At 44.8% G+C, this 71,897-nt stretch overlaps 2 protein-coding genes and 1 long non-coding RNA gene across 3 annotated transcripts; all 3 read left to right on the forward strand.

Moving 5' to 3' along the window:
- The first annotated feature begins 8,504 nt into the window (after positions 1 to 8,504).
- On the forward strand, positions 8,505 to 11,105 carry LOC138300642 (uncharacterized). The gene is made up of 2 exons (XR_011204979.1): positions 8,505 to 8,767; positions 9,252 to 11,105. It is a non-coding gene; the product is annotated as an uncharacterized lncRNA (long non-coding RNA).
- Positions 11,106 to 33,468: 22,363 nt separating this feature from the next.
- LOC138300644 (transcription factor HES-5-like) lies at positions 33,469 to 35,999 on the forward strand. The gene is made up of 2 exons (XM_069240254.1): positions 33,469 to 33,661; positions 34,146 to 35,999. The coding sequence occupies exons 1-2, from the start codon at positions 33,547 to 33,549 to the stop codon at positions 34,364 to 34,366; spliced, it is 336 nt and encodes a 111-aa protein (XP_069096355.1). The 5' UTR covers positions 33,469 to 33,546; the 3' UTR covers positions 34,367 to 35,999.
- A 17,482-nt stretch (positions 36,000 to 53,481) lies between these two features.
- LOC138300645 (transcription factor HES-5-like) lies at positions 53,482 to 56,859 on the forward strand. Its single transcript, XM_069240255.1, has 3 exons — positions 53,482 to 53,597; positions 53,846 to 54,026; positions 54,511 to 56,859. The coding sequence occupies exons 1-3, from the start codon at positions 53,535 to 53,537 to the stop codon at positions 54,729 to 54,731; spliced, it is 465 nt and encodes a 154-aa protein (XP_069096356.1). The 5' UTR covers positions 53,482 to 53,534; the 3' UTR covers positions 54,732 to 56,859.
- The last annotated feature ends 15,038 nt before the right edge of the window (positions 56,860 to 71,897 follow it).

Here is a 71,897-nt window from a genome sequence, read left to right on the forward strand (position 1 = left end):
ACATAGCTCCACTTTTTCTCTCTCTATCCAACCATGTCAGCTCAGGACTATACACAAAAGACCAGCATGGACAAACCTGTGCATTGACCAGCAAAGTAGAATATAATCATAAGAAATACTGTAAAGGGACAGAGTTGATCAAAGCTGCCATCTTACCAAAAGCCATAAACTGACCATCTATCTCACAATTCATCATCCACAACACTGGTGGTCATTACGCATAAGATGGAAACACTTCCCTGATAGGATTACAAAAGAAGGGTACCACGTTTTCAATCACACACCATACACAGCGTAGCTTGCTGCCCATTCAGGTAAGTGCTTCAGTGTTCCACTTTGGAGTAGTAAGCACTGTATAAATGCTGGAATATAATAAAATCACCCTAAACCATAGGCTGCCTCAGCAATTCAAAGTATCCAGCAGAAGTGTTGCCCATCACAGTCCAAGGCCTGAACTGAAAGTCAGGCTTGGAGGTCGCCTTTTTATTTTAAAGACGGCGTCTGCACTTGTCAAGGATGCAAAGGGAAAATCAGAAACAAAATTCTACTGTATAAAATTAAGTAGCTACACTATCATCACAGGATAAAATAAAGGATCTCCAAAGGTTCATAACTAGAGCCACTAGTCTCTTCCAGCAGTTCATTGATGTTTAAAAATCAGGTTTTCTGCTACGGAACCTACATTGCTGATGCACAGCCACGGTCACCCACATGTGCTAGGCCTACTACTACCTTTCCCCCTTGGAATGACTAGGCAAGTATCCCTTCACAGTTGCTCTTTTCTGTGCCTCATTTACAAATATTTGGAATTTGGCAGCGCCCCAAGCCTTTTTGCTGTGCTGCCGTGCGCCAAATCAAAAGGGAGGGAATGCACTATATTTATGTGACATGGTGCATTCCTGTCCTTTCAGCCAGTGCTGGTGCACAATTTGGTGTCTAATGCCAACGCAGGCACCCTGGCACTTATATGTGTCTGAACATTACCTTCAGTTCTTTGAGAACATTTTGTTGGTGAGCTATCTTCACTCTTTCAAGATCTCTGTAATGCTGAGCTTCAATACCATTCATTCATTGAGTTATATGCATAGACTTTCACACCTGAGGACTGTACCTACCTGCCATAGTGAAGCTTGACACATTTTACATCAGTCATGATATTGAAGGTTGACCCTGAGTCCACCAAGAAAACAATCTTTACATCTTCTACATGAAAGTCCCGAACTGCCAGGCCAGGTCTTCCCTGGACTGGAAACAAGAATCCTGGGACCGGTTTCGTGGATTAAACCCAGATCTGTGACTTGGGGTGAGTGTTTGCATTGTCAGCACTCCATCCATCATCTTTTTGTGTTGCTAAAGTTGCCCTAAGTGGGAGGGGTATGCCCAGACGTGGGTCCATTGCTCACTGTGCCACTGGAATCAAGCTAGCCTGGCTGAAGAAGGGTGATATCCTGAAACCGGTCCCAGGATGCTTGTTTCCAGTCCAGGGAGGACCTGGCCTGGCAGTTCGGGCTGGACTGTTCCCAGAGGAACAGGGTCAAGACTGATTTGCATATGGTTGTGTCCAAACTGGGGTGGCATGGTGAGCAGAAGAACGATGGATTAAACCCAGATCTGTGACTGGGGGTGAGTGTTTGCATTGTCAGCACTCCGTCCATCATCCTTTTGTGTTGCTAAAGTTGCCCTAAGTTGGAAGGGTATGCCCAGACGTGGGTCCCTTGCTCACTGTGGCACTGGAATCAAGCCAGTCTGGCTGAAGAAGGGTGATACCCTGAAACAGGTCCCAGGAGTTTCCGGTCCAGGGAGGACCTGGCCTGGCAGTTCGGGCTGGACTGTTCCCATGAGGAATAGGGACAAGACTGATTTGCATATGGTTGGGTCCAAACTGGGGTGGCATGGTGAGCAAAAGAACAATGGATTAAACCCAGATCTGTGACTGGGGGTGAGTGTTGTTTGCATTGTCAGCACTCTGTCCATCATCCTTTTATGTTGCTCAAGTTGCCCTAAGTGGGAAGGGTATGCCCAGACATGGGTCCCTTGCTCACTGTGCCACTGGAATTAAGCCAGCCTGGCTGAAGAAGGGTGATACCCTGAAACCGGTCCCAGGATGCTTGTTTCCGGTCCAGGGAGGACCTGGCCTGGCAGTTCGGGCTGGACTGTTCCCAGGAGGAACAGGGTCAAGACTGATTTGCATATGGTTGGGTCCAAACTGGGGTGGCATGGGGAGCAAAAGAACGATGGATTAAACCCAGATCTGTGACTGGGGGTGAGTGTTTGCATTGTCAGCACTCCGTCCATCATCCTTTTGTGCTGCTAAAGTATTAGAGAGAAGCACCAGGAGTGATTGAAGCACTAGTTCGACTCTCCTTGAAGCACTGGTGGCATGCGCATTCTCTCCAACCAGCTGTCTAAGACAGTTCGCATTGGAGTGTTCAAAGGGGGCATGTCAGGCTGCCATCTTAAGACAGCCAGCGAAAGGGACGTGCACACTTGAAAGTGAAGTGCACACTGTTTCTCTTTGCTGCTGGCCCCACACTCAGACTTGCCTGCTGCCAGCATGAAAAATAAAATGGCAATACATTTGTTTTATTACCATTTTATTTTCCATGTTTCTTGCACTGGCAGCTGAGGGGCACTGCCTCTGCAAAATTGACAGTGCTAAACATATATATAAATAAAAAATTGATGTTATGTCTGGCTACCCCACATAAAATGCAATCAAAGACATGATTCACAATATGCTATGGGCAGCCTGGTCTCATCTAAGTGTATTTACTGTTTGGCCCTTTGTCTGAAATGCGGTGAGGGGACTTTGAGGGTTATTTGGCCCCAGACTTTGAGGGTTATTTGGCCCCACCTCCCTTTTCATACTGACTCTCAGCCAAGAGTGACATACAATGATACTGATGGCCCATTACATAGTGGCTCACTGACACTCTATTTTTTTAAACTAAAAACACAGCACTGCTTTCAGCATAATGCTCCTCTTGTCTCATTTCTAATCACAAAGGTTCTCTAAATCACCCCACAGTTACCTACCTATTGTTAATTCTTCCCAGTGCTTCCCATGTGCTTCAACCTTTGCTTTAAAACAATCCCCAATCCCCCACCCCCTCATCCATGCTTCAAGCTGGAATAGTCTGACTTGTAAGGGACTACCCCCTACTCTGCCTGGAAAAAAATGTTTCAGGTTTGCCAACCCTCAGACCTGTCATATCAGTGGCAGCCCTACAAATAAGTCATCACCCTGACCTGTTCCAGGATAGCCAAACTAAAGAACTGCAACACCAAAAAACAAAAGCCCCAAGAAAAAGAAACAGCAACTTACATCACTCCAACTCCCTCATTGTTAATGAAACCTCTACCAATGTTATCAGCCCCAGCCCCAACCAATTATCCAAACAGGAAAATAGAAAAAAAATCCAGAAATGATACATCTTGGGAGGGTGGGCAGGACACTGACTCAGAAAATCTCATTGTGCCCTGATGTGCCAGAACATTGTTGAAAAGAGGCCAGCCTACAAACTGGTCTAATGAAGTGGAAGAACCCTAAAGTTCGTCACGTGGTTACATTCATTAGTGTAAATTTAGTACAGATTAAGTGGCACTATCTTTAGCAAGCATTTTTAATGCAATAAGTCTTGCATTTGCTTGAGTTAGAGCTATTGGCGTTGTAAATGCATAACTGGACTTTTCTTGCCACATAAATTGGTCAACCCTGCAGCATAATTTGGTCCTCTCTGCCACATAATTCCAGTGGTCCCGCACATAACTAAAGCACTTCCATTTACCTTCTTCTTCTATATGCAGCAAAAATGAAAATATTGCCATTATTTGTTTATTTATTATTATTTTGGGTCCCCCCAGCCCAGTACAGGGACCCAGAGATTACCTAGACAGAAAGAGCATGTCGTGCTGACCATTTTGATGGTGGTCCTAGGACCACAAAACGGAGAGTTATGGGAAAAAAGGTTTTGTAAAGGGAATGCCCTGCCAAGCATTTTGGTTCAAATTTCCGAGTCCAGCAAATATTGTGGTATATTGACTGTAATGCTCAGAACAGACCCAAGAGGACACCACAATTAAAATAGTATTTGTAAGAAACGTGGTCATGTAACGATATAGTCACCCCCTAGAGAGCATAAACCCCATGAAAACAGAATGGTAGAATATAATGCAATATACCATATATTTAGCTCCTAGAGGATGTAGTGCATTACACATTTCCAGGACTAGCAGGCCAACAACAATAATATTACAAACAAGGCCCTTAAAACACAAACTACTCTGAGCTGTAAAACAAATGTTCTAGCCAGGAGAGAACATAAAATACACTGAATGGTGGAAGGTGTTAATATTTCCCCCCCCCCCAACCTAGATTGGAGACCCATAGATGACCTAGACAGAAAGAGCTGACCGTTTTGATAGTGGTCCCATTGCCCTAGGACTACCACTCAGTGAGTTATTGGCAAAAATGTTTTGTGAAAGGAATGCCCCACAAAGCATTAAAGGATGAGTTTCCAAAAGCGGGGAATACTGTAGTATCCTGACTATAATGTTTAAAACAGTCCATAGAGAACGCCACAACAAAAATGGCATATGTAAGAAACAAGGTCCTATAACTATATAGTCAGCCCCTAGAGTACATAATCACCTGAAAAGAGACTGGCAGAAAGTAATGCAAGGAAATCATATATTTAGCCTTAAGTGGACATAGTGCATTATACATTCTCAGCCCTATCAGACCCCCACTGCAATAACATTACAAATAAGGCCTTTAAAAACGCTACTCCCAGCCATAAAAACAAAAGTTCCACCAATGAGAGCTTAAAAAGGCACTGAGTGATAAGAGAGATTACTATTTTGGGGTCCCCTCCAACCTAGTGTGGGGACCCAGAGATAACACTGACAGAAACAGAGCATTGTGTTGAACATTTGGGGGAGGTTCCATCGTTGTAGAAACACCGCAGGCTGAGTTATGGGACAAAATGTTTTGAAAAAGAAATGCTCTGCAAAGCATTATGGGACGAGTCTCCCAAGTGCACTGAATATTGTAGTTTCTGTGTTTTATTTCAGTTTTAAATGCTCCAGTTTGAATATTGTTCAACTGCTTACCTTGTAGGTAAGTGGTACTCATGTAAAGCGCTCCACCGATCGAGTTCGCGCTATATGAAACGTTACATACTCATGTAAAGCGCTCCTGCAATTGAGTTTGAGCTATATGAAACTTCAAAAATAAAACACTTAAGTAAATAAAAAAAGAACCCCCCCACCAACTGATCCACTAAAATAAAACTCACCCACCCCTAAAAAAACAACCCTGCTTACCTTGACTGATCCATCTTCTTGCTCCTTCCTGCTTGCCTACCCATCCTCATAGCTAGACTGCTGCCTGAACAACGAATATGCAGCCTGCTTTAACCACACAAATTCATAGTTAAGACATACGCCTTGTTTAGCTTGCAGCCGTCTGGGATGCGTGGCTGTGCCAGCATAGTTTATGTAGTTTCTCTTGTGGATTGGGGTAGATTGGAGTGGGATAGCTTTGAGTGGAGTAGTGTAGATTGGGGTAGACTGGAGTGGGTTTGATTGGAGTGGGGTACACTGGATCACAGTGTGGTATATTCAAGTGGACTGTGGTAGGCTAGGGTAAATTGCGGTGGGTGGATTGGGTTAAATTGGGTTAGATAGGATTGGTGTGGAGCGGGGTACGTTGGAGGGTGGTCGATTGAGGTGGGGTGAGATAGATTGGGTCCAGTGGAGTGGACTAGATCGGAGTGAAGTAGATTGGAGTAAAGTTGAGTAAAGTGGATTGGGGCATATTGGAGTGGAGTGCACTGGGGTAGACCGGGGTGGACTGGGATAGATTTGGGGAGAATGGAGTGGAGTGGTTTAGAACGGGGTAGATTGAAGTGGAATGGGGTAAGTGGTGTGGAGCGGAGGGTTGTAGAGTAGAAGGCATAGAGTAAAGTAGCATAGAGGGGAGTGACATAGAGTCAGGTGTTGTACTGTGTCATAGAGCGTCTTTGATTGAAGGAGCATAGAATGGAGTGACCTTTGATGAAGTGGAGGGAAGTGTCGTAGAATGTATTGGCGTGGCGTAGAGTGGAAGGGCATAGAGGGGAGCAGGGTGTTGTAGAGTGGTGTAAGGTGGAGTGGCGTATTGAAGAGTATGCGTGGTGTGGTGGTGCTCTGTCATTACAGACAACACATTTTCAATTGAAATGATCATTACGTTTGCACTGACATACAGTTTTTCTGTGCACAAAGGATAACGGGTGTATTTGATGTTATTTGGTGGTTTTCAAATATTTCTTTCCACCACAATTCAGAATTACAAAAAAATATGGTTCATTTGTACTTTCCAAATTCTGAAGGTTTCTGAAACACCAGCACAGTTCATGTTTGCTGTGTCTTTGGAAAAAAACCATCCTGCACCCTGCCATCTCACATGGCTCCTCAGCAGCATTGTCACATACAGTCTCTCACTTTGAAGTCAGAGAAAGACAAGTAAACACCAAGCTCCCTCCAGGACGGGTGAGGGTCCCCTTATGACACCTACGTATGACACAAGCCACGCAGGGGTCACCCCTTCTAAGTGTATCAAAGCAACTTACTGTTACACACAGGTGTGATTTTCGTGAAGTGCCTCTTGTTTCTGTCATAGCCTCGCCCACACACACGGGTGTTGTCATAAACAGACTGAATGACTGATTAGCAACATTTACATAGCGTCCACTACCCTGAAGAGAGTCTTGGAGCTGCTCCCACCCACACCTTGCGTGTGCTTCCGGTCGGACCCCTCCACATGTACTCCCCCCCCCCAAAAAAAAAAACACTCGCGCTGCCCCAGCAGTCACCTGTAGCAGCAGGCAGGTGGGGCGGCAGGGGTTGGTCCTATTTCGTCTCCGAGCCCCCGCGCCCCTCCCTCCCGCGGCCTCACCTTTGTCCTGGACCCTGGGTCTGCTAGAAGGACTGTGATCTGACGCTGGGCTGGGGCCGGAGACTCTCAGCGGTTCCCACACTGTCGCCCATTCATCCCCTTCAGAGGATACAATAGAAGTGTGTCACACCAGAGGCCCCGGCTCCAGGGAATCTGACCCTCCCCTGGGGTAATCTGCAGCCGCCATCTGGGGAGCAGCCAGTGGCAGCGGGGAGGCCTCAGTGCGCGGGTCCTGTCAGGGCCGAGAACTGGGACAGTTAATTGTACTGGAGGGGCTGACACAACAATAGAACTCTCAATATATTTAAAACGGAAATGTCGAAACAGAATCCCATGCGTAAATCTTCAGATATTGTTGCGAAGCGACGCCGGGCGGAGACTGAACGTTTTAGGACCAAGTTAGACGTGGAGAAAGCATGACAAGCTGTTTACAGGTTCGGGTGACACCAGGGGTGCACGTGACGCTTGTAGTAAAAGAACCAGGGCTCGTGGAGTCGGGAACCGAAGATGAAGATCAACAACATATTTATCACAGTATCTTACAAACGTTGTAAGAGGCACCTGCCATGGACTGGACAAGGACCTGCTACATTACATCAGTGAAGAATACGCCACATCAGTGCTTTACCTGCCTGACTGAATCTAGTGCTGCAGCCAGTGTGGGCGCTTTCAGCACTGGACAGTTCCACGCAGGCGCTAGTGCAGTGCGGGTGTTACACACGTCATGGCTGACGCTTCTTTATTTTGCATTATTTTATATGCAGCAGGTTGAACTTTCCCGCCAGGATAGGGGCGAGTTAAGGAATTCACGACTGACAATAGCATTTCCTGACTTTTACTAATGACTTGGAAATAGTTTACAAACCAGGGAACCCTTCACTGTGAGTGCTCTTCGTACTGTATACTTTCGACAGAACTGAGTAAAAATGTACTTTCGCTAAAGTGATAAACATTAAGATGCCCAGTCTTGGGCCCCGCTCATTCATGCCTTTTCAAGACTTCTGCCACACCCACCGGTATTTAATGCTGTCACACCGATTAGCTTCTGGCAGATGCCTGGGTCATATCACTTTAATGGGGCAGCTCTTTCCCACACTCTGATCCTTTGTGTCCGGCCCCAGATGTCCCCCCTCCCTCCCTGTACCGTGCCACACTTCTATTGTCCCTGCTGCTCTCTGATTGGCTGCTGAGTGTGAGAACCTCTCTCCAGCCCCAGACCCACACATTACCCTGCAGGCGGAGGGGGATAAATAAGGCAGGAGGGCGCGAGCTCTTCAGATACAGATCACTGTGGGTTCACTGCAGAGACCCTGCTCTTCACCCAGACCGGGCAAGATGGCGCCTTCCAGCACCTTGAGGGCATATGAAGAGGTGCGCGAGGGGAGAGATATTTGAAAGGTAAGAATCTGAAATCTCTATGCATTCATATTTTTGGTACATAAACATAGTACGAACTTTAAAGAGCTATTCATACCTCATGGTGTACATTATTTTTACCATTACCTTCGTTCTGTATAAAATTATTTAGTTTAGCACTTGTATTATAAAATTATAAATATATTCTCTGCTGGTGACTTTTAACAAGTGTTAAACACGTTTACAACTTTCTTCAAATACAATAACGAATCCGTATTTTGTCTCTGCAGCTGAGGAAGCCAGTGGTGGAGAAGCTGAGGAGAGATCGCATCAACAGCAGCATTGAGCAGCTGAGGATGTTACTGCGGAGAGAGTTTGAGGAACAGGAACTTCCGCCCAAAGCAGAGAAAGCGGATATCCTGGAAATGGCCGTGAGATACCTGGCCCGGCGGCTGCAGACACCGGCACCAGGTGAGCGCTCGTGAAATGAATTTGCTGTTTTATGTGGTAAAGGGTGAAGTCTGGGTACGGGCAGGTGGGTGTGGCGAAAGTGGTGTGGGCCACGAGTGGGTGATGCAGTTTCTAGTTTCTGAAGGGTGAAAACCACAGTGGGTGCACTTTGCAGTTATGTGCTTGTCTGCGTGTGTGGGGTGGGGAGAGAGGTCGGCTGGGGTTAGTTCATCACTGTCCAGAGGTTTAACTATTGATAGTAGCATTGGGGTGTTACTCGGGGCTGGCGTATGACATTTAAATATCTCCATTATCGCCCAGTGCCATTTTACCTGAAGTAAACTCCTGTTTTAAAGACAAGAGAATCGTCTCTTCCTCTAAACCACCTGCAGCAACCAGAGGAAAACAAAACCATCTAGAGGGCTTTAATAGAGAGCATGATCTGTGTGTTCACTTCACGATGTGAAAATGTACAAGCATTAACCCCTCCTCTCTCTCCCTGCAGCCGTGGCCTCCAGTGAAGGTTACTCCAGGTGCCTCCAGGACTCTCTGCACTTCCTCTCCCTCCACGGAGCCCCCACAGAGACCCGGATGAAGCTGCTGCGGGCCCTCCATAGACCTGCGGCTGCAAGAGAGGCTGTGTGTCCTTCTCGGCCTCCGTCCTGTCCCAGCAGCACTAAAGAGCCCGCCCAGGACAGCCCCAGAGCCCTGTGGAGACCCTGGTAATGCGGGGACTGCGGCCTGGACTTTTCTTCGGACTTCTTTAGAGGCCTCGGTCCTCTCTGAGGGGAGAATATCCATTCTCGTGTCTGGAGCTGGCCCTGCTGTGCAGGGGGGAGTTTACTGCACTTCAAGGAGTGGAGTGAGGATCGAATGTATATCCTCATAGGATGGACAGTGAGTGATGTTATATCCTCACAGGATGGACAATGTGAATATTATATGCTCGCAGGAGGGGCAGTATTTCAATAGTACATCCATACAGGGTGAGCAGTGTGTGAGTGCTATACCCTCCTAAATGTACAGTGTGTGAATATTATACCCACACAGTGTGAGCAGTGTGACTATTACATCCGCATAGGGTGGGTGGTGTGTAAATATTATGTCCATGTTTGATGGACATTGTTTGAATGTTAAATCCACACTCTTGGTGGACAGTGAGAATACTATATATCCTCTTAAGATGGACAGTATATGAATATTATATCCCCACAGGATGGGCAGTGTAGCTATTACATCCTTATAGGATGGACAATGTGAAAATATTATATCCGTGTAGGATGGACAGTGTTTGTTAAATCCATACTCGGGATGGACACTGAAAGTTATATCTGTTTATGATAAATGTTGGCTGAACACAATTTAGATTACACAGTATGTAAATATTGTGTGAACATGAATTTGTTAAACATTGGCAGTATCTGTAATAATTTTTAATATATAACTTTGTTGAAGGGAATGAACTAAAGTCATTAATAAGACGTGCCTTCAATTTCGAAATATTTTTAACAGTTGTTTGCAAGGAACTCAGATTGTTTGATGTGACGACGGCTCCTCGCCTCTTTTGTATCAATTTTGATATGTAGTATTTCCTATAGGAAATTATCATAAAAGCGTACTGCCTTCTGTGTAGGCAAAGTATGCATCTGTGCTTTCAGAAATATCTGAATCGTCTCTGATAAGTGATGTATTTTAGACTTTTCTCACAAAATGCACATTAATTGCCTTTTAACTATCAATGTTGATATATCTGTATTTTCAATTGGAAATTCTTCAGGTAAATCCCCTGCCTTCTGTGAAGGTAAAGAGTGTTTCTGTTCTTTTGGAGATTTGTGGATTATCTCTGAAAAGCATATGTGACAATGTGCACATTAATTCTGTTTCCTCCAAAGTGTAAGGTTCATTGTTGGTGAAAGGAAAGGAGTAATAGTTATAATTACTGCTGAGTCTCCATTTTAGAATACGTCTTGGCGCTATTTGTGTAAATTACACAATATTGTGTTCTCTTTTATAAAGATGTTCAGTTTGGTGATCTCCCTGCCATAGATTTGTATCTCAGTGACTGAGAATGTTCTACTTCCGGGTCTTCTACGATATTTGTAGGGCTGCGATTATCAGTAGAAACTCATTCAGTTACAGAATGAAACCCAGGATTTAGCTCCTGTGATGAAGATATTCAGTGTATCAGATGTAAGAATGGCTTGTGAGTATCCTCTTGTCTGAGCTGTGACGTTTCGTGTGACATTGTGTATCTGTCACGTGATTCTACACTTTTCCTGCTTTATGAAGGGACTTCGGTCGAGATGTGAACTTGTTCAAATAAAAATGCAGAACTCAATAAAATGGAATGAAACATCAATTGTTGCTCCTTCTGTTTTTCTTTCGATGGCTGAACGTTGCTCTGAAGGAAGATGTTTCCATCGTAGACGACAAGGGCCGGGGCATTGTCAGCGTTTCTCTTACCACAGTTGGAAGGGAAACTGCTCATTGCAGCTGGGACAACAATTCACAGATGTTGTGCAGTTGTGAGATTTATGTCCCAATTATTAGTACAGGATTTACTTTAAAAACGTATCACTGGCGGTCAGATTACGATGGAGTAAACAGAACACTCTGTAGTAAATATTTCAAATCTGCACTACTGTGAGGCTCAAGGCTGCGTGAGACAGTGCACCTGACGGCCTGTGTAGCCAAGGGTGCTTCTAGGCACTAGAGTGAAATAGGGAGCCTTGCAACACTAACAGATTTCTACGACAACATGTGAACTATGGCTTCACTCTCTTCGTAGAGAGGGCGGCTTAGACGTGTAGATGTGCATTGAGCTAGAGTTCAAGTGTGTTTCACAAAGTATAGGAGGTTTCACACTCCTGATCCGTTCATGGTACTCGGAGCCCAACTTTCAAATTGCATTAAATTCAGGCACTGGAGGAGGAAGAGGGGCAGTGAGGTACACAGAGCTGCCAGAAGTGTCGGAGGCGCGTGACATATTGAGTACGATAAGTTTGTCATAGGCAGTGGTCCAGGCAATATAAAGGCCCGGCCGTGCAGGAATAATTGCAGAAAGCTGATATTTTTAAAACATAAATAATGGATGCTTTTTAAGAAGGTACTCGCATAAATCATAAACACTATAAAATGCGCAAAATCTTTGGAATCAGTTCACAAACTCACGTATTACACATTACACTTCATATGGTTACTCTGGTCCATTCATGGAACTTCACTGCACACTTTTTTGTCAGATGGAACCACCCTGACTGTGATCCATTCAAATGGAACATGAACTACTTTTTTTGCATGTGTGGTCACACTGCCCTTATGCATGAACCATACGGCTAGATGGTTCCAGCCAATCGGCTCTAGGCTTCCCAGCTTACACCGGCCACACTTTATTGTGTGGACCGCTAGGATTAGTGAGCGTAGCATCAGAGGCATAAGCTTTGGGGCTGTGCCCAAAGAATATCAAACCTAAAGCCCAACCCTGGCCCTCACTGAAGCAAAACATTCTTCTTTCAGACGTGAAGTTCCCCAAGCAACTATTTAATATGAAATACTCTCACTTCCATAGTTACACAACAACTGACCTGAGTTAACCACCAGCGACAAATCACACTACCAACTAACTATTCAGCACACAACTAATACATCTCACTAATAGAAGAGGCACTGGCAAACCCAATAGGTCCAGTGTTGGCTGTTAGCCTTTTGGATTTGCCAAACCAAAAGTATTTTTCAGTCTCAAAAGGCACATCTTGTCTTAATTCCTGGCACTTAAAGGGAACTACTTTAAGTTCGGAAATGCTCAGTGTGAAGGAGACCAATGCTGCCGCTCACAGTCAGGTTTGCCAGTGTCTGAATAGGGATGGCGCACTGCCATATGCTGTAGTTGGCAGAAGAAATATGCAATTGGCACAGCTGCAGACCATTGATGAAAAGGGATATGTATTTTACAAACATAATTTTGGGAAGCTCAAAAGGTATTGGTTGACGTCATACCTTTAGAAAAGGTTGGGATTGTGTGAAACCATCTTTTGGTGTTGTGGAGAAGTTGGGTTAGGATTGTCCAAGGGGCAAGGAGGAGATTACCTCCACACTAGGGTTCATTTATTTGTGAGTCCAACCACATCTCTTGCGCGTCTCTGCATTAATTCACACATGGGTTTGCCAGGGTTGCAGCTACGGCCCCCGCTTTGCCCCTCTTGACACTGGCACTGACTCTTCGACCCCCGGCCTGGCCTTAGAGGTGGCAAAATCAGTGCAAAAAACAAAGGAACACAAAGCTCATTCTTATGAATTGTCTGTTATGAATTCACTGTCCACTATCATACACTATTCTTAAACTATTTCTATCATAAAGAACATTTTTAAATGTATTCCCCCGCCTTCTTACCAACGGTTTTGACTGTACCTTATACTTTCAAGACTAGACTATTTGCAACGGTCTTTACCAGAACCTGCAAAAAAGAGTTTAGAATAAACTCCAGGTTCTGCAAAATTCAGCAGCACGGATCCCCCTGAATGTGCCCAGATCTCACTTTGCCACTCAAATGGTAAGTAGGCAACACTGGCTTCCCATCAAACAACCAAATGTTTTAAAGCTCTTTGTATTGCGTTTAAAGCACTGCATGGTAAGGGTTCAGAACACCTGAAAAACAGTTTTAACCGCTATGCATCCATCAGAACTCCGCGGTCCTCAATAAACAACCTAGTTGCCTCCTCCTTTGAATGCTCCTCGTGGGGGGCAGGAGTTTTGTTGGGTGTACTGCTGAGAATCGGAACAGCCTTCCGCCAGAATTAAAATCCATGCCTTCTCTTTTGACATTTAGGAAATCCCTAAAAACTTGGTTATTCATGAAATGGTGGCTACCTCCTTTCCTTGTGCACTTTCAGCGCCAAGACGCCCTCTGCATTCATGCCCTCTCATCATCATCATTATTAGTGTAATAAAAGGAATTGCTGCATGAGGCACAACAAGATCTTTCCTGGCAGCTGAGGTAGTTAAAGTGATTTTGAATGTATGATGTATGTGTGGTTACAGGTGAGAGTGTGTTTGTGAAAAGAGACAGTGTGAATCTGTGTGGGTGTGTGAATGTAGGTGACTGGTACTGAGTGAGAATGAGACTGAGTGCCAGTAAGGGAGCAAGAGTGGGTCAGAGTCAGTGCGAGCAAGTGTGACGGAAAGCGAGGGAGGCTGGATGAGTCAGAATGATTAAGGATGGATGTGAAGGAGTGCATAAGTGAGTGAGTGAGTTAGTGAGTGAGATTGAGAGTGAGTGCAAATGAGTAAATGCAACCATGAGTGAACAGAATGAGCCAATGTAAGTCAGTGGGAATAAGTTTGAGTGGGTGCATGTGAGTAAGTATGAGTCAGTGAAAGTAAGATGGAAGGTGAGTGTGAATAAATGAGTAAGGCGAATGAGAATAAGTTAGAGTAAGTGAGACTGAAGGGGTGGGAGAAAGAATGAATTTAAGGGAGTATGAGTGAGAATATATGAGTGAGCAAGAGTAAATATGGATGAGAGTGGTGTGAATGAGCGAGAGTGAGTAAGAATGAGTGCAAGAGAGTGAGACCAAGTGCAAATGAGCATGAATTAATGTGTATGAGTCGGTGAGAGAGTTGGAAAATGTAAGAGAACATGAAAAAGAATGCAATGGAATGCTTACAAATCTGCTGTTGGCCCTGGCATATTGAAAGTAAATCTTATTTTACAGAGGCACCTACGGCAAGATACTAGCTGTCATATAGAAGGCAATACTTAGCATTTATTCTTGGCATATGGAGTACACAGGAAAAATGCCGGGACTGGCATACTTAAAGATACTCTTGGCATAGGAGTCACCCATGGCAAAATGTTGGTAGCACATTTGAGGTCATTCTTGTCATAAGGGAAGGTAACCGTGGCTTGTGGGAGGTAACAACCAAGACAAAATGCTGGCCCTGAAATACCAGAGGTAATTTTTCACATAAAGGTCTCTAATAGTATAGGGATAGCTTTAATGGAAACTTTCTAGCACTGTTGTGATATTGTTGTAATTTTTGGCATAAAGGGTACCAACAGCATATGAGAGACACAAATGACGGAATGTTGACCCTGGTTCAATGAAGGTACCAAAAAAAATGGAGTCAATTCCTGGGTTAGGCTTTACATAAAATACTGAGGGGCATATTTATACTCCGTTTGCGCCGAATTTGCGTCGGTTTTTTCGACGCAAATTCGACGCAAAACTAACTCCATATTTATACTTTGGCGTTAGACGCGTCTAGCGCCAAAGTTCATGGAGTTAGCGTCATTTTTTTGCGTGAACACCTTCCTTGCGTTAATGATATGCAAGGTAGGCGTTCCCGTCTTAAAAAATGACTCCGATGCATATGCGTCGTATTTATACTCCCGGGCAAAAATGACGCCCGGGAGTGGGCGGGTCTAAAAAACCCGCATTAGCGCCGGATTTTAGCGCCTGGGTCAGGGCAGGCGTTAAGGGACCTGTGGGCTCAGAATGAGCCCAGAGGTGCCCTCCCCTGCCCCCAGGGACACCCCCTGCCACCCTTGGCCACCCCAGGAGGACACCCAAGGATGGAGGGACCCACCCCAGGGACATTAAGGTAAGTCCAGGTAAGTATTTTTGTAAAAAAAAAATTGTGGCATAGGGGGGCCTGATTTGTGCCCCCCTACATGCCACTATGCCCAATGACCATGCCTAGGGGACAGAAGTCCCCTGGGCATGGCCATTGGGCAAGGGGGCATGACTCCTGTCTTTGCTAAGACAGGAGTCATTTCAATGGGGGATGGGCGTCGTCAAAAAAATGGCGCAAATCGGGTTGTGGCGATTTTTTTCCCTCAGCCTGACTTGCACCATTTGTGGACGCCCATACGCCATTTTCCCCCTACGCCGGCGCTGCCTGGTGTACGTCGTTTTTTTTAACGCACACCAGACAGCGCCGGCGGCTAACGCCGGCTAACGTCATTGAATAAATACGGTGCCCGCATGGCGCTTCAGAATGGCGTTAGCCGGCACTAATTTTTTTGGGGCAAAACTGCGTTAGCGCAGTTTTGCGTCAAAAAGTATAAATATGGCCCTGAATATTTAACAAGTGCCCTTTCAAAGCCTGTGGCTTTTATAAACTGTATGGGAAAAGTGTTCCTGTAAAATGTATAATGACCCAACTTTATTTAAAACGTTTCTGTCGAAGATCCTCCGTCAAGCCAAAACTTGCAAGAAGAGGTCCAACTCACTTGGTTCATTCATTCACTACAATTCAGGGCAAGTATTACATCCCAACACTTTCAAAGATCATGTCAGCAGCCCAATATAGGTGGTGTCTAAAACAGGTATTAGTCTGCTTTATGTTGTTAGATTAATCATGCAGTTATGATAGCACTTCATCAATGCCATTATTTTGATGTCAGTCATATTGCGAGTGATGCCATTTCTGCTAACCCTGGCGTTTTGCTAAATCAATGTCCAAAAACCCATAACAGAAATACAAGTGTCTGGAATTTTAGAAGATGCAACTACTATGTTAAAAAACAAAAGCAAACATGACTGGTCCTTAGGAGACAAAGAAAAGGAACTCACCAGTAGGGAATTGCCTTATAATTGGAAGCCCTTTTGATGTATCTTGTCTCTCCCGATATGTGTAGGACCAATGGGATTCACAAAAAATTGGTAGACATGGCCTTACACACCACCCTGGGATTCATATTTCATCAATTTTTTTTCTGAATGCCATTAGTCCTACACATATCGAGAAAAAACAACATGGTTCAAAAGGGCTCCCAAATCAGGAAGAATTCCCTTTGAGTGAGTCCCTTTCCTTTGTCACTTAGAGGCCAGATGTATCAAAGGAATTCACCCATTCTGTGTCTATGGGAAAATGCTTTAGTACATATGGCCCTTACAGGCCAGACATATTTGCTTAGTATTTTTTGCTTTCTAGATAGGGAGGCCGCAAATGCTGACACTTCTTCTCCTCTCATTCCCTCCCTTGGACCTAGTTCCACATTAGGAAATCAGGTCCATTTGCTTGTAAGATGCAGTTACTAATTAAAATATTCTTAATCTGAGATTGACGGAGAGGGCATTCTGTCCAGCCCAACCAACAATTAATGCTCACTAACCAATATGCTGGGATCCCCACTGATACTGTGACCTGTATTTAGTGCAGGAAATGAAGGGAATCCAACAGTTGTAGAGCCAGCTGGGATCAGGACCATCCCAGTGATACATGCTGAATTTGTTCTGGTATAATTTGATGGTAATGTTATACATTCTGAAGCATCCGCAAGCTGCCTGCTTTCTGTTCAGAGCAGCAATCTGCTGGAGGTGAAGTGGGTTTTGTTATATCCACTTCAGGCTGGCCAACACAAAGGATCAAATTAAAGGGCCCCCTTAAAAGGCCCCTCAGACGCTTAGAATATAGATGTCAATGCAACAGAGGGGAAACCAAGGGACCTAGCCTCTTATCACTTTATAAAAGATTAAGAGAAACTATGATTTAGAGGCATGTTTTTTACTTTGTTCAATCCCTGAATGTATGAGATACGCATGCTTTACTTTAAGGGCATCAGCTCATTATTATTGATTACTCTAACAATGATTTAATTAGCACTTACCACTTTTTTATTTACCTTCCTTTAGAGCAACACTTATCACAGTGTAGAGTGTCAGATTGATTTATACCATTTACACATGTTATGCTGAGAAAATGAAATGAAGCATACAAGTGTGTACATCAAAGTACAGGAAATGTTACATAATACTGTAGAACAAAGGTTACAAGGTGTAGAATTCGCATATCACAAACACTGCTAGACATTCTGTATTAAAATCGCTTGGTGTGGAGAAATAAAAAGTCACAATAACACAGTGGGTGTTATTGTGTAAACTAATAAATTCTTAATGCCACCCAAGCAGCCCCTCTTTGCAGCCACAGAATAACGAAAACTTCGGGGGGAAAGAAAACCGTTCTAAACTCCTGCCTTGCTTTTTTGCAGGCAGCTCCTTGATGACGTGTCATTGCTCACCGTGTTATATTAGTGGGATTGTAACTTCTGAACTAAAAGCACCAAAAGGATCTCAGTGAGAAAAGAGGGAACCGTAGACCCATCTTCTCCATACCATAGAGATCAGTGCTATGCACGTTACATACTGTACTTAGGAGCAGACACATTAACTCTCTATCCTACTTTGTGATGAGTTAAACTGTGACTCGACCACACACATCTCTCCACAAGAGCATTAACCAACAGAATTATCTTACCATTATTATACCCTAAACATTTCTGAACACACAAAGATCTTTTCAGCAGATTCCTTAAAAACACAAATTTTTATGAGCGGAGAAATGTGTTTCCGTTTCCAGATGGATCGTGGGGCCAGATGTAGCAAAACTTGGTTTTGCGACTCGGAAATTGTGACTCCGAACGACTCGCAATTTCCGAGTCGCAAAACCATATGCAGAACGGTGTCTCAGACACCATCTGCGAGTCGCTATGGGGTCGCAAAGACCCACCTCATTAATATTAATGAGGTGGGTCGCAAATTGCGGCCCCATAGCGACTATGGGCACTCGCTAACATGGAGGCCTGCTGTAGTCAGCAGACCTCCATGTCCGTGACTGCTTGTCAATAAAGCAGTTTTTTTTTTTTTAAATGTAGCCCGTTTTCCTTAAAGGAAAACGAGCTGCACTTAAAAAAAATCCGAAACCTTTTGTTTCGGAATTTTTTCAGGGCAGGTAGTGGTCCCTTGGACCACTACCTGCCCTGAAAAAATATTTTGGGGTCCATTCACAAAGGGGAAGGTGTCCCATGGGGACCCCTTCCAATTTGCGAGTGGGTTACCATCCACTTCAAGTGGATGGTAACTGCGACTCCATTTGCGACTGCGTACGCGGTCGCAAATGGAATTGCATCCCACTGCGAGTCGCAAATAGGAAGGGAACACCCCTTCCTATTTGCGAGTCGGAAATGTATTTTGCGAGTCGGTTCCGACTCGCAAAATGCATTTCTGCATAGGAAACTTCGGTTTGCGACTCGCAAACGGCAATTTTTGCCGTTTGCGAGTCGCAAACTGTTTCCTACATCTGTCCCTATATTCCGTTTAAGATGCATTCCTGAACAGCCAACCAGACCCTCTTTCAAAGCTGCGCACCTCAATGTAAGCGGCGTCTACTCACCTGGTATTTAAAGAAGCAGATGTGACATGATGGAGGAGCATCCCTGGAACAGTATGAATGAGTGGTCCGGGCAGCTTTGTGCCACTGGGAGGTAGCCGGCTGCAGGCTGCTGAGGCGCACAATGAGAGCTGTTTGAAAGCAGAATGCTGGGAGCCTGTGACTGAGGTGCAGGCGGATACCTGTGCGGGAATAGACGTCCCTCCGGCCTGTGACTGAGGTAGATCATGAGAGCTGGGAGGAGGTAGGCTGCTGGCAGCCCTGTGAGTGAGGTACATCATGAGAGCTGGGAGGAGGTAGGCTGCTGGCAGCCCTGTGAGTGAGGTACATCATGAGAGCTGGGAGGAGCTAGGCTCCTGGCAGCCCTGTGACTGAGGTACATCATGAGAGCTGGGAGGAGGTAGGCTGCTGGCAGTGCTTTAATTGAGATGCATCACAGAAATGTTGGAATGCTGTGGATTAAAATGCAAAATAACATAACATACCAAAATACACAAGTATAATGTCTCAGTTAATGTTGGCACATACTGAGTTGTGTAAATAAATCTTTACCAGAAAGTAACTAGAAATATCATAATAAGAACTGAGATCAGCCAGAGTCTCTGGCCTCATGCATAAAGAAAGCAATAGTTCACTAAGGATTCACTTCCATCTGAAGTGCTATTCCCACTTCAATTAAACCTTCGTAGGCGAAGGATAGATAGTAAATCATATTTATCACTAATAATTACGGTACCAGTAAAGTGGTGGCAAATAATGTGCTTGGTGTCCGTGGTGATAACACTGTGCAAACAGGAAAGCAATATGTGAGTTCCGTGTATGTACAAGAAACAATCAACCTAGGTCAGTAGACGTTCTGGGTTCACAAACTGTAAATGTGCTAGCCAGTCTCATGGGATCTAAATAGTAGACTTAGCCTGATTGTTCAAAGCATCAATGTTTCATCCAGTGCTTCATTTGTAAAATAATAAGTGCTAGGACCCTTGCAGGAACTCACCGCAGCTTGCATCACCCATTGCCCCTGCCAGCGCTGCCAATGACAGTGCCAAGAAAACTACTAACCATCACGTACCTACTAGTGTGACAATTCTGTCTATGCTGAATATTCCAGGCCCCCACAAAGCTACAAGAATGCCTTGTGTGGCAGACAGTCATCGTAATGTGCATTGAATTAATAAACAACTGTTGTTGGGCTAATTTCTAAACTAGACAAACTGTGCCACCATGTGGCGCACTGTTATAAGTGCCACTGTTGCCAATTAAGTGCTGGTGCCGAGCACTGGATTCCGTTGGCTCAGATTAAAGAACTGTAATATTTAAGGTAATTATCTGATCATGATTATTTGGGGCACTGGAAAAATCTGAAAAAAATAAAAAGTGTTTATATTTAGTAGCACAGCGAGAAGATCTGTGAGAGGTTGACAATGCAAATGCCCAAAATACACGCATTGTGCCTCGTTTGGAGAGTCAAAATGGTTTATTTATTGAAAGGGGGAAGGGCCAGCCCTAAGTAGCATTGTAGGAAAAATGAAAGGATTACCATAGTGACATAAAAATAGCAATTATTAATAGAGAATGGTTCAGAGAGATATGAACTTACCCGAAAGCTGGGTGGAGGTTAAACAATTGCTCAGCATTTGGCAGCCAACTGCAACTTACACCTCTTGCCCTCACATAAGACCTATCTGCTATGGGAGCTTTTCTGTCACCAGAACTTTACCAGTCTATAAACCATCCATCACCTAGTGAAGAGGCATGAAATAACTAAAGAGATCTGTCACACACTGCTGGCCAATCGGAGGCCTTTATTCTGGTCCACCACTTCGGGTCCCAAGTAACTATACACTATGACCACTTCTTTACATCTCACAAGGATACTCACATAAAGGAATATAGTAACAATGCCCATCCCAGCACATAGCTCCACTTTTTCTCTCTCTATCCAACCATGTCAGCTCAGGACTATACACAAAAGACCAGCATGGACAAACCTGTGCATTGACCAGCAAAGTAGACTATAATCATAAGAAATACTGTAAAGGGACAGAGTTGATCAAAGCTGCCATCTTACCAAAAGCCATAAACTGACCATCTATCTCACAATTCATCATCCACAACACTGGTGGTCATTACGCATAAGATGGAAACACTTCCCTCATAGGATTACAAAAGAAGGATACCACGTTTTCAATCACACACCATACACAGCGTAGCTTGCTGCCCATTTAGGTAAGTGCTTCAGTGTTCCACTTTGGAGTAGTAAGACCTGTATAAATGCTGGAATATAATAAAATCACCCTAAACCATAGGCTGCCTCAGCAATTCAAAGTATCCAGCAGAAGTGTTGCCCATCACAGTCCAAGGCCTGAACTGAAAGTCAGGCTTGGAGGTCGCCTTTTTATTTTAAAGACGGCGTCTGCACTTGTCAAGGATGCAAAGGGAAAATCAGAAACAAAATTCTATAAAATTAAGTAGCTACACTATCATCACAGGATAAAATAAAGGATCTCCAAAGGTTCATAACTAGAGCCACTAGTCTCTTCCAGCAGTTCATTGAGGTTTAAAAATCAGGTTTTCTGCTACGGAAGCTACATTGCTGATGCACAGCCACGGTCATCCACATGTGCTAGGCCTACTACTACCTTTCCCCCTTGGAATGACTAGGCAAGTATCCCTTCACAGTTGCTCTTTTATGTGCCTCATTTACAAATATTTGGAATTTGGCAGCGCCCCAAGCCTTTTTGCTGTGCTGCCGTGAGCCAAATCAAAAGGGAGGGAATGCACTATATTTATGGGACATGGTGCATTCCTGTCCTTTCAGCCAGTGCTGGTGCACAATTTGGTGCCTAGTGCCAACGCAGGCACCCTGGCACTTATATGTGTCTGAACATTACCTTCAGTTCTTTGAGAACATTTTGTTGGTGAGCTATCTTCACTCTTTCAAGATCTCTGTAATGCTGAGCTTCAATACCATTCATTCATTGAGTTATATGCATAGACTTTCACACCTGAGGACTGTACCTACCTGCCATAGTGAAGCTTGACACATTTTACATCAGTCATGATATTGAAGGTTGACCCTGAGTCCACCAAGAAAACAATCTTTACATCTTCTACATGAAAGTCCCGAACTGCCAGGCCAGGTCTTCCCTGGACTGGAAACAAGCATCCTGGGACCAGTTTCGTGGATTAAACCCAGATCTGTGACTTGGGGTGAGTGTTTGCATTGTCAGCACTCCGTCCATCATCCTTTTGTGTTGCTAAAGTTCCCCTAAGTGGGAAGGGTATGCCCAGACGTGGGTCCCTTGCTCACTGTGCCACTGGAATCAAGCTAGCCTGGCTGAAGAAGGGTGATACCCTGAAACTGGTCCCAGGAGTTTCCGGTCCAGGGAGGACCTGGCCTGGCAGTTCAGGCTGGACTGTTCCCATGAGGAACAGGGTCAAGACTGATTTGCATATGGTTGGGTCCAAACTGGGGTGGCATGGTGAGCAAAAGAACGATGGATTAAACCCAGATCTGTGACTTGGGGTGAGTGTTTGCATTGTCAGCACTCCGTCCATCATCCTTTTGTGTTGCTAAAGTTGCCCTAAGTTGGAAGGGTATGCCCAGACGTGGGTCCCTTGCTCACTGTGTCACTGGAATCAAGCCAGCCTCGCTGAAGAAGGGTGATACTCTGAAACTGGTCCCAGGATGCTTGTTTCTGGTCCAGGGAGGACCTGGCCTGGCAGTTCGGGCTGGACTGTTCCCATGAGGAACAGGGTAAAGACTGGTTTGCATATGGTTGGGTCCAAACTGGGGTGGCATGGTGAGCAAAAAAACGATGGATTAAACCCAGATCTGTGACTGGGGGTGAGTGTTTGCATTGTCAGCACTACGTCCATCATCCTTTTGTGCTGCTAAAGTATTAGAGAGAAGCACCAGTATTGATTGAAGCACTAGTTGCATGCGCATTCTCTCCAACCAGCTGTCTAAGACAGTTTGCATTGGAGTGTTCAAAGGGGGCATGTCAGGCTGCCATCTTAAGACAGCCAGCGAAAGTGACATGCACACTTGAAAGTGAAGTGCACACTATTTCTCTTTGCTTCTGGCCCCACACTCAGACTTGCCTGCTGCCAGCATGAAAAATAAAATGGCAATACATTTGTTTTATTACCATTTTATTTTCCATGTTTCTTGCATTGGCAGCTGAGGGGCACTGCCTCTGCAAAATTGACAGTGCTAAACATATATATAAATAAAAAAAAATATGTTTTGTCTGGCTACCCCACATAAAATGCAATCAAAGACATGATTCACAATATGCTATGGGCAGCCTGGTCTAATCTAAGTGTATTTACTGTTTGGCCCTTTGTCTGAAATGCGGTGAGGGGACTTTGAGGGTTATTTGGTCCCAAACTTTGAGGGTTATTTGGCCCCACCTCCCTTTTCATACTGACTCTCAGCCAAGAGTGACATACAATGATACTGATGGCCCATTACAGAGTGGCTCACTGACACTCTATTTTTTTAAACTAAAAACACAGCACTGCTTTCAGCATAATGCTCCTCTTGGCTCATTTCTAATCACAAAGGTTCTCTAAATCACCCCACAGTTACCTACCTATTGTTAATTCTTCCCAGTGCTTCCCATGTGCTTCAACCTTTGCTTTAAAACAATCCCCAACCCTCCACCCCCTCATCCATGCTTCAAGCTGGAATAGTCTGACTTGTAAGGGACTACCCCCTACTCTGCCTGGAACAAAAATGTTTCAGGTTTGCCAACCCTCAGACCTGTCATATCAGTGGCAGCCCTACAAATAAGCCATCACCCTGACCTGTTCCAGGATAGCCAAACTAAAGAACTGCAACACCAAAAAACAAAAGCCCCAAGGAAAAGAAACAGCAACTTACATCACTCCAACTCCCTCATCGTTAATGAAACCTCTACCAATGTTATCAGCCCCAGCCCCAACCAATTATCCAAACAGGAAAATAGAAAAAAAAATCCAGAAATGATACATCTGGGGAGGGTGGGCAGGACACTTACACAAAAAATCTCATTGTGCCCTGATGTGCCAGTACATTGTTGAAAAGAGGCCAACCTACAAACTGGTCTAATGAAGTGGAAGAACCCTGAAGTTCGTCACGTGGTTACATTCATTAGTGTAAATTTAGTACAGATTAAGTGGCACGATCTTTAACAAGTATTTTTAATGCAATAAGTCTTGCATTTGCTTGAGTTAGAGCTATTGGCGTTGTAAATGCATAACTGGACTTTTCTTGGCACATAAATTGGTCAACCCTGCAGCATAATTTGGTCCTCTCTGCCACATAATTCAGTGGTCCCGCACATAACTAAAGCACTTCCATTTACCTTCTTCCTCTATCTGCAGCAAAAATGAAAATATTGCCATTATTTGTTTATTTATTATTATTTTGGGTCCCCCCAGCCCAGTACAGGGACCCAGAGATTACCTAGACAGAAAGAGCATGTCGTGCTGACCGTTTTGATGGTGGTCCTAGGACCACAAAACGGAGAGTTATGGGAAAAAAGGTTTTGTAAAGGGAATGCCCTGCCAAGCATTTTGGTTCAAATTTCCGAGTCCAGCAAATATTGTGGTGTATTGACTGTAATACTCAGAACAGACCCAAGAGGACACCACAATTAAAATAGTATTTGTAAGAAACATGGTCATGTAACCGTATAATCACCCCCTAGAGAGCATAACCCCATGAAAACAGAATTGTAGAATATAATGCAATATACCATATATTTAGCTCCTAGAGGATGTGGTGCATTACACATTTTCAGGACTAGCAGGCCAACAACAATAATATTACAAACAAGGCCCTTAAAACACAAACTACTCTGAGCTGTAAAACAAATGTTCTAGCCAGGAGAGAACATAAAATACACTGAATGGTGGAAGGTGTTAATATTTCCCCCCCCCCCAACCTAGATTGGAGACCCATAGATGACCTAGACAGAAAGAGCACATTGTGCTGACCGTTTTGATAGTGGTCCCATTGCCCTAGGACTACCACTCAGTGAGTTATTGGCAAAAATGTTTTGTGAAAGGAATGCCCCACAAAGCATTGTGGAATGAGTTTCCAAAAGCGGGGAATACTGTAGTATCTTGCCACAACAAAAATGGCATATGTAAGAAACAAGGTCCTATAACTATATAGTCAGCCCCTAGAGTACATAATCACACGAAAAGAGACTGGCAGAAAGTAATGCAAGGAAATCATATATTTAGCCTCAAGAGGGCATAGTGCATTATACAGTTTCAGACCTATCAGACCCCCACTACAATAACATTACAAATAAGGCCTTTTAAAACACTACTCCCAGCCATAAAAACAAAAGTTCCAGCAATGAGAGGTTAAAAAAAGACACTCAGTGATAAGAGAGATTACTATTTTGGGGTCCCCTCCAACCTAGTGTGGGGACCCAGAGATGACACTGACAGAAACAGAGCATTGTGTTGAACATTTGGGGGAGGTTCCATCGTTGTAGAACCACCGCAGGCTGAGTTATGGGACAAAATGTTTTGAAAAAGAAATGTTCTGCAAAGCATTATGGGACGAGTCTCCCAAGTGCACTGAATATTGTAGTTTCTGTGTTTTATTTCAGTTTTAAATGCTCTAGTTTGAATATTGTTCAACTGCTTACCTTGTAGGTAAGTGGTACTCATGTAAAGCGCTCCACCGATCGAGTTCGCGCTATATCAAACGTTATATACTCATGTAAAGCGCTCCTGCAATTGAGTTTGAGCTATATGAAACTTCAAAAATAAAACACTTAAGTAAATAAAAAAAGAACCCCCCCACCAACTTGTAGACCAACTGATCCCCTAAAATAAAACTCACCCACCCCTAAAAAAACAGCCCTGCTTACCTTGACTGATCCATCTTCTTGCTCCTTCCTGCTTGCCTACCCATCCTCATAGCTAGACTGCTGCCTGAACAACGAATATGCAGCCTGCTTTAACCACACAAATTCAGAGTTAAGACACAAGCCTTGTTTAGCTTGCAGCCGTCTGGGATGCATGGCTGTGCCAGCATAGTTTATGTTGTTTCCCATGTGGATTGGGGTAGATTGGAGTGGGATAGATTTGAGTGGAGTAGTGTAGATTGGGGTAGACTGGAGTGGGTTTGATTGGAGTGGGGTACACTGGAGCACAGTGTGGTATATTTAAGTGGACTGTGGTAGGCCAGGGTAAATTGAGGTGGGTGGATTGGGTTAGATTGGGTTAGATAGGATGGTGTGGAGTGGGGTATGTTGGAGGGGGGTCGATTGAGGTGGGGTGAGATAGATTGGGTCCAGTGGAGTGGACTAGATCGGAGTGAAGTAGATTGGAGTAAAGTTAAGTAAAGTGGATTGGGGCATATTGGAGTGGAGTGTACTGGGGTAGACCGGGGTGGACTGGGATAGATTTAGGGAGAATGGAGTGGAGTGGTTTAGAACGGGGTAGATTGAAGTGGAATGGGGTAAGTGGTGTGGAGCGGAGGGTTGTAGAGTAGAAGGCATAGAGTAAAGTAGCATAGAGGGGAGTGACATAGAGTCAGGTGTTGTACTGTGTCATAGAGCGTCTTTGATTGAAGGAGCATAGAATGGAGTGACCTTTGATGAAGTGGAGGGAAGTGTCTTAGAATGGATTGGCGTGGCGTAGAGTGGAAGGGCATAGAGGGGAGCAGGGTGTTGTAGAGTGGTGTAAGGTGGAGTGGCGTATTGAAGAGTATGCGTGGTGTGGTAGTGCTCTGTCATTACAGACAACACATTTTCAATTTAAATGCTTCCATTTTCTTACGATAATGGCATTACTCCTAGTCCTACTCCCTCGCCTTCCTTTTAACCAATGAGGCCTCCCGCCTCCCCTCTAGACCCTCCCTTCCCCTTTCAAAACCCCCCCCCCACCCTTATCCCCTCCTGTACAAAAACCAAGCCCTAGCTGCAACTCGGACAGTCCGTACCGGGAGGGTGGGAGGGAACGGAAAAGGAAGGCGAGGGAGTAGGACTAGGAGTAATGCCATTATCGTAAGAAAATGGAAGCATTACCTCCCGTCCCTCCCTCGCCTTCCTTTTAACCAATGAGACATAGCAAGAAAACACACAGGAGACGGACATCGAGTTGCAAGACCTTTATTTAATATCCTGCACCAAGAACATCCCAAACATTATCTCATAGAGGATAAGACCCGGTGACCTAACACCGACTCCAAACTACCCAAGTCCGACAGCCTATAATGACGCACAAACGTCGAAGGAGAAGCCCAAGTGGCGGCCCTGCAAATTTCCACCACGGAAGTCCCCTGAAGCTCCGCCACCGTAGCCGCCATGCCTCTGGTAGATCTCCCCTGAATCCCTTGAGTAGGAACCACCTCTTTCAAGGAATAGGCCAACAGAATTAAAGATCGAACCCACCGACTCAAGGAAGCCGTGGAAGGTTTTTCACCTTTGCGAGCCGGACCAAAATGAACAAACAGTGAATCCCCTTTACGAAAAGGAGCCACCACCCGCAGATACTCCAACAAAACCCTGCGTACATCCAACGAATGCAAACGGACCTCCTCCCTTGAGGAGGGATTCGGACAAAATGAAGGAAGGATGACCTCCTGCCGGGAATGGAACGAAGAATTGACTTTTGGAATAAAGGAAGGTACCGGAACCAGAACCACCCGATCGTGAAAAATCTTACAAAAAGGAAAGGAACAAGCCAATGCCCCCAATTCCCCCAACCGACGAGCCGAAGTAATGGCTACCAAAAAGAATGTCTTCAAAGATAGATGGCGCAAATCACAGTCCCCCAAAGGTTCAAAAGGGGGCTCCGTCAACACATCCAAAACCAAGGACAGATCCCATGAAGGAAAAGAACGTACCGGGCGAGGAAATAAATTAACAAGCCCTTGAAAAAATCTCGGCATCAAGCGCCCTTCATCCTGAAGATTACGCCATGGTCCTCTGAATGCCTGAATAGCCGCCCACTGCACCCAAAGAGATGCCACTGACAACCCTAAATGAGCACCGTCCTGCAGGAACTGCATCACCTCAAAGATAGAAGCGCAGGTAGGATCTAACTCACGACTTAAGCACCATGACAAAAACACCTTCCTCTGTCTACCATAAGAAAGCAAAGTGGAACGTCTCCTCGAAGCCAGCAATGTAGAACTCAAAGCTACCGGCACCCCCAGACCTGTCAATCCCCGTCGTTCAACTTCCAGGCCGTCAAGTGTAACCTTCTCAATGACCCCAATGGGAGGCAGGGAAACTCCAGGGGAGACGGACAAAGAGGCAGAGGCCACATCCTCCTGTCCGCCATCAGCCTCAACAAGGGGAACCAATTCGCCCTCGGCCAAAGTGGCGCAATTAGGACAACCCTGGACCCCAGATCCCTCACACGTAACAGAAACGCCCTGAGTAGTTGAAAAGGAGGGAACGCATACAAAAGGCCCTGCGGCCAAGGACATGACATCCCGTCCACCTCCCATGCTTGGGGACATCGAAACCGGGAGCAGAAGCGATCCACTTTCGCATTCCCTACTGACGCAAACACATCCAGCACTGGAAGACCCCAAAGCCGAACCAGATGCTGAAACAGAGACTTCCGGAGAGAGAAAAGTTGAGAGGAAGGAATCACTCTGCTCAGCAGATCCGCCCGAACATTCACCACCCCCCGAATGTACGTAGCCCTGAGAGAAGGAACCCACTCCTGAGCCCACACAAAAATCTCCCTGACTAAATTGAACAGAGCCCTTGACCTGGTCCCTCCTTGCCGATTGACATAAGCCTTGGCCACTAAGTTGTCTGTGCGAACCAGAACCGCCGAACCCCTCAGGGAATCCTGAAAATGGACCAGAGCCAGGAATACTGCCCGCAATTCGCGCCAATTCGACGACTGACTCGCCTCCCGAGGGGACCAAAACCCCTGAATCTGAGCCGACCCCATCCATGCCCCCCAACCGGAGAGGCTGGCATCCGTCGTCACCACCACGGGTCTCAGAGGCGATAAAGAAACCCCTATCCTCAGGTGGTCTGCATCCAACCACCATTGCAACTCTCTGTGAATCAATCCGGACCCTGGAACCCTGTCCTCCAGAGAACCGGACCCTGGTGTCCACCTTCTCAAGAACCATGTCATCAAGCACAGGAGATGGAAACGTGCCCAAGGAACCAGAAATATCACCGACGCCAAATGACCCTGCAGACGCAACCATAGAAGAGCTCGGGGAGCAGACCGCAACAATACCTTCTTTACCAAAGCCTGTAGGACACCCAACCGTTTTTCTGACACAGTCACCAACCCAAGAAGAGTCTGAAACCGAGCTCCCAGAAAAACCAGATCCTGGGACGGCACTAAGTCTGACTTCTCCCAATTGATTAAAAACCTGTGGTTTTGCAGGACCCCCAGAACATGGACCACCTGCTTCTGCAAAAGGTCTCGTGATTGGGCATGAATCAAAATGTCGTCTAGATAAGGATGCAGAAATACCCCTTCTGAATGAAGCAAAGCCACTAGAGGAGCCAGCACCTTTGTGAAAATTCGAGGAGAAGATTTTAGACCGAAAGGCAGAACGCAAAACTGATAATGGTCCTGACCCACAGCAAACCTCAGGAACTTTTGAGAGGATCTTGCCACCGGTACGTGTAGGTAAGCGTCCTGCAGATCCAGTGACACCAGAAAGTCCCCGTGTCTGACAAATGGAAAAATAGTCTGAATGGACAGCATGCGGAAATGCACTGTCCTGATCCAGGTATTCACCTCCTTTAGATTGAGCACCGGCCGAAATCCCCCTGAAACTTTCTGCACAAGAAACAAGACCGAATAAGTGCCCTGACCCCGTTCGTCTAGCGGAACGTGGGAAATGGCCCCCTTGACCAGTAAGTCCCGCACTCCGTCCAATAATGCTCTTCTCCGTGACCCCTCTGAAGGCAGAGGTGTGGGACGTACCCCTGAATCTGGAGGAACCACCACAAAATCTATGACATAACCATTGGCCACAATGTCTAGTACCCAATGATCGTTTACACTGTCCTTCCAAGCCGAAAGAAAGTGACTCAGTCTTCCCCCAACCGGCCCTCTGCCAGGCCCACAGTGATTGTCAGGACCCCTTCTTGAAACCACCCCGGGTCGCAGGAGCAGACTTCTTAGGTGAAAAACGCGGCTGAAAACGCCGTTTCCTAAATGAAAAGGATTTAGCATCCCTAGTAGGAGAAGATCTGGAATGTTTCTTCCACCCTTTACCCGAAGAAGAACCCCCTTTATAAGGTAAGGCATGCTTCCGTTCCTTAAAAGCCTTGCAAAGCATGGATGGCAATTGTTCTCCAAACAAGGTACGACCTTCAAACGGCAGTCTCAACAAGGCCGCCTTTTCCCCTGGATCAGCCTTCCAGGAACGCAACCAGAGGGACCTACGAGCCCCAATCAAAGACCCAGATGCCAGAGCCGAAGTACGGACCATATCCGAAGACACATCAGTCAACAATCTGGCCTGCTGCTCCATACCAGCCAGGAGCTCCGAACATTCCGCCCCTTCCTGTACAGCCACCGCCAGATTATCAAAGTCTTGAACCAATGACTGTGACGCATAAGCAGAATAAATCCCTGCCCTCAGCGCCAGATTCTCCGCAGCAAAAGCCCTCTTAAGACCCGAATCCACTTTACGGTCAGTGGCATCCGTAGGCACACAATCCTCCGGATTGACTGCCGTTTTGCCAATCAGAGTAGCCAAAATAGAGTCCAGGCGTACTGAAGGAGGCAAAACCTCCTCACCCTCAAGTAAGTAAAGTTTCTGAAGGAATCGTGGAACCTGAGCCTTATCCACATCCTTCCACTCACGAAACACCATATCCCTCACAGGTCCCTGAAAAGGCATGGCAAACTTTGAAGGTGTCTTATATTGAGGAAATAAATGAGAATCCGAGTTTGCAGGTTGAAACACTGGGAAACCCAAATTGTCCCGAACATGTGCCATCACTTCCCACATATCTTCTCTGGAAACATATTTCCCCCCAGATGACGTCGATGGGGCCTCATCCTCACTCTCCGATGAGGATTTCCTAGCTGCTACCGATGAGTGCGCACATTTAGACTGACCAGTCCTGGCCACGCCTGCTTGTAGTGCCCTGGTCACCGCCACCTCAATCATATCCTGAACCTCCTCTCTGGACATGAGGGGAGTACCCCTGCCAGGTACCTGTGAGTTCTCAGGAGTAGTAATGCTAGCCTCACCCCCCTCCTCCTCCGAGGAAGAAGAGACAATCCTACGTCTCTTTGCTGGAACTTTAGGCATGGTAAACAAATAATCACTGACTTGAACCCCAAAAAACTACCCTCTATATAGGCACCTGGTCCTCCCCCCAATCAGGGCTCCACCAATCCCTAAAGAGGTCACTCAAATACATAAAAACCACGGGCCGAACGCCCGTCCTACCTGAGAGCATCTCAGAATTGAAGTCCCTCGGTTCCCCGCGGCTCCGCGGCGCTGAAACCCGGAAATCAATGTCCCAGCCACAGAGGGCCGGCTGACCCCGTCAGCCGGCCTCCAGGACACGCCTCTCGAGCAACCATGCTGCTCGTTCAAGACGCGCCCCAGCCGTAGCACTCCTCGCGGAGCTCCGCGTCCCGAGGAGTGCCTCCATCGACGACCTCCAGGCCCCGCCGTGCAGGTAAGAAAGGGAAAGAAAACCGTCTAGCGTGGGCTAGACAAAAGAACAGGAGAGGATAAGGGTGGGGGGGTTTTTGAAAGGGGAAGGGAGGGTATAGAGGGGAGGCGGGAGGCCTCATTGGTTAAAAGGAAGGCGAGGGAGGGACGGGAGGTAATGATCATTACGTTTGCACTGACATACAGTTTTTCTGTGCACAAAGGATAACGGGTGTATTTGATGTTATTTGGTGGTTTTCAAATATTTCTTTCCACCACAATTCAGAATTACAAAAAAATATGGTTCATTTGTACTTTCCAAATTCTGTGGGTTTCTGAAACACCATCACAGATCATGTTTGCTGTGTCTTTGGAAAAAAAACATCCTGCACCCTGTCATCTCACATGGCTCCTCAGCAGCATTGTCACATACAGTCTCTCACTTTGAAGTCAGAGAAAGACAAGTAAACACCAAGCTCCCTCCAGGACGGGTGAGGGTCCCCTTATGACACCTACGTATGAGACAAGCCACGCAGGGGTCACCCCTTCTAAGTGTATCACAGCAACTTACTGTTACACACAGGTGTGATTTTCATGAAGTGCCTCTTGTTTCTGTCATAGCCTCGCCCACACACACGGGTGTTGTCATAAACAGACTGAATGACTGATTAGCAACATTTATATAGCGTCTTAGGACCAAGTTAGACGTGGAGGAAGCATGACAAGCTGATTACAGGTTCGGATGACACCTGGGGTGCACGTGAGGCTTGTAGTAAAAGAACCAGGGCTCGTGGAGACGGAAACCGAAGATGAAGATCAACAACATATTTATCACAGTATCTTACAAACGTTGTAAGAAGTACCTGCCATGGACTGGACAAGGACCTGCTACATTACATCCGTGAAGAATACACCACATCAGTGCTTTACTTACCTGAATCTAGTGCTGCAGCCAGTGTGGGCGCTTTCAGCACTGGACAGTTCCACGCAGGCGCTAATGCAGTGCGGGTGTTACCCACGTCATCGGCTGACGCTACTTTATTTTGCATTATTTTATATGCAGCAGGTTGAACTTTCCCGCCAGGATAGGGGCGAGTTAAGGAATTCACGACTGACAACAGCATTTCCTGACTTTTACTAATGACTGTTGGAAATAGTTTACAAACCAGGGAACCCTTCACTGTGAGTGCTCTTCGTACTGTATACTTTCGACAGAACTGAGTAAAAATGTACTTTCCCTAAAGTGATCAACATTAAGATGCCCAGTCTTGGGCCCCGCTCATTCATGCCTTTTCAAGACTACCGCCACACCCACCGGTATTTAATGCTGTCACACCGATTAGCTTCTGGCAGATGCCTGGATCATATCACTTTAATGGGGCAGCTCTTTCCCACACTCTGATCCTTTGTGTCGGGTCCCAGATGTCCCCCCTCCCTCCCTGTACCGTGCCACACTTCTATTGTCCCCGCTGCTCTCTGATTGGCTGCTGAGTGTGGGAACCTCTCTCCAGCCCCAGACCCACACATTACCCTGCAGGCGGAGGGGGATAAATAAGGCAGGAGGGCGCGAGCTCTTCAGATACAGATCACTCTGCAAAGACCCGGCGCTTCACCCAGACCGGGCAAGATGGCGCCTTCCAGCACCTTGAGGGCATATGAAGATGTGCGCGAGGGGGGAGATATTAGAAAGGTAAGAATCTGAAATCTCTAGGCATTCATATTTTTGGTATATAAACATAGTACGAACTTTAAAGAGCTATTCCTACCTCATGGTGTACATTATTTTTACCATTACCTTCGTTCTGTATAAAATTATTTAGTTTAGCACTTGTATTATAAAGTTATAAATATATTCTCTGCTGGTGACTTTTAACAAGTGTTAAACACGTTTACAACTTTCTTCAAATACAATAACGAATCCGTATTTTGTCTCTGCAGCTGAGGAAGCCAGTGGTGGAGAAGCTGAGGAGAGATCGCATCAACAGCAGCATTGAGCAGCTGAGGATGTTACTGCGGAGAGAGTTTGAGGAACAGGAACTTCCGCCCAAAGCAGAGAAAGCGGATATCCTGGAAATGGCCGTGAGATACCTGGCCCGGCGGATGCAGACACCGGCACCAGGTGAGAGCTCGTGAAATGAATTTGCTGTTTTATGGAATAAAGTGTGAAGTCTGGGTACGGACAGGTGGGTGTGGCGAAAGTGGTGTGGGCCACGAGTGGGTGATGCAGTTTCTAGTTTCTGAAGGGTGAAAACCCCAGTGGGTGCACTTTGCAGTTATGTGCTTGTCTGCGTGTGTGGGGTGGGGAGAGAGGTCGGCTGGGGTTAGTTCATCACTGTCCAGAGGTTTAACTATTGATAGTAGCATTGGGGTGGTACTCGGGGCAGGCGTATGACATTTAAATATCTCCATTACCGCCCAGTGCCATTTTACCTGAAGTAAACTCCTGTTTTAAAGACAAGAGAATCGTCTCTACCTCTAAACCACCTGCAGCAACCAGAGGAAAACAAAACCATCTAGAGGGCTTTAATAGAGAGCATGATCTGTGTGTTCACTTCACGATGTGAAAATGTACAAGCATTAACCCCTCCTCTCTTTCCCTGCAGCCGTGGCCTCCAGTGAAGGTTACTCCAGGTGCCTCCAGGACTCTCTGCACTTCCTCTCCCTCCACGGAGCTCCCACAGAGACCCGGATGAAGCTGCTGCGGGCCCTCCATAGACCTGCGGCTGCAGCAGAGGCTGTGTGTCCTTCTCGGCCTCCGTCCTGTCCCAGCAGCACTAAAGAGCCCGCCCAGGACAGCCCCCGAGCCCCGTGGAGACCCTGGTAATGCGGGGACTGCGGCCTGGACTTTTCTTCGGACTTCTTTAGAGGCCTCGGTCCTCTCTGAGGGGAGAATATCCATTCTCGTGTCTGGAGCTGGCCCTGCTGTGCAGGGGGGAGTTTACTGCATTTCAAGGAGTGGAGTGAGGATCGAATGGATATCCTCATAGGATGGACAGTGAGTGATGTTATATTCTCACAGGATGGACAATGTGAATATTATATGCTCGCAGGAGGGGCAGTATTTCAATAGTACATCCATACAGGGTGAGCAGTGTGTGAATGCTATACCCTCCTAAATGTACAGTGGGTGAATATTATACCCACACAGTGTGAGCAGTGTGACTATTACATCCGCATAGGGTGGGTGGTGTGTAAATATTATGTCCATGTTTGATGGACAGTGTTTGAATGTTAAATCCACACTCTTGGTGGACAGTGAGAATACTATATATCCTCTTAGGATGGACAGAATATGAATATTTTATCCCCACAGGATGGGCAGTGTAGCTATTACATCCTTATAGGATGGACAATGTGAAAATATTATATCCGTGTAGGATGGACAGTGTTTGTTAAATCCATACTCGGGATGGACACTGAAAGTTATATCTGTTTATGATAAATGTTGGCTGAACACAATTTAGATTACACAGTATGTAAATATTGTGTGAACATGAATTGGTTAAACATTGGCAGTATCTGTAATAATTTTTAATATATAACTTTGTTGAAGGGAATGAACTAAAGTCATTAATAAGACGTGCCTTCAATTTCGAAATATTTTTAACATTTTTTTGCAAGGAACTCAGATTGTTTGGAGTGACGACGGCTCCTCGCCTCTTTTGTATCAATTTTGATATGTAGTATTTCCTATTGGAAATTATCATAAAAGCGTACTGCCTTCTGTGTAGGCAAAGTATGCTTCTGTGCTTTCAGAAATATCTGAATCGTCTCTGATAAGTGATGTATTTTAGACTTTTCTCACACAATGCACATTAATTGCCTTTTAACTATTAATGTTGATATATCTGTATTTTCAATTGAAAATTCTTCAGGTAAATCCCCTACCTTCTGTGAAGGTAAAGTGTGTTTCTGTTCTTTTGAAGATTTGTGGATTATCTCTGAAAAGCATATGTGACAATGTGCACATTAATTCTGTTTCCTCCAAAGTGTAAGGTTCGTTTTTGGTGAATGTAAAGGAGTAATAGTTATAATTAGTGCTCAGTCTCCATTTTAGAATACGTCTTGGCGCTATTTGTGTAAATTACACAATATTGTGTTCTCTTTTATAAAGATGTTCAGTTTGGTGATCTCCCTGCCATAGATTTGTATCTCAGTGACTGAGAATGTTCTACTTCCGGGTCTTCTACAATATTTGTAGGGCTGCGATTATCAGTAGAAACTCATTCAGTTACAGAATGAAACCCAGGATTTAGCTCCTGTGATGAAGATATTCACTGTATCACATGTACGAATGTCTTGTGTGTATCCTCTTGTCTCAGCTGTGACATTTCGTGTGACATTGTGTATCTGTCACGTGATTCTACACTTTTCCTGCTTTATGAAGGGACTTCGGTCGAGATGTGAACTTGTTCAAATAAAAATGCAGAACTCAATAAAATTGAATTAAACCCCAATTGTTGCTCCTTCTGTTTTTCTTTCGATGGCTGAACGTTGCTCTGAAGAAAGATGTTTCCATCGCAGACGACAAGGGCCGGGGCATTGTCAGCGTTTCTCTTACCACAGTTGGAAGGGAAACTGCTCATTGCAGCTGGGACAACAATTCACAGATGTTGTGCAGTTGTGAGATTTATGTCCCAATTATTAGTACAGGATTTACTTTCAAGACGTATCACTGGCGGTCAGATTACGATGGAGTAAACAGAACACTCTGTAGTAAATATTTCATATCTGCACTACTGTGAGGCTCAAGGCTGCGTGAGACAGTGCACCTGACGTCATGTGTAGCCAAGGGTGCTTCTAGGCACTAGAGTGAAATAGGGAGCCTTGCAACACTAACAGTTTTCTATGACAACATGTGAACTATGGCTTCACTCTCTTCGTAGAGAGGGCGGCTTAGACGTGTAGATGTGCATTGAGCTAGAGTTCAAGTGTGTTTCACAAAGTATAGGAGGTTTCACACTCCTGATCCGTTCATGGTACTCGGAGCCCAACTTTCAAATTGCATTAAATTCAGGCACCGGAGGAGGAAGAGGGGCAGTGAGGTACACAGAGCTGCCAGAAGTGTCGGAGGCGCGTGACATAATGAGTACGATAAGTTTGTCATAGGCAGTGGTCCAGGCAATATAAAGGCCCGGCCGTGCAGGAATAATTGCAGAAAGCTGACATTTTTAAAACATAAATAATGGACGCTTTTTAAGAAGGTACTCGCATAAATCATAAACACTATAAAATGCGCAAAATCTTTGGAATCAGTTCACAAACTCACGTATTACACATTACACTTCATAGGGTTACTCTGGTCCATTCATGGAACTTCACTGCACACTTTTTTGTCAGATGGAACCACCCTGACTGTGATCCATTCAAATGGAAAATGAACTACTTTTTTTGCATGTGTGGTCACACTGCCCTTATGCATGAACCATACGGCTAGATGGTTCCAGCCAATCGGCTCTAGGCTTCCCAGCTTACACCGGCCACACTTTATTGTGTGGACCGCTAGGATTAGTGAGCGGGGCATCAGAGGCATAAGCTTTGGGGCTGTGCCCAAAGAATATCAAACCTAAAGCGCAACCCTGGCCCTCACTGAAGCAAAACATTCTTCTTTCAGACGTGAAGTTCCCCAAGCAACTATTTAATATGAAATACTCTCACTTCCATAGTTACACAACAACTGACCTGAGTTAACCACCAGCAACAAATCACACTACCAACTAACTATTCAGCACACAGCCAATACATCTCACTAATAGAAGAGGCACTGGCAAACCCAATAGGTCCAGTGTTGGCTGTTAGCCTTTTGGATTTGCCAAACCAAAAGTATTTTTCAGTCTCAAAAAGCACATATTGTATTAATTCCCGACACTTACAGGGAACTACTTTAAGTTCTGAAAAGCTCCGTGTGAAGGAGACCAATGCTGCCACTCACAGTCAAGTTTGCCAGTGTCTGAATAGGGATGGCGCACTGCTATATGCTGTAGTTGGCAGAAGAAATATGCAATTGGCACAGCTGCAGACCTATGATGAAGAGGGATATGTATTTTACAAACATAATTTTGGGAAACTCAAAAGGTATTGGTTAACGTCATACCTTTAGAAAAGGTTGGGATTGTGGGAAACCATCTTTTGGTGTTGTGGAGAAGTTGGGTTAGGATTGTCCAAGGGGCAAGGAGGAGATTACCTCCACACTAGGGTTCATTTATTTGTGAGTCCAACCACATCTCTTGCGCGTCTCTGCATTGATTCACACATGGGTTTGCCAGGGTTGCAGCTACGGCCCCCGCTTTGCCCCTCTTGACACTGGCGCTGACTCTTCGACCCCTGGCCTGGCCTTAGAGGTGGCAAAATCAGTGCAAAAAACAAAGGAACACAAAGCTAATTCTTATGAATTGGCTGTTATGAATTCACTATTCACGATCATACACTATTCTTAAACTATTACCATCATAAAGAAAATTGTTAAATGTATTCCCCCGCCTTCTTACCAACGGTTTTGACTGTACCTTATACTTTCAAGACCAGACTATTTGCAATGGTCTTTACCAGAACCTGCAAAAAAAAGTTTAGAATAAACTCCAGGTTCTGCAAAATTCAGAAGCACGGATCCCCCTGAATGTGCCCAGATCTCACTTTGCCACTCAAATGGTAAGTAGGCTACACTGGCTTCCCATCAAACAACCAAATGTTTTAAAGCTCTTTGTATTGCGTTTAAAGCACTGCATGGTAAGGGTTCAGAACACCTGAAAAACAGTTTTAACCGCTATGCATCCATCAGAACTCCGCGGTCCTCAATAAATAGCCTAGTTGCCTCCTCCTTTGAACGCTCCTCGTGAGTTTTGTTGGGTGTACTGCTGAGAATCGGAACAGCCTTCGGCCAGAATTAAAATCCATGCCTTCTCTTTTGACATTTAGGAAATCCCTAAAAACTTGGTTATTCATGAAATAGTGGCTACCTCCTTTCCTTGTGCACTTTCAGCGCCAAGACGCCCTCTGCATTCATGCCCTCATCATCATCATCATTATTAGTGTAATAAAAGGAATTGCAGCATGAGGCACAACAAGATCTTTCCTGGCAGCTGAGGTAGTTAAAGTGATTTTGAATGTATGATGTATGTGTGGTTACAGGTGAGAGTGTGTTTGTGTAAAGAGACAGTGTGAATCTGTGTGGGTGTGTGAATGTAGGTGACTGGTACTGAGTGAGAATGAGACTGAGTGCCAGTAAGGGAGCAAGAGTGGGTCAGAGTCAGTGCGAGCAAGTGTGACGGAAAGCGAGGGAGGCTGGATGAGTCAGAATGATTAAGGATGGATGTGAAGGAGTGCATAAGTGAGTGAGTGAGTTAGTGAGTGAGATTAAGACTGAGTGCAAATTAGTAAATGCAACCACGAGTGAACAGAATGAGCCAATGTAAGTCAGTGGGAATAAGTTTGAGTGGGTGCATGTGAGTAAGTATGAGTCAGTGAAAGTAAGATTGAAGGTGAGTGTGAATAAATGAGTAAGGCGAATGAGAATAAGTTAGAGTAAGTGAGACTGAAGGGGTGAGAGAAAGAATGAATTTAAGGGAGTATGAGTGAGAATATATGAGTGAGCAAGAGTAAATATGGATGAGAGTGGTGTGAATGAGCGAGAGTGAGTAAGAATGAGTGCAAGAAAGTGAGACCAAGTGCAAATGAGCATGAATTAATGTGTATGAGTCAGTGAGAGAGTTGGAAAATGTAAGAGAACATGAAAAAGAATGCAATGGAATGCTTACAAATCTGCTGTTGGCCCTGGCATATTGAAAGTAAATCTTATTTTACAGAGGCATCTACGGCAAGATACTAGCTGTCATATAGAAGGCAATACTTAGCATTTATTCTTGGCATATGGAGTACACAGGAAAAATGCCGGGACTGGCATACTTAAAGATACTCTTGGCATAGGAGTCACCCATGCCAAATGTTGGTAGCACATTTGAGGTCATTCTTGTCATAAGGGAAGGTAACCGTGGCTTGTGGGAGGTAACAACCAAGACAAAATGCTGGCCCTGAAATACCAGAGGTAATTTTTCACATAAAGGTCTCTAATAGTATAGGGATAGCTTTAATGGAAACTTTCTAGCACTGGGATATTGTTGTAATTTTTGGCATAAAGGGTACCAACAGCATATGAGAGACACAAATGATGGAATGTTGACCCTGGTTCAATGAAGGTACCAAAAAAAATGGAGTCAATTCCTGGGTTAGGCTTTACATAAAATACTGAGGGGCATATTTATACTCCGTTTGCGCCGAATTTGTGTCGTTTTTTTCGACGCAAATTCGACGCAATACCAACTCCATATTTATACTTTGGCGTTAGACGCGTCTAGCGCCAAAGTTCATGGAGTTAGCGTCATTTTTTTGCGTGAACACCTTCCTTGCGTTAATGATATGCAAGGTAGGCGTTCCCGTCTTAAAAAATGACTCCGATGCATATGCGTCGTATTTATACTCCCGGGCAAAAATTACGCCCGGGAGTGGGCGGGTCTAAAAAACCTGCATTAGCGCTGGATTTTAGCACCTGGGTCAGGGCAGGCGTTAAGGGACCTGTGGGCTCAGAATGAGCCCAGAGGTGCCCTCCCCTGCCCCCAGGGACACCCCCTGCCACCCTTGCCCACCCCAGGAGGACACCCAAGGATGGAGGGACCCACCCCAGGGACATTAAGGTAAGTCCAGGTAAGTATTTTTGTAAAAAAAAATGTGTGGCATAAGGGGGCCTGATTTGTGCCCCCCTACATGCCACTATGCCCAATGACCATGCCCAGGGGACAGAAGTCCCCTGGGCATGGCCATTGGGCAAGGGGGCATGACTCCTGTCTTTGCTAAGACAGGAGTCATTTCAATGGGGGATGGGCGTCGTAAAAAAATGGCGCAAATCGGGTTGTGGCGATTTTTTTGCCTCAGCCTGACTTGCACCATTTGTGGACGCCCATACGCCATTTTCCCCCTACGCCGGCGCTGCCTGGTGTACGTCGTTTTTTTTAACGCACACCAGACAGCGCCGGCGGCTAACGCCGGCTAACGTCATTGAATAAATACGGCGCCCGCATGGCGCTTCAGAATGGCGTTAGCCGGCACTAATTTTTTTGGGGCAAAACTGCGTTAGCGCAGTTTTGCGTCAAAAAGTATAAATATGGCCCTGAATATTTAACATGTGCCCTTTCAAAGCCTGTGGCTTTTATAAACTGTATGGGAAAAGTGTTCCTGTAAAATGTATAATGACCCAACTTTATTTAAAACGTTTCTGTCGAAGATCCTCCGTCAAGCCAAAACTTGCAAGAAGAGGTCCAACTCACTTGGTTCATTCATTCACTACAATTCAGGGCAAGTATTACATCCCAACACTTTCAAAGATCATGTCAGCAGCCCAATATAGGTGGTGTCTAAAACAGGCATTAGTCTGCTTTATGTTGTTAGATTAATCATGCAGTTATGATAGCACTTCATCAATGCCATTATTGTGATGTCAGTCATATTGCGAGTGATGCCATTTCTGCTAACCCTGGCGTTTTGCTAAATCAATGTCCAAGAACCCATAACAGAAATACAAGTGTCTGGAATTTTAGAAGATGCAACTACTATGTTAAAAAACAAAAGCAAACATGACTGGTCCTTAGGAGACAAAGAAAAGGAACTCACCAGTAGGGAATTGCCTTATAATTGGAAGCCCTTTTGATGTATCTTGTCTCTCCCGATATGTGTAGGACCAATGGGATTCACAAAAAATTGGTAGACATGGCCTTACACACCACCCTGGGATTCATATTTCATCAATTTTTTTTCTGAATGCCATTAGTCCTACACATATCGAGAAAAAACAACATGGTTCAAAAGGGCTCCCAAATCAGGAAGAATTCCCTTTGAGTGAGTCCCTTTCCTTTGTCACTTAGAGGCCAGATGTATCAAAGGAATTCACCCATTCTGTGTCTAGGGGAAAATGCTTTAGTACATATGGCCCTTACAGGCCAGACATATTTGCTTAGTATTTTTTGCTTTCTAGATAGGGAGGCCGCAAATGCTGACACTTCTTCTCCTCTCATTCCCTCCCTTGGACCTAGTTCCACATTAGGAAATCAGGTCGATTTGCTTGTAAGATGCAGTTACTAATTAAAATGTTCTTAATCTGAGATTGACGGAGAGGGCATTCTGTCCAGCCCAGCCAACAATTAATGCTCACTAACCAATATGCTGGGATCCCCACTGATACTGTGACCTGTATTTAGTGCAGGAAATGAAGGGAATCCAACAGTTGTAGAGCCAGCTGGGATCAGGACCATCCCAGTGATACATGCTGAATTTGTTCTGGTATAATTTGATGGTAATGTTATACATTCTGAAGCATCCGCAAGCTGCCTGCTTTCTGTTCAGAGCAGCAATCTGCTGGAGGTGAAGTGGGTTTTGTTATATCCACTTCAGGCTGGCCAACACAAAGGATCAAATTAAAGGGCCCCCTTAAAAGGCCCCTCAGACGCTTAGAATATAGATGTCAATGCAACAGAGGGGAAACCAAGGGACCTAGCCTCTTATCACTTTATAAAAGATTAAGAGAAACTATGATTTAGAGGCATGTTTTTTACTTTGTTCAATCCCTGAATGTATGAGATACGCATGCTTTACTTTAAGGGCATCAGCTCATTATTATTGATTACTCTAACAATGATTTAATTAGCACTTACCACTTTTTTATTTACCTTCCTTTATAGCAACACTTATCACAGTGTAGAGTGTCAGATTGATTTATACCATATACACGTGTTATGCTGAGAAAATGAAATGAAGCATACAAGTGTGTACATCAAAGTACAGGAAATGTTACATAATAGAACAAAGGTTACAAGGTGTAGAATTCGCATATCACAAACACTGCTAGACATTCTGTATTAAAATCGCTTGGTATGGAGAAATAAAAAGTCACAATAACACAGTGGGTGTTATTGTGTAAACTAATAAATTCTTAATGCCACCCAAGCAGCCCCTCTTTGCAGCCACAGAATAACGAAAACTTCGGGGGGAAAGAAAACCGTTCTAAACTCCTGCCTTGCTTTTTTGCAGGCAGCTCCTTGATGACGTGTCATTGCTCACCGTGTTATATTAGTGGGATTGTAACTTCTGAACTAAAAGCACCAAAAGGATCTCAGTGAGAAAAGAGGGAACCGTAGACCCATCTTCTCCATACCATAGAGATCAGTGCTATGCACGTTACATACTGTACTTAGGAGCAGACACATTAACTCTCTATCCTACTTTGTGATGAGTTAAACTGTGACTCGACCACACACATCTCTCCACAAGAGCATTAACCAACAGAATTATCTTACCATTATTATACCCTAAACATTTCTGAACACACAAAGATCTTTTCAGCAGATTCCTTAAAAACACAAATTTTTATGAGCGGAGAAATGTGTTTCCGTTTCCAGATGGATCGTGGGGCCAGATGTAGCAAAACTTGGTTTTGCGACTCGGAAATTGTGACTCCGAACGACTCGCAATTTCCGAGTCGCAAAACCATATGCAGAACGGTGTCTCAGACACCATCTGCGAGTCGCTATGGGGTCGCAAAGACCCACCTCATTAATATTAATGAGGTGGGTCACAAATTGCGGCCTCATAGCGACTATGGGCACTCGCTAACATGGAGGCCTGCTGTAGTCAGCAGACCTCCATGTCCGTGACTGCTTGTCAATAAAGCAGTTTTTTTTTTTTTAAATGTAGCCCGTTTTCCTTAAAGGAAAACGAGCTGCACTTAAAAAAAATCCGAAACCTTTTGTTTCGGAATTTTTTCAGGGCAGGTAGTGGTCCCTTGGACCACTACCTGCCCTGAAAAAATATTTTGGGGTCCATTCACAAAGGGGAAGGTGTCCCATGGGGACCCCTTCCAATTTGCGAGTGGGTTACCATCCACTTCAAGTGGATGGTAACTGCGACTCCATTTGCGACTGCGTACGCGGTCGCAAATGGAATTGCATCCCACTGCGAGTCGCAAATAGGAAGGGAACACCCCTTCCTATTTGCGAGTCGGAAATGCATTTTGCGAGTCGGTTCCGACTCGCAAAATGCATTTCTGCATAGGAAACTTCGGTTTGCGACTCGCAAACGGCAATTTTTGCCGTTTGCGAGTCGCAAACTGTTTCCTACATCTGGCCCTATATTCCGTTTAAGATGCATTCCTGAACAGCCAACCAGACCCTCTTTCAAAGTTGTGCACCTCAATGTAAGCGGCGTCTACTCACCTGGTATTTAAAGAAGCAGATGTGACATGATGGAGGAGCATCCCTGGAACAGTATGAATGAGTGGTCCGGGCAGCTTTGTGCCACTGGGAGGTAGCCGGCTGCAGGCTGCTGAGGCGCACAATGAGAGCTGTTTGAAAGCAGAATGCTGGGAGCCTGTGACTGAGGTGCAGGCGGATACCTGTGCGGGACTAGACGTCCCTCCGGCCTGTGACTGAGGTAGATCATGAGAGCTGGGAGGAGGTAGGCTCCTGGCAGCCCTGTGACTGAGGTACATCATGAGAGCTGGGAGGAGGTAGGCTGCTGGCTTTAATTGAGATGCATCACCAGAAATGTTGGAATGCTGTGGATTAAAATGCAAAATAACATAACATACCAAAATACACAAGTATAATGTCTCAGTTAATGTTGGCACATACTGAGTTGTGTAAATAAATCTTTACCAGAAAGTAACTAGAAATATCATAATAAGAACTGAGATCAGCCAGAGTCTCTGGCCTCATGCATAAAGAAAGCAATAGTTCACTAAGGATTCACTTCCATATGAAGTGCTATTCCCACTTCAATTAAACCTTCGAAGGCGAAGGATAGATAGTAAATCATATTTATCACTAATAATTACGGTACCAGTAAAGTGGTGGCAAATAATGTGCTTGGTGTCCGTGGTGATAACACTGTGCAAACAGGAAAGCAATATGTGAGTTCTGTGTATGTACAAGAAACAATCAACCTAGGTCAGTAGACGTTCTGGGTTCACAAACTGTAAATGTGCTAGCCAGTCTCATGGGATCTAAATAGTAGACTTAGCCTGATTGTTCAAAGCATCAATGTTTCATCCAGTGCTTCATTTGTAAAATAATAAGTGCTAGGACCCTTGCAGGAACTCACCGCAGCTTGCATCACCCATTGCCCCTGCCAGCGCTGCCAATGACAGTGCCAAGAAAACTACTAACCATCACGTACCTACTAGTGTGACAATTCTGTCTATGCTGAATATTCCAGGCCCCCACAAAGCTACAAGAATGCCTTGTGTGGCAGACAGTCATCGTAATGTGCATTGAATTAATAAACAACTGTTGTTGTGCTCATTTCTAAACTAGACAAACTGTGCCACCATGTGGCGCACTGTTTTAAGTGCCACTGTTGCCAATTAAGTGCTGGTGCCGAGCACTGGATTCCGTTGGCTCAGATTAAAGAACTGTAATATTTAAGGTAATTATCTGATCATGATTATTTGGGGCACTGGAGAAATCTGAAAAAAAGAAAAAGTGTTTATATTTAGTAGCACAGCGAGAAGATCTGTGAGAGGTCGACAATGCAAATGCCCAAAATACACGCATTGTGCCTCGTTTGGAGAGTCAAAATGGTTTATTTATTGAAAGAGAGAGCAGGCCAGCCCTAAGTAGCATTGTAGGAAAAATGAAAGGATTACCATAGTGACATAAAAATAGCAATTATTAATAGAGAATGGTTCAGAGAGATATGAACTTACCCGAAAGCTGGGTGGAGGTTAAACAATTGCTCAGCATTTGGCAGCCAACTGCAACTTACACCTCTTATCCTCACATAAGACCTATCTGCTATGGGAGCTTTTCTGTCACCAGAACTTTACCAGTCTGTAAACCATCCATCACCTAGTGAAGAAGCATGAAATAACTAAAGAGATCTGTCACACACTGCTGGCCAATCGGAGGCCTTTATTCTGGTCCACCACTTCGGGTCCCAAGTAACTATACTCTATGACCACTTCTTTACATCTCACAAGGATACTCACATAGAGGAATATAGTAACAATGCCCATCCCAGCACATAGCTCCACTTTTTCTCTCTCTATCCAACCATGTCAGCTCAGGACTATACACAAAAGACCAGCATGGACAAACCTGTGCATTAACCAGCTAAGTAGACTATAATCATAAGAAATACTGTAAAGGGACAGAGTTGATCAAAGCTGCCATCTTACCAAAAGCCATCCATATACCAACCATCTATCTCACAATTCATCATCCACAACACTGGTGGTCATTACGCATAAGATGGAAACACTTCCCTGATAGGATTACAAAAGAAGGGTACCACGTTTTCAATCACACACCATACACAGCGTAGCTTGCTGCCCATTCAGGTAAGTGCTTCAGTGTTCCACTTTGGAGTAGTAAGCACTGTATAAATGCTGGAATATAATAAAATCACCCTAAACCATAGGCTGCCTCAGCAATTCAAAGTATCCAGCAGAAGTGTTGCCCATCACAGTCCAAGGCCTGAACTGAAAGTCAGGCTTGGAGGTCGCCTTTTTATTTTAAAGACGGCGTCTGCACTTGTCAAGGATGCAAAGGGAAAATCAGAAACAAAATTCTACTGTATAAAATTAAGTAGCTACACTATCATCACAGGATAAAATAAAGGATCTCCAAAGGTTCATAACTAGAGCCACTAGTCTCTTCCAGCAGTTCATTGATGTTTAAAAATCAGGTTTTCTGCTACGGAACCTACATTGCTGATGCACAGCCACGGTCACCCACATGTCCTAGGCCTACTACTACCTTTCCCCCTTGGAATGACTAGGCAAGTATCCCTTCACAGTTGCTCTTTTCTGTGCCTCATTTACAAATATTTGGAATTTGGCAGCGCCCCAAGCCTTTTTGCTGTGCTGCCGTGCGCCAAATCAAAAGGGAGGGAATGCACTATATTTATGTGACATGGTGCATTCCTGTCCTTTCAGCCAGTGCTGGTGCACAATTTGGTGCCTAGTGCCAACGCAGGCACCCTGGCACTTATATGTGTCTGAACATTACCTTCAGTTCTTTGAGAACATTTTGTTGGTGAGCTATCTTCACTCTTTCAAGATCTCTGTAATGCTGAGCTTCAATACCATTCATTCATTGAGTTATATGCATAGACTTTCACACCTGAGGACTGTACCTACCTGCCATAGTGAAGCTTGACACATTTTACATCAGTCATGATATTGAAGGTTGACCCTGAGTCCACCAAGAAAACAATCTTTACATCTTCTACATGAAAGTCCCGAACTGCCAGGCCAGGTCTTCCCTGGACTGGAAACAAGAATCCTGGGACCGGTTTCGTGGATTAAACCCAGATCTGTGACTTGGGGTGAGTGTTTGCATTGTCAGCACTCCATCCATCATCTTTTTGTGTTGCTAAAGTTGCCCTAAGTGGGAGGGGTATGCCCAGACGTGGGTCCCTTGCTCACTGTGCCACTGGAATCAAGCTAGCATGGCTGAAGAAGGGTGATATCCTGAAACCGGTCCCAGGATGCTTGTTTCCAGTCCAGGGAGGACCTGGCCTGGCAGTTCGGGCTGGACTGTTCCCAGAGGAACAGGGTCAAGACTGATTTGCATATGGTTGTGTCCAAACTGGGGTGGCATGGTGAGCAGAAGAACGATGGATTAAACCCAGATCTGTGACTGGGGGTGAGTGTTTGCATTGTCAGCACTCCGTCCATCATCCTTTTGTGTTGCTAAAGTTGCCCTAAGTTGGAAGGGTATGCCCAGACGTGGGTCCCTTGCTCACTGTGTCACTGGAATCAAGCCAGTCTGGCTGAAGAAGGGTGATACCCTGAAACTGGTCCCAGGAGTTTCCGGTCCAGGGAAGACCTGGCCTGGCAGTTCGGGCTGGACTGTTCCCATGAGGAATAGGGTCAAGACTGATTTGCATATGGTTGGGTCCAAACTGGGGTGGCATGGTGAGCAAAAGAAGGATGGATTAAACCCAGATCTGTGACTGGGGGTGAGTGTTGTTTGCATTGTCAGCACTCCGTCCATCATCCTTTTGTGCTGCTAAAGTATTAGAGAGAAGCACCAGGAGTGATTGAAGCACTAGTTCGACTCTCCTTGAAGCACTGGTGGCATGCGCATTCTCTCCAACCAGCTGTCTAAAACAGTTCGCATTGGAGTGTTTAAAGGGGGCATGTCAGGCTGCCATCTTAAGACAGCCAGCGAAAGGGACGTGCACACTTGAAAGTGAAGTGCACACTGTTTCTCTTTGCTGCTGGCCCCACACTCAGACTTGCCTGCTGCCAGCATGAAAAATAAAATGGCAATACATTTGCTTTATTACCATTTTATTTTCCATGTTTCTTGCACTGGCAGCTGAGGGGTAATGCCTCTGCAAAATTGACAGTGCTAAACATATATATAAATAAAAAATTGATGTTATGTCTGGCTACCCCACATAAAATGCAATCAAAGACATGATTCACAATATGCTATGGGCAGCCTGGTCTCATCTAAGTGTATTTACTGTTTGGCCCTTTGTCTGAAATGCGGTGAGGGGACTTTGAGGGTTATTTGGCCCCAGACTTTGAGGGTTATTTGGCCCCACCTCCCTTTTCATACTGACTCTCAGCCAAGAGTGACATACAATGATACTGATGGCCCATTACATAGTGGCTCACTGACACTCTATTTTTTTAAACTAAAAACACAGCACTGCTTTCAGCATAATGCTCCTCTTGTCTCATTTCTAATCACAAAGGTTCTCTAAATCACCCCACAGTTACCTACCTATTGTTAATTCTTCCCAGTGCTTCCCATGTGCTTCAACCTTTGCTTTAAAACAATCCCCAATCCCCCACCCCCTCATCCATGCTTCAAGCTGGAATAGTCTGACTTGTAAGGGACTACCCCCTACTCTGCCTGGAAAAAAATGTTTCAGGTTTGCCAACCCTCAGACCTGTCATATCAGTGGCAGCCCTACAAATAAGCCATCACCCTGACCTGTTCCAGGATAGCCAAACTAAAGAACTGCAACACCAAAAAACAAAAGCCCCAAGGAAAAGAAACAGCAACTTACATCACTCCAACTCCCTCATTGTTAATGAAACCTCTACCAATGTTATCAGCCCCAGCCCCAACCAATTATCCAAACAGGAAAATAGAAAAAAAATCCAGAAATGATACATCTTGGGAGGGTGGGCAGGACACTGACCCAGAAAATCTCATTGTGCCCTGATGTGCCAGAACATTGTTGAAAAGAGGCCAGCCTACAAACTGGTCTAATGAAGTGGAAGAACCCTAAAGTTCGTCACGTGGTTACATTCATTAGTGTAAATTTAGTACAGATTAAGTGGCACGATCTTTAGCAAGCATTTTTAATGCAATAAGTCTTGCATTTGCTTGAGTTAGAGCTATTGGCGTTGTAAATGCATAACTGGACTTTTCTTGCCACATAAATTGGTCAACCCTGCAGCATAATTTGGTCCTCTCTGCCACATAATTCCAGTGGTCCCGCACATAACTAAAGCACTTCCATTTACCTTCTTCTTCTATATGCAGCAAAAATGAAAATATTGCCATTATTTGTTTATTTATTATTATTTTGGGTCCCCCCAGCCCAGTACAGGGACCCAGAGATTACCTAGATAGAAAGAGCATGTCGTGCTGACCATTTTGATGGTGGTCCTAGGACCACAAAACGGAGAGTTATGGGAAAAAAGGTTTTGTAAAGGGAATGCCCTGCCAAGCATTTTGGTTCAAATTTCCGAGTCCAGCAAATATTGTGGTATATTGACTGTAATGCTCAAAACAGACCCAAGAGGACACCACAATTAAAATAGTATTTGTAAGAAACATGGTCATGTAACGATATAGTCACCCCCTAGAGAGCATAAACCCCATGAAAACAGAATGGTAGAATATAATGCAATATACCATATATTTAGCTCCTAGAGGATGTAGTGCATTACACATTTCCAGGACTAGCAGGCCAACAACAATAATATTACAAACAAGGCCCTTAAAACACAAACTACTCTGAGCTGTAAAACAAATGTTCTAGCCAGGAGAGAACATAAAATACACTGAATGGTGGAAGGTGTTAATATTTCCCCCCCCCCAACCTAGATTGGAGACCCATAGATGACCTAGACAGAAAGAGCACATTGTGCTGACCTTTTTGATAGTGGTCCCATTGCCCTAGGACTACCACTCAGTGAGTTATTGGCAAAAATGTTTTGTGAAAGGAATGCCCCACAAAGCATTATGGAATGAGTTTCCAAAAGCGGAACGCCACAACAAAAATGGCATATATAAGAAACAAGGTCCTATAACTATATAGTCAGCCCCTAGAGTACATAATCACCTGAAAAGAGACTGGCAGAAAGTAATGCAAGGAAATCATATATTTAGCCTCAAGTGGGCATAGTGCATTATACATTTTCAGACCTATCAGACCCCCACTGCAATAACAGTACAAATAAGGCCTTTAAAAACACTACTCCCAGCCATAAAAACAAAAGTTCCAGCAATGAGAGCTTAAAAATGCACTGAGTGATAAGAGAGATTACTATTTTGGGGTCCCCTCCAACCTAGTGTGGGGACCCAGAGATAACACTGACAGAAACAGAGCATTGTGTTGAACATTTGGGGGAGGTTCCATCGTTGTAGAACCACCGCAGGCTGAGTTATGGGACAAAATGTTTTGAAAAAGAAATGCTCTGCAAAGCATTATGGGACGAGTCTCCCAAGTGCCCTGAATATTGTAGTTTCTGTGTTTTATTTCAGTTTTAAATGCTCCAGTTTGAATATTGTTCAACTGCTTACCTTGTAGGTAAGTGGTACTCATGTAAAGCGCTCCACCGATCGAGTTCGCGCTATATGAAACGTTACATACTCATGTAAAGCGCTCCTGCAATTGAGTTTGAGCTATATGAAACTTCAAAAATAAAACACTTAAGTAAATAAAAAAAGAACCCCCCCACCAACTTGTAGACCAACTGATCCACTAAAATAAAACTCACCCACCCCTAAAAAAACAACCCTGCTTACCTTGACTGATCCATCTTCTTGCTCCTTCCTGCTTGCCTACCCATCCTCATAGCTAGACTGCTGCCTGAACAACGAATATGCAGCCTGCTTTAACCACACAAATTCATAGTTAAGACATACGCCTTGTTTAGCTTGCAGCCGTCTGGGATGCGTGGCTGTGCCAGCATAGTTTATGTAGTTTCTCTTGTGGATTGGGGTAGATTGGAGTGGGATAGCTTTGAGTGGAGTAGTGTAGATTGGGGTAGACTGGAGTGGGTTTGATTGGAGTGGGGTACACTGGAGCACGATGTGGTATATTCAAGTGGACTGTGGTAGGCTAGGGTAAATTGCGGTGGGTGGATTGGGTTAAATTGGGTTAGATAGGATTGGTGTGGAGCGGGGTACGTTGGAGGGCGGTCGATTGAGGTGGGGTGAGATAGATTGGGTCCAGTGGAGTGGACTAGATCGGAGTGAAGTAGATTGGAGTAAAGTTGAGTAAAGTGGATTGGGGCATATTGGAGTGGAGTGCACTGGGGTAGACCGGGGTGGACTGGGATAGATTTGGGGAGAATGGAGTGGAGTGGTTTAGAACGGGGTAGATTGAAGTGGAATGGGGTATGTGGTGTGGAGCGGAGGGTTGTAGAGTAGAAGGCATAGAGTAAAGTAGCATAGAGGGGAGTGACATAGAGTCAGGTGTTGTACTGTGTCATAGAGCGTCTTTGATTGAAGGAGCATAGAATGGAGTGACCTTTGATGAAGTGGAGGGAAGTGTCGTAGAATGTATTGGCGTGGCGTAGAGTGGAAGGGCATAGAGGGGAGCAGGGTGTTGTAGAGTGGTGTAAGGTGGAGTGGCGTATTGAAGAGTATGCGTGGTGTGGTGGTGCTCTGTCATTACAGACAACACATTTTCAATTGAAATGATCATTACGTTTGCACTGACATACAGTTTTTCTGTGCACAAAGGATAACGGGTGTATTTGATCTTATTTGGTGGTTTTCAAATATTTCTTTCCACCACAATTCAGAATTACAAAAAAATATGGTTCATTTGTACTTTCCAAATTCTGAAGGTTTCTGAAACACCAGCACAGTTCATGTTTGCTGTGTCTTTGGAAAAAAAACCATCCTGCACCCTGCCATCTCACATGGCTCCTCAGCAGCATTGTCACATACAGTCTCTCACTTTGAAGTCAGAGAAAGACAAGTAAACACCAAGCTCCCTCCAGGACGGGTGAGGGTCCCCTTATGACACCTACGTATGAGACAAGCCACGCAGGGGTCACCCCTTCTAAGTGTATCAAAGCAACTTACTGTTACACACAGGTGTGATTTTCGTGAAGTGCCTCTTGTTTCTGTCATAGCCTCGCCCACACACACGGGTGTTGTCATAAACAGACTGAATGACTGATTAGGAACATTTATATAGCGTCCACTACCCTGAAGAGAGTCTTGGAGCTGCTCCCACCCACACCTTGCGTGTGCTTCCGGTCGGACCCCCCACATGTACCACCCCTACAAAAAAAAAAAAACACTCGCGCTGCCCCAGCAGTCACCTGTAGCAGCAGACAGGTGGGGCGGCAGGGGTTGGTCCTATTTCGTCTCCGAGCCCCCGCGCCCCTCCCTCCCGCGGCCTCACCTTTGTCCTGGACCCTGGGTCTGCTAGAAGGACTGTGATCTGACGCTGGGCTGGGGCCGGAGACTCTCAGCGGTTCCCACACTGTCGCCCATTCATCCCATTCAGAGGATACAATAGAAGTGTGTCACACCAGAGGCCCCGGCTCCAGGGAATCTGACCCTCCCCTGGGGTAATCTGCAGCCGCCATCTGGGGAGCAGCCAGTGGCAGGGGGAGGACTCAGTGCGCGGGTCCTGTCAGGCCCGAGGACTGGGCCCGTTATTTCTACTGGAGGGCCTGGCACAACAATAGAAGTCTCAATATATTTAAAACGGAAATGTTGAAACAGAATCCCATGCGTAAATCTTCAGACATTGTGACGAAGCGACGCCCGGCAGAAACTGAACGTTTTAGGACCAAGTTAGACGTGGAGAAAGCATGACAAGATGTTGACAGGTTCGGGTGACACCAGGGGTGCACGTCAGGCTTGTAGTAAAAGAACCAGGGCTCGTGGAGACGGGAACCGAAGATGAAGATCAACAACATATTTACCACAGTATTTTACAAACGTTGTAAGAGGCACCGGCCATGGACCGTGCACGGACCTGCTACATTACATCCGTGAAGAATACACCACATCAGTGCTTTACCTGCCTGACTGAATCTAGTGCTGCAGCCAGTGTGGGCGCTTTCAGCACTGGACAGTTCCACGCAGGCGCTAGTGCAGTGCGGGTGTTACACACGTCATCGGCTGACGCTTCTTTATTTTGCATTATTTTATATGCAGCAGGTTGAACTTTCCCGCCAGGATACGGGCGAGTTAAGGAATTCACGACTGACAACAGCATTTCCTGACTTTTACTAATGACTGTTGGAAATAGTTTACAAACCAGGGAACCCTTCACTGTAAGTGCTCTTCGTACTGTATACTTTCGACAGAACTGAGTAAAAATGTACTTTCGCTAAAGTGATCAACATTAAGATGCCCAGTCTTGGGCCCCGCTCATTCATGCCTTTTCAAGACTTCTGCCACACCCACCGGTATTTAATACTGTCACACCGATTAGCTTCTGGCAGATGCCTGAGCCATATCACTTTAATGGGGCAGCTCTTTCCCACACTCTGATCCTTTGTGTCCGGCCCCAGATGTCCCCCCTCCCTCCCTGTACCGTGCCACACTTCTATTGTCCCTGCTGCTCTCTGATTGGCTGCTAAGTGTGAGAACCTCTCTCCAGCCCCAGACCCACACATTTCCCTGCAGGCGGAGGGGGATAAATAGGGCAGGAGGGCGCGAGCTCTTCAGATACAGATCACTGTGGGTTCACTGCAGAGACCCGGCGCTTCACCCAGACCGGGCAAGATGGCGCCTTCCAGGACCTTGAGGGCATATGAAGAGGAGCGCGAGGGGAGAGATATTAGAAAGGTAAGAATCTGAAATCTCTATGCATTCATATTTTTGGTATATAAACATAGTACGAACTTTAAAGAGCTATTCATACCTCATGGTGTACATTATTTTTACCATTACCTTCGTTCTGTATAAAATTATTTAGTTTAGCACTTGTATTATAAAATTATAAATATATTCTCTGCTGGTGACTTTTAACAAGTGTTAAACACGTTTACAACTTTCTTCAAATACAATAACGAATCCGTATTTTGTCTCTGCAGCTGAGGAAGCCAGTGGTGGAGAAGCTGAGGAGAGATCGCATCAACAGCAGCATTGAGCAGCTGAGGATGTTACTGCGGAGAGAGTTTGAGGAACAGGAACTTCCGCCCAAAGCAGAGAAAGCGGATATCCTGGAAATGGCCGTGAGATACCTGGCCCAGCGGCTGCAGACACCGGCACCAGGTGAGAGCTCGTGAAATGAATTTGCTGTTTTATGTGGTAAAGGGTGAAGTCTGGGTACGGGCAGGTGGGTGTGGCGAAAGTGGTGTGGGCCACGAGTGGGTGATGCAGTTTCTAGTTACTGAAGGGTGAAAACCACAGTGGGTGCACTTTGCAGTTATGTGCTTGTCTGCGTGTGTGGGGTGGGGAGAGAGGTCGGCTGGGGTTAGTTCATCACTGTCCAGAGGTTTAACTATTGATAGTAGCATTGGGGTGGTACTCGGGGCAGGCGTATGACATTTAAATAACTCCATTATCGCCCAGTGCCATTTTACCTGAAGTAAACTCCTGTTTTAAAGACAAGAGAATCGTCTCTACCTCTAAACCACCTGCAGCAACCAGAGGAAAACAAAACCATCTAGAGGGCTTTAATAGAGAGCATGATCTGTGTGTTCACTTCACGATGTGAAAATGTACAAGCATTAACCCCTCCTCTCTCTCCCTGCAGCCGTGGCCTCCAGCGAAGGTTACTCCAGGTGCCTCCAGGACTCTCTGCACTTCCTCTCCCTCCACGGAGCCCCCACAGAGACCCGGATGAAGCTGCTGCGGGCCCTCCATAGACCTGCGGCTGCAAGAGAGGCTGTGTGTCCTTCTCGGCCTCCGTCCTGTCCCAGCAGCACTAAAGAGCCCTCCCAGGACAGCCCCAGAGCCCTGTGGAGACCCTGGTAATGCGGGGACTGCGGCCTGGACTTTTCTTCGGACTTCTTTAGAGGCCTCGGTCCTCTCTGAGGGGAGAATATCCATTCTCGTGTCTGGAGCTGGCCCTGCTGTGCAGGGGGGAGTTTACTGCACTTCAAGGAGTGGAGTGAGGATCGAATGTATATCCTCATAGGATGGACAGTGAGTGATGTTATATCCTCACAGGATGGACAATGTGAATATTATATGCTCGCAGGAGGGGCAGTATTTCAATAGTACATCCATACAGGGTGAGCAGTGTGTGAGTGCTATACCCTCCTAAATGTACAGTGTGTGAATATTATACCCACACAGTGTGAGCAGTGTGACTATTACATCCGCATAGGGTGGGTGGTGTGTAAATATTATGTCCATGTTTGATGGACAGTGTTTGAATGTTAAATCCTCACTCATGGTGGAAAGTGAGAATACTATATATCCTCTTAGGATGGACAGTATATGAATATAATATCCCCATTGAATGGGCAGTGCAGCTAATAAATCCTTAAAGGATGAACAATGTGAAAATATTATATCCCTGTAGGATGGACAGTGTTTGGATGTTAAATCCACTCTCAGGAGGGTCAGTGTGAATATTATATCCTTTTGGGATTGACAGTGTGTGAGTATTATACCCACACAGTGTGAGCAGTGTGACTATTACATCCGCATAGGGTGGGTGGTGTGTAAATATTATGTCCATGTGTGATGGACAGTGTTTGAATGTTAAATCCTCACTCATGGTGGACAGTTAGAATACTATATATCCTCTTAGGATGGACAGTATATGAATATAATATCCTCATAGAATGGGCAGTGCAACTACTAAATCCTTATAGGATGGACAATGTGTATATATTATATCCATGTAGGATGGACAGTGTTTGGATGTTAAATCCACTCTCAGGAGGGTCAGTGTGAATAATATATCCTCTTGAGACTGACAGTGTACGAATATTATATCCCCAGAGGATGGGCAGTGTAGCTATTAAATCCTTTATCGGATGGACAATGTGTAAATATTATATCCGTGTCGGATGGACAGTGTTTGTTAAATCCATACTCAAGATGGACACTGTGAAAGTTATATCTGTTTATGATAAATGTTGGCTGAACACAATTTAGATTACACAGTATGTAAATATTGTGTGAACATGAATTTGTTAAACATTGGCAGTATCTGTAATAATTTGTAATTTATAACTTTGTTGAAATGAATGAACTAAAGTCATTAATAAGACGTGCCTTCAATTTCGAAATATTTTTAACAGTTTTTTTGCAAGAAACTCAGATTGTTTGGAGTGACGACGGCTCCTCGCCTCTTTTGTATCAATTTTGATATGTAGTATTTCCTATTGGAAATTATCATAAAAGCGTACTGCCTTCTGTGTAGGCCAAGTATGCTTCTGTGCTTTCAGAAATATCTGAATCGTCTCTGATAAGTGATGTATTTTAGACTTTTCTCACAAAATGCACATTAATTGCCTTTTAACTATCAATGTTGATATATCTGTATTTTCAATTGGAAATTCTTCAGGTAAATCCCCTGCCTTCTGTGAAGGTAAAGAGTGTTTCTGTTCTTTTGGAGATTTGCGGATTATCTCTGAAAAGTGTATGTGACAATGTGCACATTAATTATGTTTCCTCCAAAGTGTAAGGTTCATTGTTGGTGAAAGGAAAGGAGTAATAGTTATAATTACTGCTGAGTCTCCATTTTAAAATACGTCTTGGCGCTATTTGTGTAAATTACACAATATTGTGTTCTCTTTTATAAAGATGTTCAGTTTGGTGATCTCCCTGCCATAGATTTGTATCTCAGTGACTGAGAATGTTCTACTTCCGGGTCTTCTACAATATTTGTAGGGCTGCGATTATCAGTAGAAACTCATTCAGTTACAGAATGAAACCCAGGATTTAGCTCCTGTGATGAAGATATTCAGTGTATCAGATGTAAGAATGGCTTGTGAGTATCCTCTTGTCTGAGCTGTGACGTTTCGTGTGACATTGTGTATCTGTCACGTGATTCTACACTTTTCCTGCTTTATGAAGGGACTTCGGTCGAGATGTGAACTTGTTCAAATAAAAATGCAGAACTCAATAAAATGGAATGAAACATCAATTGTTGCTCCTTCTGTTTTTCTTTCGATGGCTGAACGTTGCTCTGAAGAAAGATGTTTCCATCGTAGACGACAAGGGCCGGGACATTGTCAATAGCTTCTCTTATCACAGTTTGGAAGGGAAACTGCTCATTGCAGCTGGGACAACAATTCACAGATGTTGTGCAGTTGTGAGATTTATGTCCCAATTATTAGTACAGGATTTACTTTCAAGACGTATCACTGGCGGTCAGATTACGATGGAGTAAACAGAACACTCTGTAGTAAATATTTGAAATCTGCACTACTGTGAGGCTCAAGGCTGCGTGAGACAGTGCACCTGACGTCATGTGTAGCCAAGGGTGCTTCTAGGCACTAGAGTGAAATATGGAGCCTTGCAACACTAACAGTTTTCTATGACAACATGTGAACTATGGCTTCACTCTCTTCGTAGAGAGGGCGGCTTAGACGTGTAGATGTGCATTGAGCTAGAGTTCAAGTGTGTTTCACAAAGTATAGGAGGTTTCACACTCCTGATCCGTTCATGGTACTCGGAGCCCAACTTTCAAATTGCATTAAATTCAGGCACTGGAGGAGGAAGAGGGGCAGTGAGGTACACAGAGCTGCCAGAAGTGTCGGAGGCGCGTGACATATTGAGTACGATAAGTTTGTCATAGGCAGTGGTCCAGGCAATATAATGGCCCGGCCGTGCAGGAATAATTGCAGAAAGCTGATATTTTTAAAACATAAATAATGGACGTTTTTTAAGAAGGTACTCTCATAAAACATAATCACTATAAAATGCGCAAAATCTTTGGAATCAGTTCACAAACTCACGTATTACACATTACACTTCATAGGGTTACTCTGGTCCATTCATGGAACTTCACTGCACACTTTTTTGTCAGATGGAACCACCCTGACTGTGATCCATTCAAATGGAAAATGAACTACTTTTTTTGCATGTGTGGTCACACTGCCCTTATGCATGAACCATACGGCTAGATGGTTCCAGCCAATCGGCTCTATACTTCCCAGCTTACACCGGCCACACTTTATTGTGTGGACCGCTAGGATTAGTGAGCGTAGCATCAGAGGCATAAGCTTTTGTGCTATGCCAAAAAATATCAAACCTAAAGCCCAACCCTGGCCCTCACTGAAGCAAAACATTCTTCTTTCAGACGTGAAGTTCCCCAAGCAACTCTTTAATATGAAATACTCTCACTTCCATAGTTACGCAACCACAACTGACCTGAGTTAACCACCAGCAACAAATCACACTACCAACTAACTATTCAGCACACAGCTAATACATTTCACTAATAGAAGAGGCACTGGCAAACCCAATAGGTCCAGTGTTGGCTGTTAGCCTTTTGGCTTTGCCAAACCAAAAGTATTTTTCAGTCTCAAAAACCACATATTGTGATAATTCCTGGCACTTAAAGGGAACTACTTTGAGTTCGGAAATGCTCAGTGTGAAGGAGACCAATGCTGCCACTCAGGGTCAAGTTTGCCAGTTTCTGAATAGGGATGGCGCACTGCCATATGCTGTAGTTGGCAGAAGAAATATGCGAATGGCACAGCTGCAGACCAATGATGAAGAGGGATATGTATTTTACAAACATAATTTTGGGAAGCTCAAAAGGTATTGGTTAACGTCATACCTTTAGAAAAGGTTGGGATTGTGGGAAACCATCTTTTGGTGTTGTGGAGAAGTTGGGTTAGGATTGTCCAAGGGGCAAGGAGGAGATTACCTCCACACTGGGGTTCATTTATTTCTGAGTCCAACCACATCTCTTGCGCGTCTCTGCATTGATTCACATGGGTTTGCCAGGGTTGCAGCTACGGCCCCCGCTTTGCGCCTCTTGACAATAGCGCTGACTCTTCGACCCCCGGCCTGGCCTTAGAGGTGGCAAAATCAGTGTCAAAAACAAAAGAACACAAAGCTCATTCTTATGAATTGGCTGTTATGAATTCACTGTCCACTATCATACACTATTCTTAAACTATTTCTATCATAAAGAAAATTGCTAAATGTATTCTCCCGCCTTCTTACCAACGTTTTTGACTGTACCTTATACTTTCTAGACCGGACTATTTGCAATGGCTCTGCAAAAAAGAGTTTAGAATAAACTCCAGGTTCTGCAAAATTCAGCAGCACGGATCCCCCTGAATGTGCCCAAATCTCACTTTGCCACTTAAATGCTGAGTAGGCTACACTGGCTTCCCATCAAACAACCAATTGTTTTCAAAGCTCTTTGTATTGCAATTAAAGCACTGTATGGTCAGGCTTCAGAACACCTGAAAAATAGTTTTAAACGCTATGCATCCATCAGAACTCCGCGTTCCTCAATAAACAACCTAGTTGTCCCCTCCCTTTAACGCTCCTTGTGGGGGGCAGGAGTTTTGTTAGGTATACTGCTGAGAAATGGAACAGTTGTCCACCAGGATTAAAATCCATGTCTTCTCTTTTGACATTTAGGAAATCCCCAAAAACCTGGTTATTCATGAAATTGTGCATACTTCCTTTCCTTGTGCACTTTCAGCGCCAAGACGCCCTCTGCATTCATGCTCTCTGATCATCATCATTATTAGTGTAATAAAAGGAATTGCAGCATGAGGCCCAACAAAATATTTCCTGGCAGCTGAGGTAGTTAAAGTGATTTTGAATGTATGATGTATGTGTGGTTACAGGTGAGAGTGTGTTTGTGTGAAAGAGACATTGTGAATGTAGGTGACTGGTATTTTTAAATGTATTTCCCTGCCTTCTTACCAACGGTTTTGACTGTACCTTATACTTTCAAGACTAGACTATTTGCAATGGTCTTTACCAGAACCTGCAAAAAAGAGTTTAGAATAAACTCCAGGTTCTGCAAAATTCAGCAGCACGGATCCCCCTGAATGTGCCCAGATCTCACTTTGCCACTCAAATGGTAAGTAGGCTACACTGGCTTCCCATCAAACAACCAAATGTTTTAAAGCTCTTTGTATTGCGTTTAAAGCACTGCATGGTAAGGGTTCAGAACACCTGAAAAACAGTTTTAACCGCTATGCATCCATCAGAACTCCGCGGTCCTCAATAAACAACCTAGTTGCCTCCTCCTTTGAATGCTCCTCGTGGGGGGCAGGAGTTTTGTTGGGTGTACTGCTGAGAATCGGAACAGCCTTCCGCCAGAATTAAAATCCATGCCTTCTCTTTTGACATTTAGGAAATCCCTAAAAACTTGGTTATTCATGAAATAGTGGCTACCTCCTTTCCTTGTGCACTTTCAGTGCCAAGACGCCCTCTGCATTCATGCCCTCATCATCATCATCATTATTAGTGTAATAAAAGGAATTGCAGCATGAGGCACAACAAGATCTTTCCTGGCAGCTGAGGTAGTTAAAGTGATTTTGAATGTATGATGTATGTGTGGTTACAGGTGAGAGTGTGTTTGTGTAAAGAGACAGTGTGAATCTGTGTGGGTGTGTGAATGTAGGTGACTGGTACTGAGTGAGAATTAGACTGAGTGCCAGTAAGGGAGCAAGAGTGGGTCAGAATCAGTGCGAGCAAGTGCGACGGAAAGCGAGGGAGACTGGATGAGTCAGAATGATTAAGGATGGATGTGAAGGAGTGCATAAGTGAGTGAGTGAGTTAGTGAGTGAGATTGAGACTGAGTGCAAATGAGTGAATGCAACCATGAGTGAACAGAATGAGCCAATGTAAGTCAGTGTGAATAAGTGAGAGTGGGTGCATGTGAGTAAGTATGAGTCAGTGAAAGTAAGATGGAAGGTGAGTGTGAATAAATGAGTAAGGCGAATGAGAATAAGTTAGAGTAAGTGAGACTGAAGGGGTGGGAGAAAGAATGAATTTAAAGGAGTATGAGTGAGAATATATGAGTGAGCGAGAGTAAATATGGGTGAGAGTGGTGTGGATGAGCGAGAGTGAGTAAGAATGAGTGCAAGAGAGTGAGACCAAGTGCAAGTGAGCATGAATTAATGAGTCTGAGTCGTTGAAAGAGTTGGAAAATGTAAGAGAACATGAAAAAGAATGCAATGGAATGCTTACAAATCTGCTGTTGGCCCTGGCATATTGAAAGTGAATCTTATCTTACAGAGACACCTACGGCAAGATACTAGCTGTCATACAGAAGGCAATACTTAGCATTTATTCTTGGCATATGGGGTACATAGGAAAATTGCCGGAACTAGCATACTTAAAGATACTTTGGCATAGGAGTCACCCATGGCAAAATGTTGGTAGCACATTTGAGGTAATTCTTGCCATAAGGGAAGATAATCGTGGCTTGTGGGAGGTGACAACCAATACAAAATGCTGGCCCTGAAATACCAGAGGTAATTTTTCACATAAAGGTCGCTAATATTATAGGGACAGCTTTAATGGAAACATTCTAGCACTGGGATATTGTTGTAATTTTTGGCATAGAGGGTACCAACAGCATATGAGAGACACAAATGACAGAATGTTGGCCCTGGCTCAATGGAGGTACTATTTGATGTGTGTGGGCAATCATCACATTTTGAAAAAAATGGAGTCAATTCCTGGGATAGGCTTAACATAAACTACTGAATATTTAACAAGTGCCCTTTCAAAGCCTATGGCTTTTTAGAATCTTTATGTGAAAAGTGTTCCTTTAAAATGTATAATGACCCAACTTTATTAAAAATGTTTCTGTCGAAGAACCTCCACCATACCAAAACTCACAAGAAGAGGTCCAACTCACTTGGTTCATTCATTCACTACAGTTCAGGGCAAGTATTACATCCGAACACTTTCAAAGATCATGTCAGCAGCCCAATATAGGTGGTGTCTAAAACAGGCATTAATCTGCTTTATGTTGTTAGATTAATCATGCAGTTATGATAGCACTTCATCAATGCCATTATTGTGATGTCAGTCATATTGCGAGTGATGCCATTTCTGCTATCCCTGGCATTTTGCTGAATCAATGTCCAAGAACCCATAACAGAAATGCAGGAGCCGCAGTGGCTGGAACGTTAGAATATGCAACTACTATGTTAAAAAACAAAAGCAAACATGACTGGTTCTTAGGTGACAAAGGAAAGGAATTCACCAGTAGGGAATTGCCTTATAATTGGGAGCCCTTTTGATGTATCTTGTCTCTCCCGATATGTGTAGGACCAATGGGATTCACAAAAAATTGGTAGACGTGGCCTTACACACCACCCTGGGACTCATACTTCATACATTTTTTTTTCTGAATGCCATTAGTCCTACACATATTGAGAAAAAAACATGGTTAAAAAAAGCTGCCAAATCATGGAGAATTCCCTTTGAGTGAGTCACTTTCCTTTGTCACCTAGAGGCCAGATGTATCAAAGGAATTCACCCCTTCTGTGTCTATGGGAAAATGCTTTAGTACATATGGCCCTTACAGGCCAGACATATTTGCTTAGTATTTTTTGCTTTCTAGATAGGGAGGCTGCAAATGCTGACACTCCTTCTCCTCTCATTCCCTCCCTTGGACCTAGTTCCACATTAGGAAATCAGTCCATTTGTTTGTAAGATGCAGTTGCTGATTGAAATGTTCTTAATCCGATATTGACGGAGAGGGCATTCTGTCCAGCCCAGCCAACAATTGATGCTCATTAACCAATATGCTGGGATCTCCACTGATACTGTGAAGTGTATTTAGTGCAGGAAATGAAGAGAATCCAACAGTTGTAGAGCCAGCTGGGATCAGGGCCATCCCAGTGATACATGCTGAATTTGTTCTGGTGTAACTTGATGGCAATGTTACACATTCTGAAGCATCTGCAAGCTGCCTGCTTTTTGTTCAGAGCAGTAATCTGCTGGAGGTGAAGTAGGTTTTGTTATTTCCACTTCAGGCTGGCCAAACACAAAGGCTCAAATTAAAGGGCCCCCTTAAAGGCCCATCAGACGCTTAGAATATAGATGTCATGCAACAGAGGGGAAACCAAGGCACCTAGCCTCTTATTGCTTGATAACAGCTTGAGCGAAACTGATTCAGAGGCATGTTTTTCACTCTGTTCAATCCCTGAATGTATGAGATACGCATGCTTTACTTAAAGGCCGTCAGGTCTATTGGTATTATTGATTACTATAACAATCATTTAGTTAGCACTTACTCATTTCTTTTTTATTTACCTTCCTTTATAGCACCACTTATCCCAGTGTAGAGTATCAGATTGCTTTATATTATATACACATATTATAAGGAGAAAATGAAGCATACACGTGTGTACATCAAAGTACAGGACATGTTACAAAACACAACAAAGGTTACAAGGTGTAGAATTCACATATCACAAACACTGGTAGACATTCTGTATTAAAATTGCTTGGTATGGAGAAATAAAAAGTCACAATAACGCAGTGGGTGTTATTGTGTAAACTAATAAATCCTTAATGCCACCCAAGCAGCCCCTCTTTGCAGCCACAGAATAACGAAAACTTCGGGGGGAAACAAAACCGTTCTAAACTCCTGCCTTGCTTTTTTTGCAGGCAGCTCCTTGATGACGTGTCATTGCTCACCGTGTTATATTATTGGGATTGTAACTTCTGAACTAAAAGTACCAAAAGGATCTCAGTGAGAAAAGAGGGAACCGTAGACCCATCTTCTACATACCATAGAGATCAGTGCTATGCACGTTACATACTGTACTTAGGACCAGACACATTAACTCTCTATCCTCCTTTGTGATGAGTTAAACTGTGACTCGACAACACACACATCCCTCCAGCAAGAGCATTGACCAACAGAATTATCTTACCATTATGATACCCTAAACATTTATGAGCACCCAAAGATCGTTTCAGCAGATTTCTTAAAAACACGAATTTATATGAGCGGAAGAAATGTGTTTCCATTTCCAGACGGATCTATATTCCGTTTAAGATGCATTCCTGAACAGCCAACCAGACCCTCTTTCAAAGCTGCGCACCGCAATGTATGCGGCGTCTACTCACCTGGGCCCATATTTATACTTTTTGACGCTAAACTGCGCTAACGCAGTTTAGCGTCAAAAAATTTAGCGCCGTCTAACGCCATTCTGAAGCGCCATGCGGGCGCCGTATTTATGGAATGGCGTTAGCCGGCGCTAGCAGACCGGCGCTGCCTGGTGTGCGTGGAAAAAAACCACGTAGACCAGGCAGCACCGGCGTAGGGGGAAAATGGCGTTAGGGCGTCTTAAAATGGGGCAAGTCAGGTTGAGGCAAAAAAATCGCCTCAACCCGATTTGCGCCATTATTTTCGACGCCCAGACGCCATTTAAATGACTCCTGTCTTAGTAAAGACAGGAGTCATGCCCCCTTGCCCAATGGCCATGCCCAGGGGACTTCTGTCCCCTGGGCATGGTCATTGGGCATAGTGGCATGTAGGGGGGCACAAATAAGGCCCCCCTATGCCACCCAATTTTTTTTAAAAAAAATAAAAAATTATACTTACCTGAACTTACCTGAATGTCCCTAGGGTGGGTCCCTCCATCCTTGGGTGTCCTCCTGGGGTGGGCAGGGGTGGCAGGGGGGGTCCCTGGGGGCAGGGGAGGGCACCTGTGGGCTCATTTTGAGCCCACAGGCCCCTTAACGCCTACCCTGACCCAGGCGTTAAATAGTGGCGCAAATGCGGGGTTTTTTGACCCGCCACCTCCCGGGCGTGATTTTTGCCCGGGAGTATAAATACGACGCATTTGCGTCGCCGTCATTTTTTTAGACGGGAACGCCTTCCTTGCATCTCATTAACGCAAGGAAGGCGTTCACGCAAAAAAATGACACTATTTGCCCATACTTTGGCGCTAGACGCGTCTAACGCCAAAGTATAAATATGGCATTCGTTTTGCGCCGAATTTGCGTCGAAAAAAACGACGCTAATTCGGCGCAAACGGAGTATAAATACGGGCCCTGGTATTCAAAGAAGCAGATGTGACATGATGGAGGAGCATCCCTGGAACAGTATGAATGAGTGCTCCGGGCAGCTTTGTGCCACTGGGAGGTAGCCGGCTGCAGGCTGCTGAGGCGCACAATGAGAGCTGTTTGAAAGCAGAATGCTGGGAGCCTGTGACTGAGGTGCAGGCGGATACCTGTGCGGGAATAGACGTCCCTCCGGCCTGTGACTGAGGTACATCATGAGACATGTGTGAATGTAGACTGCTGGCAGTCCTGTGAGTGAGGTACATCGTGAGAGCTGGGAGGAGGTAGGCTCCTGGCAGCCCTGTGACTGAGGTGCAGGCGGATACCTGTGCGGGAATAGATGTCCCTCTGGCCTGTGACTGAGGTACATCATGAGACATGTGTGAGGGTAGACTGCTGCCAGCCCTGTGACTGAGGTACATCACGAGAGCTGAGTGAAGGTAAACTGCTGCCAGCCTTGTGACTGAGGTACATCACGAGAGCTGAGTGAAGGTAGACTGCTGCCAGCCCTGTGACTGAGGTACATCATGAGAGCTCAGTGAAGGTAGACAGCTGCCAGTCAAGTGACTGAGGTACATCATAAGAGCTGAGTGAAGGTAGACTGCTGCCAGCCAAGTGACTGAGGTACATCATGAGAGCTGAGTGAAGGTATACTGCTGCCAGCCAAGTGACTGAGGTACATTATGAGAGCAGTGTGAAGGTATACTGCCGCCAGCCAAGTGACTGAGGTACATCATGAGAGCTCAGTGAAAGTATACTGCTGCCAGCCAAGTGATTGAGATGCATCATGAGAGCTGTGACAAGGTAGACCTCTAATCCCTATGGACCAGAGATGTGTGAGAGTAGACTTCTGGAGCCCTCTGAATGGGGTACATCATGAGAGCCGTGTGAAGGTAGATTGCTGCAAGCCCTGTGACTGAGGTACATCATGAGAGCAGTGTGAATGTAGACTGCTGGCAGCCCTGTGACTGAGGTACATAGTGAGAGCAGTGTGAATGTAGACTGTTGGCAACCCTGTGACTGAGGTACATCATGTGAGCTGTGTGAAGGTAGACTACTGGCAACCCTCTGACTGAGGTATATCATGAGCGCAGTGTGAAGGTATATTGCTGGCAGCCAAGTGATTGAGATGCATCATGAGAGCAGTGTGAATGTAGACTGCTGGCAGGCCTGTGACTGAGGTATATCGTGAGAGCAGTTTGAATGTAGACTGCTGGCAGCCCTGTGACTGAGGTACATCGTGAGAGCAGTGTGAATGTAGACTGCTGTTAGCCCTGTGACTGAGGTATATCGTGATCGTGAGCAGTGTGAATGTAGACTGCTGGCAGCCCTGTGACTGAGGTACATCATGAGAGCTGGGAGGAGGTAGGCTGCTGGCAGTGCTTTAATTGAGATGCATCACAGAAATGTTGGAATGCTGTGGGTTAAAAAGTCAAAATAACATAATTTACCAAAATACACAGGTTTAATGTCTCAGTTAATGTTGGCACATACTGGGTTCTGTAAACAAATCTTTACCAGAAAGTAACTAGAAATATCATAATAAGAACTGAGATCAGCCAGAGTCTCTGGCCTCATGTATAAAGAAAACAATATTCACTAAGGACTCACTTCCATATGCATTTATAGTATTGGTAATTCTAGTCCCACATCAATTAAACAAACGTAGGTGAAGAGTAGACAGTAAATCATATTTATTACTAATAATTACGGTGCAAATAATGTGCTTGGTGTCCGTGGTGATAACACTGTGCAAACAGGAAAACAATAAGTGAGTTCTGTGTATGTACAAGAAACAAGCAACCTAGGTCAGTAGACGTTCTGGGTTCACAAACTGTAAATGTGCTAGCCAATCCCATGGGATCTAAATAGTAGACTTAGCCTGATTGTTCAAAGCATCAATGTTTCATCCAGTGCTTAATTTGTAAAATAATAAGTGCCAGGACCCTTGCAGGAAGCCACCTCAGCTTGCATCACCCATTGCCCCTGCCAGCGCTGCCAATGACAGTGCCAACACAACTACTAACCATCACACCCCACAAGTGTGACAGTTCTGACTATGCTGAATATTCCAGGCCCCCACAAAGCTACAAGAATGCCTTGTGTGGCAGACAGTCATTTTAATGTGCACTGAATTAATAAACAACTGTTGTTGTGCTCATTTCTAAACTAGACAAACTGTGCCACCATGTGGCACACTGTTATAAGTGCCACTGTTGCCAATTAAGTGCTGGTGCCGAGCACTGGATGCCACCGGCTCAAATTAAGAACTGTAATATGTAAGGTAATTATCCAAACAGGATTATATGGGGCACTGGAACAAACTGAAAATAAAAAAGTGTTTATATTTAGTAGCATAGCAAGAAGATCTGGGAGAGGTGGGCAACCAAAATAACAAAAAACACTCACTGTGCCTCGTTTGAAGAGGCAAAAGGTTTATTTATTGAAAAATAGAGCAGGTCAACCCTACGGAGCATTGTGGGAAAATGTAAGCATTACAATTGTGACATAAAAGAGTAAATATTAACCGAGAAAGGTTCAGAGAGTTATGAACTTACCCAAATGCAGAGTGGCATTTAAAAAATTGCTCAGAGGTCGGCAGCCAACTGCAACGCACACCTCTTTACCCTCAAATAAGATATATATGCTATGGGAACTTGTCTATTACCAGTACTTAACCAGCTGATTCACCAGTCTTCACCTAATGAAGAGGCATAAAATAACTAAAGAGATCTGTCACACACTGCTGGTCAATCGGAGGCCTTTAATCTGGTCCACCACTGCAAGTCCCAAGCAACTATACACTCTGACCACTTTCTTACATCTCATAAGGATACTGACATATGGGAAGATAGTAAAAATACCCACCCCAGCAGATATCTCCAGTTTTACTCACTCCAACCAAGCAGGCTCAGGACCAGGACTATACACAAACATTCAGCATGGACAGCCTGTGCAGTACCCTGCTAAGTAGACTATAATCATAAGAAATGCTGTGAAGGGACAGAGTTGTTCAAAGCTTACCGAAAACCATAAAATGAGCACCTACCTCTCACATCTCATCATCCACTACAGTGATATGTGTTGTGTTCCTTGGTGGTCCTCACACATGAGATGGAAACACTTCTCACGGAGGGTCAAAAAGAAGCATAACACCCTTTCAGTCACACTCCCTACACGGCGTAGCTTGCTGCCCATGTAGGTAAGTGTTTCAGTGTTCCACTTTGGAGTAATAAGTGCTCAATGAATGCAGCAATATAATAAAATCACCCTAAACCATAGGCTTCCTGAGCAATTCAAAGCAGCCAGCAGAAATGTTGCCCATCACAGTCCAAGGCATGAACTGAAAGTCAGGCATGGAGGTCGCCTTTTCATTTTAAAGATGGCGTCTGCACTTGTCAAGTGTGCAAAGGGAAAATAAGAAACCAAATTCAATAAAATCCAATATCTATACTATCATCACTGGATAGAATAAAGACGCTCTAAAGGCCGAGGTGTGGATTGCTTTCACCAGTTCATCTAAGCTTAAAAATCACACTTTCTACTATTGAAGCTGCACAGTTAATGCACAGCCAGGGGCACCCACACGTGCTAGGCCCACTACTATCTTTCCCCCTTATAATGACAAGGCAAGTACCCCTCCATAGCTGCCCTTTTCTATGCCGCATCAGCTTGAAATGTATGTGTCTGTACATTACCTTCGGTTCTTTGAGAACATTTTTGTTAGCGAGCTATCTTCACTCTATCAAGATCTCTGCAATGCTGAGTTTCAATACCATTCATCAAGTGAGCTATCTACGACAAATTATTTTGTATGTTTTTCAGTGTGCCAGTACCGTAAAACATTTCTAAGAACACTTTTACAATATCACAACCTGTGGATACTTCAACCCTCACAACTAGCTAGCAGATTGCTTATAGAAAGCCCAACTTGACTACACACCTGACGTTCAAAGGCCCCGTCTGTCAGCTGCTATTTCAGTGCAAGTTCATCAAATTCTCACTGATATCTTCCATGGATGAGCACATTGAAGTGATGTGTGTTATCCACATTCATAGACTTTCACACCAGAGGACTATAAATGCCTGATGGGGTAGCTTGGCACATTTTACGTCAGTCATGACATTGAAGGTTGACCCCGAGTCCTCCAAGAAAAGGATCTTTACATCTACTTGAAAGTCCAGGACAAATACTGTTATACCAGCATCCTCTGTCAGGACTCTGCTCCTGAGGGAATACACTTTGCATTTTTAGTGTTTGATCCACTCTGATGACAAAGCACCATTTGTCTCATTCCCCCTTGTGATTTTTCTTATCCATTACTTTCATTTTGTCATATATATCATTCATTGGGGCTATTTATCAACAGACTCGAAGATGGTGGACAAGGTTCATACCTAAGATTGTCCGGCACTTTGAAATTTGAAAGTGTCCTTTCAGTCAACGACCATTAAAATTCTACTCTACTCCTGAGCATGCATTTGTGAGCAGAGTTAGTTACCACCCATGGAGCACACATGTTGAGTTGACCTAGCAGTGCACGGTGTCCTAGGATACCTGGAGTGGTTCATTGTCTGGAGATCAGGTGTGTGCTGGTTACTGATGATAGCCTCTATCGTCCTTATTTCTGCAGATGTTTTCTTCTAAATGCAGATGATTCACACTCGGTATTGATTAGAGACTTTGGTTCTTCTTCACAGGTGTACTTTCAAGTTTGCAGTTGTCATGCATGCTTTCAAATGTGTAATAAAAGTCCTACGGTCTGATTTAGAGTTTGGTGGAGGGGTTACTCTGTCACTAACATGACAGATATCCTGTCTGCTGTATTTCAAGTTTCATAGGCTATATGGAATTTTAATACAGTGGACGGGCTATTCGTCACATTTGTGATGGCGTATACCCCCTCCGCCAAACTCTAAATCAGGCCCTTGGTGTGGGATGGGAATATCAAAGCCAGCATATTGACAAGTCATAATATTGTGACCAGAATATCGAGGGACAAAGTATCAAAAGGTAAGGTTGTATAGATTTTCTACGTGAACCTCCACATAAACGTACCTTGGTGATAAATTTGTCTTTGAAGTACATATATGTAGAGTTAGGTATAGTAAATCCATACCTACGATGTACATGTAACTAAACATTTTCTCCCTAGATATTCTGGTCACTTTATTGTGACCCTTGATATTTTGCCTTCGATATTCTCTACCACAATCAGAGAGTCAACATTTTTCCTTGGGATTATGACACAGAGTGAAAACACTGCATCTGCAGTTCATGGTTTTCAGAGGTAAGAAATGCTTCATCAGACTTACCTCCATATTAGAATATGTCTCGGAATCTGTGTCAGAGAGTTCAAAAGCAATTACTTGAGTGCCTGGTCCCATGCAGTGCACCCCAAGGCCCTTTGTTCACTCTTTCTTCTACACCGCAGTGATGTTCATGAAAATCTCAAATCAGGAAACGCACCGAGCCCGCTGTGGTCCAAGGTTTATGAAAGCAACAATGTTGAACTCTAGCAACATTGACAATAAATCTGCTCGTGCAGTCAGACCCACGACACAGCCACTCAGTGGTTTATATTTTGAAAAAACTGCCATCAGTGACCCATCAGGGGAAGACTCTGTGGCAGAATGACCAATAGGAACTGCTCTAGGCATGAGTTACCAAGTGGGAGAGAACCAATCAAAGGATTCGCGCCTGGCTTACAAAGCCACCTCATCGCCAATGCATCATCATTATGTAATTCAATTTTGTACAATCCCACATTGATGCACACAATGTGTATGTCACCTCCGACCATCCTATTAGTGGGAACAACAGTGCTACACACCTAGGATTGTGCTACTTAGATACCAAGGATACATAGGGGGTCATTCCGACCCCGGCGGGCGGCGGAAGCCGCCCGCCTGGCGGGAACTGCCAAAAGACCGTACCGCGGTCAAATGACCGCGGCGGTCATTCTGACTTTCCCGCTGGGCCAGCGGGCGACCGCCAGAAGGCCGCCCGCCGGCCCAGCGGGAAAGCCACTTCAACAATGAAGCCGGCTCCGAATGGAGCCGGCGGAGTTGAAGGGGTGCGACGGGTGCAGTGGCACCCGTCGCGATTTTCAGTGTCTGCACAGTAGACACTGAAAATCTTTATGGGGCCCTGTTAGGGGGCCCCTGCACTGCCCATGCCTTTGGCTTTTGGCATGGGCAGTGCAGGGGCCCCCAGGGGCCCCACGACACCCGTTCCCGCCATCCTGTTCCTGGCGGTATTTACCGCCAGGTCCAGGATGGCGGGAAGGGGGTTGGAATCCCCATGGCGGTGCTGCAAGCAGCGCCGCCATGGCGGATTCCTTGGGCCAGTGGTAAACCGGCGGGAAACCGCCGGTTGCCCTTTTCTGACCGCGGCTTTACCACCACGGTCAGAATGGCCCTGGAAGCACCGCCAGCCTGTTGGCGGTGCTTCCGCGGTCCCCGGCCCTGGCGATCATGGACCGCCAGGGTCGGAATGACCCCCATAATGTCTCAGTGAATACCGATAGATGGATTTCTGTAAATGTGGCTCACTGTACTCGCTGTGTTAGAGTGACGCACATTTTGATAACCAAAAACTAAACATGCCACTGGCTCAGAAGAATAAACAGTATTTAGCAGTGACCAAGTGAAACAGAAAGGCTTAACTAACAGTGCTCAACAACATAGCAAACAAATAAGGCAACAGAACGCCAACGTTATGTTTTTATATTTGTGTCAATGACATTTTCACTCAATATCCATGTCACTTAAATTGTTTCCTGGTGATTGCTAAAATTTCAGGAAGACGTTTTCCTCTGAGCTTAGTTTCACCTCTTTAAAAACCATGACATGTGATACATTTTCTGATATGGCACCATCGAAGAGTGGGTACTCACTGTCCTAGAGTACTTGTTTGCTCCTGGCAAGTGCAGGAAGTGTCCCACTTCAAATCTTGCTAGACTGCTTAGAAGTGCTGGTACTCTCCCTTTTAAATTTATGAAGTGCAGGTACTCAGTACCTGACTCAAAGTTTGCTGATCACATCCTGAAAACGTGGGAGTGTCCTGGCTGTCCTGTCTGGACACCTGGATCTTTTACACTTTATGCATCTGCCCAGCTCCCACTCTAAAGGCCTAATTTACAAGGAAATGTCAGAGCACGGAGCTGC

Source organism: Pleurodeles waltl, chromosome 6, assembly GCF_031143425.1.
Source record: "Pleurodeles waltl isolate 20211129_DDA chromosome 6, aPleWal1.hap1.20221129, whole genome shotgun sequence".
In the NCBI taxonomy this organism is placed as follows: Eukaryota; Metazoa; Chordata; class Amphibia; order Caudata; family Salamandridae; genus Pleurodeles; species Pleurodeles waltl.

Coding starts and splice junctions, on each gene's coding strand:
- LOC138300644 (XM_069240254.1), top strand. CDS start 33,547: ATGTTACTGCGGAGAGAGTTTGAGGAACAGGAACTTCCGCCCAAAGCA. Junction 33,662..34,145: donor GATGCAGACACCGGCACCAG/GTGAGAGCTCGT, acceptor CTTTCCCTGCAG/CCGTGGCCTCCAGTGAAGGT.
- LOC138300645 (XM_069240255.1), top strand. CDS start 53,535: ATGGCGCCTTCCAGGACCTTGAGGGCATATGAAGAGGAGCGCGAGGGG. Junction 53,598..53,845: donor AGGGGAGAGATATTAGAAAG/GTAAGAATCTGA, acceptor TTGTCTCTGCAG/CTGAGGAAGCCAGTGGTGGA. Junction 54,027..54,510: donor GCTGCAGACACCGGCACCAG/GTGAGAGCTCGT, acceptor CTCTCCCTGCAG/CCGTGGCCTCCAGCGAAGGT.